The sequence below is a fragment of the Amblyomma americanum genome, chromosome 11 (genome assembly GCF_052857255.1).
Source record: "Amblyomma americanum isolate KBUSLIRL-KWMA chromosome 11, ASM5285725v1, whole genome shotgun sequence".
NCBI lineage: Eukaryota > Metazoa > Arthropoda > Arachnida > Ixodida > Ixodidae > Amblyomma > Amblyomma americanum.
Genome location: NC_135507.1, coordinates 112,216,743 through 112,288,831, shown reverse-complemented (window position 1 = coordinate 112,288,831; position 72,089 = coordinate 112,216,743). Strand labels below are relative to the sequence as shown.

General features: G+C 45.6%; 1 protein-coding gene across 1 annotated transcript; it reads left to right on the top strand.

Moving 5' to 3' along the window:
* The first annotated feature begins 41,266 nt into the window (after positions 1-41,266).
* LOC144111242 (uncharacterized) lies at positions 41,267-47,967 on the top strand. Its single transcript, XM_077644464.1, has 2 exons — positions 41,267-41,442; positions 41,831-47,967. Exon 2 carries the CDS (start codon positions 41,929-41,931, stop codon positions 42,907-42,909), a length of 981 nt encoding a protein of 326 aa, XP_077500590.1. The 5' UTR covers positions 41,267-41,442; positions 41,831-41,928; the 3' UTR covers positions 42,910-47,967.
* The last annotated feature ends 24,122 nt before the right edge of the window (positions 47,968-72,089 follow it).

Sequence of the window (72,089 nt, the reverse complement as noted above, 5' to 3'; positions counted from 1 at the left end):
ACCCCCTTTTTTAATGAAACTAGGATCCTGTACAAACACAAAGATAAACTAACAAGGGAAATCAGTGAGGCGTTTCATATTCATAAAAACATTGACTCGTGCGTCAGCACCCCCTCTGTAACAGTTCATGACTGTGAACTAATGTACCATGATTCAAGTGATTGATGTATCACTATGGCTTTTGGTGCTGCCCACGCACTCCTGGTTGTCAAAGGAGTATATTTTGCGTGTTTTTTCTAATAAACTTTCAGTTGACAGTCAGCGCCGGTCCTGTTGTCTTCTTCCTTTGTCCCTCGTCTCAGCGCTGTTATTAGCAGCTGGTTACCTCTACCTGCTTAAAATCTACTTTTCCTTCACTGTCCTTCAACCCCAATGCTTTGGATAAATCAGCCCCGCTGCTTTCCACTCTAGCGTGAAGCCTTTTACAGAAAAGTATAAAATGTTCAGCCGTTCCCTCCTCCTCTCCGCACGCGACGCACAACGTGTATATCTCGTGGTACCTGACTCTATATGTCAGTCCGAAAACTCCCGTCCTGGTTTCAAACAATAAAGAGCTTCCCCTTCAATTATCATAGATATTTTGTTTGGTAATTTCCTGCTTAAATATTCTGTATGTTCCCAGTGCCGATTTCGTCAGCATCCGTGTTTTCCACAGCACTCTCTCTGTTTCTTTAACCGTTTCCTTATCCGATAATTGCTGATTTGCACCCCTACTGCTGTCCAGATATTTGCTTGTCAATTTTCTAGTTCGCTTTCTCCATTCCGTATCAACATTCCTTATATAGAGGTATCTGAAAACTTTCCTAGCCCACTGCTTTCCCCCATTTTTCTCAATCGCTCCTCAAATGCTATCTTACTGCTAGCTTCTCTGCTCTCGAACGACGCCCATCCCATATCACCCTCCACCCCCTGGTTTGGTGTATTGCAATGTGCTCCCAAAGCTAGCCTACCTACGCCACGTTGCTTGATTTATAACCTTGCTTGGATATCTAGTCTCATGCACAGGACCGCATGGCCGAAAGTCAGGCTAGGAACCATCCCTCCTTTCCAGATCCCTCTTACCACTTCATACCTGTTCTAATTCCGCAGTGCCCGATTTTTCATGACAGCTGCCAGGCTCTCTCCGCACAGTCGCATTTCTGCGTGTCTGTAGCTTTGCGCTTGGGCAGGTTGGTTTGGCTCGCCGGAGTTCGGGCTTGAAATTCAGCTGCGGCTTGTGACTGCGTCTCGTTGAAGTCCGGTTGCTCGTGGAGATTCTTCAGTTGTTTGGCGGTAGCGAGCTTTGTTTCTTCTGTTCCGTTCTTCGTGATAGTGTACGTTTCTTTCTCCACCTGTGTGATCGTGTAGGGTCCTTCATACATTTGGCGTAGTTTTATTGGTCGTGAACCTTTATGACACCAAACTTCATCTCCCACGTTGAAGGACGGCGGGCTATGTTTGGCATCGTACTTGCGCTTCATGCCGTGCAAGTAGTCGGTAAGCGTAGCGCGTGCTTCCTCACGTTTAGCCTCTGATAGGATTTTCGCATTTGCAGGCTCGACTAGACCGTTTGTCTCGAGCACATAGGGTACTCTCAACCTATGATGGATGCTCTTCTCAGTGAAGTAGCGTGTTGCAGATCTCGACGTGAACACTCGGTTGTTGGCCGTCATTACCGTTCTTGGTGTCCCAAAAGTGAATAGAACGTCCTCGTCAAGGAAACGCAACACGTGTTCAGTTGACTTGTCTGGTACAGCACGTGTGATTATGAACCTTGTCGTGACGTCAACTGCCGTTATAAAGTACTTGTTAGCGTCCTCGGTGTAGATTGGCCCAACGTGGTCCACGGCAATGGTGTCGAATGGTGCCTGTTTCGGCATGCGTGGGTCGAGTGAACCGTGTTGCACGCCTTTACTCGCGTTGCACCGTTGACACGCTTGACACCCGCGTACGTAGTTATCCACATCTCGGCTCATCTTCTGCCAGAAGTACCTCTGCCGGATTTTTGCAAGCGTCCTAGCACCATCGCCGTGCCCGTCCTCGTCGTGGTATGACGCGAGAACAGACTGTTTCAAGCTTCCTGGTACCACAATGCGCTGCTTCTCTCGTTCTCCATCGACGGTCACATATACAAGCCTGCCTTGCACGAGCCTGCACCGCGTCGCTTTCGTTCCCTTTTTCCGAGCTTGGTCAGTAACTGGGCCAAGTGATGGGTCCTCTATTCGCGCTTTGCAAAGTCGGTTGTCTTCAGCTTTGAGGACGAAAACGTTGCGTGTCCTTTCTGGAACTCTTGATATTGCATACCGCGATGACGTTCGTATTGCCCCCACCCCCACCCCCAGATACCTGTACTCATCCACTACTTCTAGCGCGAACTCCTGTATACTATGCTCGCTGCCCTCATCATTAAATATCATGACTGCAGATTTTTCCTTACTAAACTTGAAGCCTAATCTATCTCCCTCTGTACCACAAATGTCTATCAACCCCTGAAAATCTTCCTTGTTGTCAGCAATTAGCACTATATCATCCGCTTCAATTAGTCCCGGTAATGACTGTTTAATCCATTCTCCTTGCCTTAAAAATGAAAGGTTGAAGCCTAGTCCGCTCCTTTCTACTTTCGTCTCTTAAGCCCCAACTCGATGGACAATTCCGAGGCGTACACGCGAAGCGCCTACGCGCACGAGCGTCTGGAAAACCGGTCTGCGCATGCGCGAAGCGCGAGGCGCGAGTTGGGCGCGAGGAGAGCGCAGATATCTGGCAATGTCAGATATTTGCGCCTTAACCCTTGCAGGTACAACATGAACAACAAGGGAGACAGAAAACATCCTTGCCTAAGCCTTGCCTGTTTCTGTATAGGGCCTAATACATTTTTCCCCATTTTATAAGCACTCTGCTATCTTTATATATATATATATATATATATATATATATATATATATATATATATATATATATATATATATATATATATATATATATATATATATATATATGTGTGTGTGTGTGTGTGTGTGTGTGTGTGTGTGTGTGTGTGTGTGTGTGTGTGTGTGTGTGTGTGTGTGTGTGTGTGTGTGTGTGTGTGTGTGTGTGTGTGTGTGTGTGTGTGTGTGTGTGTGTGTGTGTGTGTGTGTCCTCCAAGCCCCATTCTCGGAATTGTCAGAGCGGTGGGACGCGCGGCGCAGGGCGCCCTCTGACGAACGGCCAGTGGTCTGTCTGCAGCGGCTAGTTGCGGGATCGGGTTTCCGCACGGCATCTGGACGACCGCTTTTCCGCCGCTGAGGCGACACGCCGCCCTCGTAACGGTCACTGGTGCCTCTTGAGCAGGGCAAAGTGACGCGGTCTTGACAGCTGACAGTAAATTACATTACAAGAGTCCTTAACATCTGCACCGCTGGGGAGCGGGTCATGCTATGTGCGCCTTTGTGTTTTGTTTCAGTGTATTCTGGTGTTTTCCTTTTTGTTCTTTTCTTGTTTTCCGTGTTTTCGTTATTTTCCCCTTGTGCTCGAACTTCTCGCTTCCGGAGAAGGAAACCTTTCTTGCTTAAGTCTTCGCGGCGAAAATCCAACCCTGTCAGCCTCTGCTACATGTCGGTCACCTCTGTATTTTAACTTGCATTTTCTTAACTTGTTTCACAACCCCCCTCCTTTCCCCTTAGTGGACGCCGACACAGAGAGAGAGAGAGAGAGAATGTGCCTCCTCTCCCTCTGCATTTAGGACCCGAAATGCGCACATCTGTGTATTCTTTCAACTTAAAACCCTGGTGAAGGACGGTCCACCGTCTGAAACCGTTGGTGAATAAACCAAGATAATCGTACCAGTTGTTACCTTTTCACTATATATATATATATATATATATATATATATATATATATATATATATATATATATATATATATATATATATATATATATATATATATATTAAAGATTAATTACTCCATCTTCCACATCCAATGTGCCCAGTATGTTCCACAAATCCTCTTGAATAACGTTGTCGTAGGCTCCCTTAATATCCAGAAATGCTAGCCATAGGGGCCTTTCTTCCTTTTCAGCGATCTCTATACACTGCATCAATGAAAACAGATTGTCCACTAAGCTCCTTTTTTTCCGGAACCCATTTTGTAGCTTCCCTAGCACCCCCTCGTTCTCCACCCAAGCCTACAATCTGTCCTTTATAATCTGCATCACCATCCGGTAAACCAAAGATGTCACTGTTATGGGACGGTAGTTACTTATGTCAGCTTTGTCCCCCTGTTCCTTATATATCATGTAATTCTACTTAATCGCCATTCATCGGGGGCTTTGCCATTCACTATCACTTTGTTCACTACCTCTACCATTTGCGGAAAAGCGAGCGCCACCTGTCGTGCAAACAGGCACTTTTTTCGGAAAGGTGTTCCCGACCAAGCATGTGCAAGGCAGTGTTCAGCACTCCGCGCGCACTTGTTTTGTTCTTTTAGTGTTGTTTCTTTTATTGTTAAACGGGTGGATCGAAGGGTTTGCGCGTTGTAGCCTGAAAAACGACCATATGTGGCTATATCTGCGCTCTGCTACCCGAACGGATCGCCGAATGACCAAGTGAAAATGTGCTTGAATGTGCGCCTATGCGCGGGCGAGTGTAACAGCTTTCGCCGGTTCACACTACGAGTCAGTGAAATGTAAATAAGTTTTCGCATTGCTTGGATATTTCTTTCTGGTTTTATTAATTGTTAATAAAGAGTGAAACTTTCCAGAAGTGGCCTCGAGTGATGTACTGCGCAACATCGAATCTGCAAGACGTCATGCATCCTATAAAAATCATGAACATATATTTCCCCTCTATAAGATCCAGAGGGAATATTAACTATAACCTTCCGATCAAAATTAACTCTGCTCTTAAAATCTTCGCTGATGTCTGTGCTCTTTTTCGTGTAATGCAGGACACTAACGATAGTATCCTCTTCCAGTCTGATCTTGATAACATGTTTAATTTGCGTCGGCGATCTCGTATGGTTCTTAACCCATCTCAGCTTAAACTTATGCCCATTTCACGTCAATCTAACCTGCCTAAAACTTTGCAATACGTGATTAATAGAGAATTGGAAAGCGTGTTGTCTTATGAATATGTAGGCATTTTACCGGCATTTTCAGCGAAACCAAGACACGCAAGAAAGCTCAGCAGACTAGCTCAGCAGTTAACTCTCTTAATCTAGGCATTCACATATATATTAAGCTATCCTGGCGCATGCACATCTAACAAATCATAAATTATGCTAACCGCGCTTTTGGCTAAGCATGCCAGGACTTTTCTCAGCTTCCATTCCATCTGTGATTACTTTTTTTATGAGACAGTACTACGGCCGAAGTTTGAATATGCATCTTCTATTTGGGACCCCCTCAACTAGCCTTCATCAGTGCTATAGAATCTACCCAAAATCAGTCAACTGCAATTACTATCATGTAGTCAGTGATTCTTTAATGAAATCTAAATTCGGCCTTACTAATTCGAGAAAAAATTTACGCCTCAGTATTTTGCACAGGATTCACTTGCATAACCACACACTTAAACATTTTTTTTCACGCACAACATGTATATCATTAGGGGTGTGCTGCTGGGATAGTTGGTTTTTGTCAGACATTGTATAATCACAGCATTTACAGAGGAGGACACAGAAAGGACACGCACACTAGTGTGTGTGTCCTTTCTATGTCTTCGTCTTTAAGTGCTGCGCATCGTCTCACGTTTACCATCTGCTATAAAGTTCTCATCCCTATTTGTAAAGCGAATGTGCTTTTTATTTTCTTCTTACCAGAAGCCGGTTTCTTTCCAGAAGCCAGAGTGGAACTGTAGACCATGCGCCCTCTAGCGCCTGCTGCGAAGTCCAATCGTCCCCACCCTGCATTACCCATTCGAGCAGAAGGCAAGCATAGCAGGGGACGGCAGACAGTTTGATGGGCGAAGGAGAAAAAGGAGTCTGCAGGAATAGGTTGGCCGCAGCTGGCACAGGGCAGGGTTAATGATATGGGTATAAGAGAGCCCTTTGAGAGAGAGAGAGATAAAAAACGTTTAATGCATTTAGACGTTTAACTGCAGGAGCCCATTGGCTTTTGCAGCCGCTATTGCCCGGTTCGCCAGCGAAAGTGAGCAGGACAGCGCCACCTCTCAGTCCTCAATTGGTGGGCTATTGATTCTCGTTATAGCTGGGTTCTTCTGGCATGCTCATACCATATATGGTATAAGTCAGCCACTTCACTACAGAAGGTGCAATGCGGATCGTACAAATTTCTAAAAATACCGCTGAATTTCACAGGATTTACATCAGTATTCGATTTCAATTCTCCTGCACCTTGTTAAGATTTTTGAGTGGCCCGCCGTAACCTACAGTGGGCGTAGTCAGGCTCATGATGATGATCACCCATCTGTAAATTATCCCCACTCCTTTTTGCCTTTTGTGCGTATACCTTCGTAATTCTATCGTGTAGTTTTTGGTAATCATGTTGCTGCTATTAAGCTTTGCGCGTGATAGATATATTTTGCGACATTAGTCAGAGTGTCCACTCTGCCGTGTATGCCCAATGCTTTCAGTGAACGCCAGATAAGGCCTGACCCCTATGCCCGGTCAGCAGGCCGAATATCCTTCTTCCGCGAGTGAAGTTATTCGCTCCGCCCCCTCCAAACTTATGGAAATTTCTGGTTAACATTCTCCTGGCACTCCTCGTTTACTGGCTGCATAAAATGTTGTCAGAATTTCTACGCGCTTTCCACATGCCCAATCCGCCATTTTCACAAGATGCGGCGCCCTCTGGGCAGTGGCCAAGATTCTTCTTCGACTGGCTGAAAACAAACACCCGCGAGAGGCGCATGCGCGATCCGGTTCTACGAGGCTCCAACTGCGCACACGAAGTGGTAAGTGTGCGGTTGACAGCTGTCATCTGCCGCATATATTTGCCTCTATAGACAGCTACAACTCAAGGACACAGCGGCGAATGCCCATGAAATGAGTTCTACCTCTGCAGCAGAGGCTAGGCAGAAAAGGGACCGCGGCTTTTGCCCTCAGCCCTAGCGGCCCTGCACAACCTTTCCAACTTCTCTCTTCATCCTTTCCAGTACAATGGGGCATATACGTCCCACTCTGTTCCCAATGACGACGAGAGAGAACTTGGAATTGGCGACGACAGGGAACGAACATCGGTTGAGCACTGCTTGCTTTTCTGAAGATTAAACCATGAAACCTGGAAACAACCTTCCACGCCTTCCACTGGACGAACATCGCCTATTGTGTCTACCAAAGCCACAGACACGTGGGCCACAGACACGTGGGCGTGTCAAACCAGTGGAAACCGCATCAGTTCTAACCTCATCGCACCAGAGCTACAAAAAGCCGCCAGCGATCGTCGGGTGCTTCACGTGTCATTCGCGACGACAGGGAACGAACATCGGTTGAGCACAGCTTGCCTTTCTGCAGATTAAACCCTGGAACCTGGAAACAACCGCCAACTGCCTTCCGCTGGATGAAAGGTGCCGCATGTGTCTGCACAAGCCACAGACACGTGGGCGTGTCAAAGCTGTGGAAACTGCATCAGTTCTGACGTCATCGCACCAGAGCTACAAAAAGCCGCCAGCGATCGTCGGGAGCCTCACTTGACATTGGCGACGACAGCGAAAGAACATCGGTTGAGCACAGCTTGCCTTTCTACAGATTAAGCCCTGGAACCTGGAAACAACCTTCAACTGCCTTCCTCCGGACGGACATCGCCTATTGTGTCTGCACAAGCCACAGACACGTGGGCGTGTCAAAGCCGTGGAAACCGCATCAGTTCTGACGTCACCGCACCTTAGCTACAAAAAGCCGCCAGCGATCGTCGGGCGCTTCACTTGTCATTGGCGACGACAGGGAACGAACATCGGTTGAGCACAGCTTGCCTTTCTGCAGATTAAACCCTGGAACCTGGAAACAACCTTCAACTGTCTTCCGCTGCATGAACGTCGCTGCAAGTGTTTACACAAGCCACAGGCATGTGGGCGTGTCAAAGCCGTGGAAACCGCATCAGTTCTGTCGTCACCGCACCAGAGCTGCAAAAAGCCGCCAGCGATCGTCGAGTGCCTCACTTGGCATTGACGACGACAGGAAACGAACATCGGTTGAGCACAGCTTGCTTTTCTGCAGATTAAACCTTGGAATCTGGAAACAACCTTCAACTGTCTTCCGCTGCATGAACGTCGCTGCAAGTGTTTACACAAGCCACAGGCACGTGGGCGTGTAAAAGCAGTGGAAACCGCATCAGTTCTGTCGTCACCGCACCAGAGCTGTAAAAAGCCGCCAGCGATCGTCGAGTGCCTCACTTGGCATTGACGACGACAGGAAACGAACATCGGTTGAGCACAGCTTGCTTTTCTGCAGATTAAACCTTGGAATCTGGAAACAACCTTCAACTGTCTTCCGCTGCATGAACGTCGCTGCAAGTGTTTACACAAGCCACAGGCACGTGGGCGTGTAAAAGCAGTGGAAACCGCATCAGTTCTGTCGTCACCGCACCAGAGCTGTAAAAAGCCGCCAGCGATCGTCGAGTGCCTCACTTGGCATTGACGACGACAGGAAACGAACATCGGTTGAGCACAGCTTGCTTTTCTGCAGATTAAACCTTGGAATCTGGAAACAACCTTCAACTGTCTTCCGCTGCATGAACGTCGCTGCAAGTGTTTACACAAGCCACAGGCATGTGGGCGTGTCAAAGCCGTGGAAACCGCATCAGTTCTGTCGTCACCGCACCAGAGCTGCAAAAAGCCGCCAGCGATCGTCGAGTGCCTCACTTGGCATTGACGACGACAGGGAACGAACATCGGTTGAGCACTGCTTGCTTTTCTGAAGATTAAACCATGAAACCTGGAAACAACCTTCCACGCCTTCCACTGGACGAACATCGCCTATTGTGTCTACCAAAGCCACAGACACGTGGGCGTGTCAAACCAGTGGAAACCGCATCAGTTCTAACCTCATCGCACCAGAGCTACAAAAAGCCGCCAGCGATCGTCGGGTGCTTCACGTGTCATTCGCGACGACAGGGAACGAACATCGGTTGAGCACAGCTTGCCTTTCTGCAGATTAAACCCTGGAACCTGGAAACAACCGCCAACTGCCTTCCGCTGGATGAAAGGTGCCGCATGTGTCTGCACAAGCCACAGACACGTGGGCGTGTCAAAGCTGTGGAAACTGCATCAGTTCTGACGTCATCGCACCAGAGCTACAAAAAGCCGCCAGCGATCGTCGGGAGCCTCACTTGACATTGGCGACGACAGCGAAAGAACATCGGTTGAGCACAGCTTGCCTTTCTACAGATTAAGCCCTGGAACCTGGAAACAACCTTCAACTGCCTTCCTCCGGACGGACATCGCCTATTGTGTCTGCACAAGCCACAGACACGTGGGCGTGTCAAAGCCGTGGAAACCGCATCAGTTCTGACGTCACCGCACCTTAGCTACAAAAAGCCGCCAGCGATCGTCGGGCGCTTCACTTGTCATTGGCGACGACAGGGAACGAACATCGGTTGAGCACAGCTTGCCTTTCTGCAGATTAAACCCTGGAACCTGGAAACAACCTTCAACTGTCTTCCGCTGCATGAACGTCGCTGCAAGTGTTTACACAAGCCACAGGCATGTGGGCGTGTCAAAGCCGTGGAAACCGCATCAGTTCTGTCGTCACCGCACCAGAGCTGCAAAAAGCCGCCAGCGATCGTCGAGTGCCTCACTTGGCATTGACGACGACAGGAAACGAACATCGGTTGAGCACAGCTTGCTTTTCTGCAGATTAAACCTTGGAATCTGGAAACAACCTTCAACTGTCTTCCGCTGCATGAACGTCGCTGCAAGTGTTTACACAAGCCACAGGCACGTGGGCGTGTAAAAGCAGTGGAAACCGCATCAGTTCTGTCGTCACCGCACCAGAGCTGTAAAAAGCCGCCAGCGATCGTCGAGTGCCTCACTTGGCATTGACGACGACAGGAAACGAACATCGGTTGAGCACAGCTTGCTTTTCTGCAGATTAAACCTTGGAATCTGGAAACAACCTTCAACTGTCTTCCGCTGCATGAACGTCGCTGCAAGTGTTTACACAAGCCACAGGCACGTGGGCGTGTAAAAGCAGTGGAAACCGCATCAGTTCTGTCGTCACCGCACCAGAGCTGTAAAAAGCCGCCAGCGATCGTCGAGTGCCTCACTTGGCATTGACGACGACAGGAAACGAACATCGGTTGAGCACAGCTTGCTTTTCTGCAGATTAAACCTTGGAATCTGGAAACAACCTTCAACTGTCTTCCGCTGCATGAACGTCGCTGCAAGTGTTTACACAAGCCACAGGCACGTGGGCGTGTAAAAGCAGTGGAAACCGCATCAGTTCTGTCGTCACCGCACCAGAGCTGTAAAAAGCCGCCAGCGATCGTCGAGTGCCTCACTTGGCATTGACGACGACAGGAAACGAACATCGGTTGAGCACAGCTTGCTTTTCTGCAGATTAAACCTTGGAATCTGGAAACAACCTTCAACTGTCTTCCGCTGCATGAACGTCGCTGCAAGTGTTTACACAAGCCACAGGCACGTGGGCGTGTAAAAGCAGTGGAAACCGCATCAGTTCTGTCGTCACCGCACCAGAGCTGTAAAAAGCCGCCAGCGATCGTCGAGTGCCTCACTTGGCATTGACGACGACAGGAAACGAACATCGGCTGAGCACTGCTTGCTTTTTTGCAGATTAGTGGTGGGACATTCTTTTGTAAGATATTTACTGTGATTTTAGTCGTCGCATTGCCAAGTTGTTCAGTTTGGTGAATCCTTGTATCCCAATGGGCATTCTACACTCATGGCGAAAGAACTAGCAGAGCTTAAGGAAGAGATAAGACAAGAGTTCACCCAGTTAAAAGAAGAGCTTCAGCAAAAAATGGAAACTGCTTGAGCGTCTTTTGAAACAGGTATACGAAGTGAAATCCGGGAGTTGCGCAATGAAAAAAAGAACTTACCCTTAAGCCTTGGGTATACACATGCTGGAATTGAAACCCTGAAAGAACTTGCCAGTGAACGTGATAAAAATGCCAAGGTAAGCACTGAAAAAGACAATGTCCAAGGAAATTGTGCCTCACGAGAACAACAAAATTAAAAACCTGAAAAAGTTCAGTTAGAGCAATACTCGAGAAACACGAACTTAGAAATTCAAGAAGTTGTGCAGGAAGCTGACGAAAACATACCCGCGATCCTATCGAAAATTGGAGCTGTCATCAATGAACCAATCGCTGAGAATGATATTGATTTGTCACCGTGGGCCCCCCAGTTATGACAGCAAAGCAAAGAGCATAGTCATACAATTCGATTCTCACGCTAAGCGTGACATTACACTTCAGAAAGCCGAAAAGACTCGCCCCACAAGCAGACATAGGATTTGATGACTCTCATGCAGTGTATATAAACGAACACCTCTGCCCCAACCTGAAGAAGCATCTCAGTCTAGCGAAACAAAAGAAAAAGAAACAAAATTGGAAGTTTGTGTGGGTTCGTCAGAGAAAATTTTTTTCCCGCCAACATGAGACATAAAAAGTGTTGTGTGCAAAGCATAAAAGGCTTTGAAAAGATACAGTAAGAACAACACCCTAGGTTTCACATTTCGCCGTTCAGAATGGCGTTACAGCCTGCTGATTCTGAAAAACAGCGCACACGATACAGGGACGAAGAAATTAAACGACAACACGAGCGCTGACTTACAACTGATCTTTATTGAGCAACATGTGCACAATATATAGGAAGGAAAGAAGGAAGGAAGTAGCAGATGCAATCAGAAGCAGTCGACGTCAGGTGTAGATGGCCATAAAAGCGATAAAAACGTAAAAGGGTGGTAAGGATAAAAGAAGATGCAATATCAAAAGAGATGGTAACGGTGACGAAGCACATGATTGACTACGTAGCGAATATTGTCATAAGGTGTAAAGAGCCATAAAAACGAAAAATACATGAATAAAAAATCGGTAAAATCTAACAAGTAGATGGCATATAAAGGTCACAAGGTTATGCTGATAGATGCACTGCCTTATTAAAAGACTAAAAAGATAACATGGTTGAATTAGGCATGCGCGAACAAATTTAACTAATTTTCTAGAAGGCAAGTTGACTCTCATTCAACGGTTTTTGACATGTTACATGCACATTGACAAGCTTGCATAAGGAATTAACAAACACATGTTATCACATTTTTATCTTTTTCTTCTTCCTTTTTTCGAAAGGAACGTCATTTCTTTGTCTGATAAGATTATAGACAGCGCACTGACATAGGTATATTTATTAGATTTTATGTTGAAGGCTTCAATCACTTCCCTGGTTAGTTGATCAGCGTGGCGTCCTATGACATTGCATTGTTTGGGTTCTGGCTGGCAGGCACTGCAGTTTTCTACATGGGCTGCTATATGTCCTTTTTCTCTTTTTTCCACATCTTTGTCATGTTCACGTAACCGGTCATTAATGCATCTACCTGTCTGCCCAATGTACTTGTCACCGCATGTTAATGGGGCATTGAATAAATCACTTCCTTATTACATGGGACGAACTGTTTTTGATGTTTGGTCCTGCATGTTCTTGCTGTCTTGGAAGAAGGGTTAACACGATTGCAGATATTAGCCAACTTTTCGGGTGCTGAAAACACTACCTTTGCATTTGCATGATTCGTAATCTTTTTGAGATTATGGGACAGAGCGTGGCATTACAAAACGACTGCGACTTTTTGTTTCTTTCTTTCTTTATTCTCCCTAACTTCTTCATTTTGCCTGGCTTTTCTTTTCATCTGCTTTTGAAGCTTCTGGGAGACGGAAATCAAAAAGTGATTGGGGTAGCCTGCTTCTGATAACCTATTGCATCGTTTTTCAAAGCTGGAAAACTGCGGTGGGGACATGATTTTTTGAGCGCATTAGACATACAAAGACTAGCAATTGCTCTCTTCACTAATTTGGAATGAGCAGAATGAGTACATACCAACTCGACCAGTCTTCTACTTTAGCCTGCTGAAGTTACCAACCTTATTGCATCAGGAAACTTTAGAGGTCTTATAGTTGCTTTCATTTGAACATAAGATTAAATTGTAATAAAGAAGACTTGTTGACTAACTTTCTTGATAACATCGAACTTTCTTTTAATGTCTTGATGCTAACAGAAACGTGGTCTACAGCAGGATGTGACAACTGACGCGAACTTTAAAACATTCTATCTGAACCGGACACACATGCGCGCTGGAGGGATACAAGCGAATATTAAGAAATACTTTTAGTGTGAAATACTTCACCAGTTTACAAAAATTACCGGCTGAATTGAATGCCTTGCTGTTGTTAGCCCTACGTTTTTGCTGTGATATACAGGCCACCACATGAAAGATTGAACAGTTTCATTGTATATCTTGAGACACTGCTAGAATTTACAAACGAGAATAACTACATGTTAATATTGGGGCGGGGGGGGATTTTAACACACACCTGCTTAGCCCATCTACCTATCAACATGTGTTTCAAGCAGTGCTTTACTCTCATGGCTTTAGTAACATGATTCAGACTCCCACAAGAATAACTACAGATATGTCCACATTGATAGATGCATTCATAACAAACTTACCTGAACACGATTTAATAGCCGGAACATTTTCATTATATATTAGCGACCACTTGCCTATATTTCTGGTCAGTAGAACATCTACACGTACCAATACCATATCCTTTCCTAACAGGAAAATTCAGAACATCAGCGAGACATCAATAACCATTTTCCGTTTTAAACTGACAGAGACAAAATGGAGTGAAGTCTGTAGTTCATCATCAGCTGATGAATCATATATTAATTTCCTGTGTAAATTATTAGAAGCACACTCACAGTCATTCCCTTTCGTTAATGCAAAAAAACGTCCAGAAATCACGTAAACCATGAGTTGAGTTTCCCCTTCCGGTGGCGATGAGAGGAAACTACTTGATGATGAAATCGGGGTTTCTTGATGACCCGGTGGTTCTACTCGCAAACATTCACATTACTCAAGGAAAGGAGAAGGTTAACTATTTATTTACAACATAGGTAAAAAAAACGAGAAGAAACAAAGCAAGGAGAAAACTATTTACATGACTAAATCGTGGATCAGACGAATTCAGCCCCCGCTCAACCCAGAGCGCTTGGTTTTAAACCCTCTGTCTCCGCCCTTAGCGGGGACAGCAACCAATAAGATAACAAACAACCCATCTCGCCAATCAGTGGTTAGGGAAAGGAAAATAAGGTCCGCTCACTTATCAGAGATTGGGGAAAAAGTTCTGATTAAAACATTTGGGAAGGAGGTTTCAAATAACCACACAAACAACACAAATGCGACTTCCGTTCCCCACGCCACCCACGGCACCACAGATGCTAGAAACATGTGCCGACGAGGCGATGACTCAGGTTGTTGACAGCAACAAAGAGAACACAGTCGTTAAGGGAATAATCCGTTTCCTGGTCACCCAGCACTCGGTCCCCACCCAGCTGTATCTCTCCCGCATCGCCGAAGTCTCGTCACCTCTTGACGACGCACACATGTCGACAGCTGTATCTGGTTAGGCTTTTCCCGGCGGGTCATCCCCGTGACGGCGCAGCGTAAACGAGGACGTCCGCCGCACGAAGGGGAGGCAGGAACAGGACGGGCCCCTTTGTTGGGGACTTCCGACCCCACTGGAGCGGCCTTCCTGCGAACACAAGATCAACGAGTTCGCGGAATTGTCAGCGAACTCCACACCATGGATCAACAAAGAGTGTTTTAAAGTGATAAAATAGAAAGACAAACTCTTCAACAAATTTTTAAGCACACGCAACTCAGAAGATTGTGAAGCATTAAAAAATATAGAAACAAAACAACTGCCACACTACGGCCAGAAAAACGGCAGTATCTTTACCACTTTTTTGAAACAGGTGACAACATAAAATCCGAAGTCATGTGGAAGAAGCTGAACGAGCTACTTAATCGCAAGTCTTCCAATCATGGTATACTTGAACTATTTTTAAATGGTAAAGTCATTAGTGGACAACAGCCAGCTTAAGAATATAACTGCCATCTTGTAAGCCAGGTTACTAGTGCCCACTATGCGGAAGCAATCGGAAATATTGCTCGAAATTTGAACGGTATCTTTTTTGCTCCTACTTGCGACAGCGAAATCTTTGACGCAGTTAGTTATCTTCGTAATAGCTCAGCCTGTGACATTCACAATCTTCAACTGAGGCCTATCAAATGCGCACTTTACTCACTTATCCCACATCTTACTCATCTACAATCTAGCTCTCTCCACTGTTTTTTTCCCAGCTAAAATGCAAATTTCTAACGTGATAACAATCTTTAAGGGCGAAGATCACAACAATTTATCAAACTGCCACCCAATTTCGTTTCTACCAATCTTTCTGAAATGGCTTGAAAAAATAATTCATACTAATAACTCAGACACAATTCGGCTTTCGCAAATGGAAATCTACAGAGCAAGCACTACTCACACAGAAAGAAATAATACTAAACACGTTTGAAGAAAGAGAAACAGTAGTTGGCATATACATAATAATGAATAATAAAAAATTTTATTTTCTCATTCCAGTACAAATGCGGGCCTGCCAAAGCCTTAGAAGGCTTGAGTGGCAGTGCCCGGCAGCAGACAGTATATAATTCTTGCACCGAGCAGACATGTTCCCAAACAAAGAAAAAAAAGGATGAGAGAAGTAAAATGGATTCGAAAAGACCAGATTCAAAATACACACAAACGGAGAGAAAACAAAGAACATGTAAAATCATGGCATCAAAACAGAATACTGGAACTAAGAATGTACTTTAACAAGAGAAGCTTTCACTATCTTTTTGGAATTAGTAGAAAATATTTTTTGGGTAACCGGTTAAGAACAGAAGGAACATAATGTTTTCGAAGACGCCCGCCGTAACGGGTTCGCACTCTAGGCACGAGAAAACCAACGCGAGTTCGCAGATCTTTAACAGGAACATATGGTGTACAAAAATCGCTTGTCCAGGTGTGCTTAAAAACTACTGATTCAGAAAAAAGGTGAGAGAAGTAAGGCATGTGTAACAGTTCCAAAGCGCTACTATCTTCATTTCGTGCCCTACCATAAAATACTGATTTAAGGGTAGATTTCGGTATGCTGTTGACCTTCTTTCGCCGAAAGGCAGAGCAGAAATAAAAGCAGCAAATTCCATTGCGTAGCACAGTGTAGGCTAAGGCGAATATTATTTGATTGCTTAGATCCATAGGGCAAAGGGTCTTAATAGAGTTCAGCAAACATGCAACTTTCCGAAGCTGAGAACAAATGACATATGGGTATTCCAAGACATGTCAGAATCGAAGAATACACCTAAGTATTTGACCGTTCACACAGGTATGATTGATGGGCATTTGCAAAGAGCACAGTTTGGTCTGTGCAAACGAATAGACACATCATTAGGAATTCTCTTTAAATAATTGTGAAAAAATACTAATTGAGTTTTTTATTGCTAACATTAATTAAGTTATTGCTGAACCATTCCTTAACCAACTCGCTGTCGTGTTGGATAAGAGATAATGCTGTCTTATAGTCATTATGTCTAGCAAGTAAGAGCGTATCATCAGCGTATGAAAAACACGGCACAGTTTGCAGACAGAGCTCAAGTCATTGACATATAAATTAAACAAAATAGGTGGAAGTATAGATCCTTGAGCAACACCGGACTTAATCTGCAGCAGGCCACTTCTATATTTACCTAATACAACGAGCTGTGAACGATTGGATAGATAGTTAGCAAGAAGAGACAGAAAAGGACCCTTGAACCCACAATTGCGGAGTTTATCTGACAACACAACACGATTAACCGAATCAAACGCCTTGGGCACATCCAAAAATAAAGCAGAAGCAAATTCATTTTCTTCAATGCAGCTGTTTAGAAGATCACATAGTTCATCAAGCATGTTCAGAGTCCCGCTACCCTTAATAAACCCGAACTGATTACTAGAGAACACGTCATGAGCTTCAAGAAAACTCACCATCACCATCGAAATGTGTCTTTCTAAAACAAGCGCAATGCAGGGTAGGATCGAAATACCACGATAATTTTCAACTTTATTTTTTACTCCATTCTTATCGATAGGGATAACCACTGCCTTCTTCATGCCCTCAGGTACTATTGGGGTGGAAATTATACCATTGATAATCGCGAGCAGAAGGTGTTTTATTCGTTCAAAATTTGTGAAAAGTGTATCGACTGAGATACCGTACCATCATGGAGACTTTCGCCTGCTAAAGCCAGAAAGAATGCAACGTAGATCGTCTTCAGTGCAAGGTGGCAGAAATGCTGATTCAAGCACAGATTGCATGCTGCGAGATGGTAGACTGGGAACTTTTGAATGCGCAGCCAGACCAGCATCCGAAAAAAAAAAGCATTGAACTCATCAGCAAGTGTCAGAGATAGCGCCCTAAAGTTCCGGGAAATGGAGTCAGCTGCATTCCTAGGTGCACAGCCACGTAAGCGATTAACAACATCCCAGCACTTATCTGGCTTCCCTTTCGACGCCACAGACCTTGCTTGGAAATGCTGAAAAGGGAACAGCGCGAACACAGGACGAAGCGAGGAACGTACAACACAGGCGCTAGCTGACTTACAACTGATGTTTATCCGAAAGGTTCACGCACATATAGGTAGTATCGCGGCAAGCTGCCAGCTGAGTCAACGTCAGGGGCGGTGTAAAGGGTCAGATAAAAGCGATAAAAGCCGGAAAATCTTAAAAGCTATAAAAGTTCTAACAAGAAACGATGCCTGTGGGAATGGTGACATGACAGAAAGCAAACAAGATGCAGGTGAAGGATGGATGATGGGCATGCGATCAGGTAAAAACGGGAACGTGGCTAACACTTGGTGCAAAATAGTTCACTTGTCTAGATAGGCAGTCTCCTTAGACATCAGGTTGGTGGATGGACTGCTGACACACGTGTCGCCCCGGTTTTGAATTAAGTAAGCTTCATGTATCTCCCGTGTGCGCTTTTCGTGGTATCTCTTCAAGATATTTGTCTTGTCCAGGGCTGGCACGCAAAACCATTTCTTGCAGTGAATGGACAAGTTGCTGCCTGTGCCGGTCTTGAGTGAAGTCGAGTGTTCCATCAGACGCTCATTGATACACCTTCCTCTTTGCCCAATGTAAGACGCACCACACGATAGCGGTATCTCGTACACAGCGGAGGTTACACATGGTTTTAAAAATTGCGTCCTGTGCTTGATCGTGCACGCGCTTTTCGGCAGATCTTGTTGGTTGTTTAGTCTGCATAGGCCTCCTAATTTCTTGGGCGCCGAAAAAGCCAAGCGTATTCCGTGCCTCCCGGCTATGTGGCTTGCTTCGTGTGAATGGGGAATTACCGCTCTTCTTGACCGGTCCGGGCTGCTGTTGGCGCGATAGGAATGGCGAAGCTCTCAAAGTAGTTTTTCTGCCAAGCTGGCAAGGAGCGAGAGGGGGAACCCCGCTTCTGCCAACCGTCCGACTTGCACCTGGAAACTGGTCGGGATGCAGTCAAAGCAAAATCTTTGCAGTGCGTTCCTTAGCGCTGATGCGGCAATGCTGCGCTTCACAAGTTTCGAGTGTGCTGACGAAAAGGACAGGAGGCTTTTCATTGAGCGTGGCGCGTATCTCCAGCAGGTGTGATCTGGAGTGATGTTGAGGACCTTATCAAGGAACCTGAGTTCATTGTTTTCCGGAAATTCTGAAATAGAATTCTGCCATTTTGTGAACGAGACATTAAATATAAAATGAGATTTCATCATCAATTCTAACTTCACAAAGAAAATATCGCTGAACTCTAAAAAAATTAAGGTAATTCTGAAAAATGTGCTGTTCCAAAATGCTCCGCATGCTTCCACTCTTTAGACAGTTGTGTGTGTGAGTGGTTTGGGAACGGGAGGTAGGTGAAGGCAAGTGTGAGTGAATGCGTGTTCGTGCACGCATTTCGTGGTTTATGGCTATTCTGTTTTTCTTTTCTTTTTAGCTGGCTGCGTCGTCACAAGGGCAGGTGTTTTCGTCGTCGAGAGCACCTGTACATTTTGTTTATTTACAACATCACTTCAGGTGCTCTGCGCTTTTTTTTTCTCTAAGAAAGGGGGCAGAGTGGGTTACAATTGGACCAAAAAGTAACAAGTAACGTGACACCTCACGTTACCGAAAAATGTTAACGTAAGTACGTTACCCGTTACAGTTCCGAAATGGTAACGACCACGTTACAAAGTTACCGAAAAAAGTAGCGCGTTACCGGAAACGCCGTTACTTGAAACGCTTTACCGCCAACACTGTGTATAGCAATGCATTACGCATCATTACAAAGAAGAAAACATGCAACCTAAATGGTGTCTACACTCTTTTCATAATGGGCATGAGACCTACAAAGCTGCATTCAGCGAGCGACTACTAAGCGAACGAGACATGACTTAAAAAAAAAAAAACTCCTATAAGAACAGGTTTTTTCCACCTAAAACACTGAAAGATTGAATGAATTAGCATGACCAGTTTTGAATCGAACGACTTCTTAACAGAACTCGAGTGTATTTTTCTGAAAGCAAATGTGCTTTGAGTTGCATTGTGTAATCGAGCTGTGTCCTTTTTCTTCCTAAGATGCCTAGAGTTGATCTGCGGTCTTGGCCTTTGTATTTTGTTGTGTATTCTCTTTGCTTTTGAGTCTCCTTTGTTGCTGTTGCAATGCCCCTCCTTCTGGAGCCAACGCACTGGCTGCATGCTGCAGTATGGTCAAATACATAAAATAATATACTTCACTAGTCGCATTCTTTATCAAGTACGAACAACCAATTGCGTAGACCAACTGTGTAGGTGTGGTGTTTTCGGACATACGGTGGTGTTAAAAAAACTGGTCGTTCTCAAAACAGAGCACATTGCAAAAAGACGGACACTGTGTCTAATTCTTCTTCATCGTCACTAAATAGTTGTGATAGCGCTTGAAATTAGCTGTATTAGAAGCATAGTGCACTGCAATTTAATCTTAACAAGCTGCAAGTTCTAATTAATTAGCAGACATCTAGCATGAAACAAAACAAATGCGGATGTGGTATCAAATGTTACATCCAGCCTTGCCCAATTTTGAACCAGTCTCAAATTTTGAGGATGAACCGCTAGTGGTAGCACCTCACGGGTCTTCCAGCGCTGTTTAAAACGCGCGGCAGACATTGCGTCATGGCAAAGCTTCGTCACGTGAATTTGCACTTCTGGGTCAGGCCGTGACTTCAAAGAAGTGCGGCGGCGCTGGCGTCAGCAATGACTTTCGTTATAGTGCCTAGAATATACTGGCTAGTGTGCTCAGCGCGCGCCCCGCACTATGCGAGAGGGTGGCTCCTTCCGTGATGCCTGCCCGCTACTGTCAATAGAGGGCGTTGCTCGTCGGGAGGGTTCTAGTGTTCCTTTATATGCTCCCGCGTATGCTCAACACCCTCTAAATACTTTCTTCAGGCCTCTCCAGGCCCTCCTTTCCACACGCGCTACGTCACGCCAAGTGTCCGGTCAGGCTGCTCACCAAGCGCGGCTCCGCTCCGCTCGGTTGTCTCCCTCGATGTGCTCGCGCTTGCCCGGGCAAGCACAGACACGAACGCAGTCTTGCAGTGAGCGTCTAGCTGCTGCTTGAGTCTTTCAGCCTGGCGTTGGGTGCATTTCCGTTCGCTCCTCGCACGGCTGTGTCTGTTTCGTGTGGCCGTTTCTTGTGTGGCGTGCGTACCTGTGCTAGCGCACGAATGGGAAACTGATTGCCTGCCGTGTAGCGAGTGCAACTTCGTGAAACATGGGCCGGTGCTGTGTTCCCGGGTGCCGCGGGAACTACCAGAATGGTCCCAAAGTACGTGTTTATTGCTTCCCAAGAGACGAAGTACGAAGAAAAGCCTGGTTGCGAGCCATTCCACGGAAGGATTTCACACCTACAGAGCATTCGAGGGTAAGACTCTGAAATATTGCTTAATAGGCGCTGGTAATTATCTTAGTTGTGAGCTGTCGCTCCCGGAAAGGCATGCTGTCTTTGTAGGCAATGATATCACTTCTTACACTTATGTATGAATTGTCCAGGAAGCATTTAGTTCTGTGGATGTGCATAAGGCTTGTGTAAAAGCTGTGTAAATATGTAAAAGCTGTTCACTATTCAGACTCTTTTTACTTAGTGTTTTAGGCAATGGAGAGTCATGGCGAATGGCCTTGCTTCATTTTCTCGTGCAGGTGTGTGAACTGCACTTCCACGCAGGCGACTTCATTACGACGTTGTCACACCAAGATGAACTGACAGGGAAAATAATAGAGGTGAAGCGTGACAGGCTACAGTTGAAGATTGATGCTGCGCCTTCTGTTTTTCCAAACTGCCCAAAATACTTGTCCTCAACGCCTGGACGGAGTGAATCGCCAGAGACGAAAAAAGCAAGAAGGGAAAACGCTGCTTTGCAGGAGGCTATGAGGAAGTCACTTCAGTCTAATGAGCTTGAACAGAAAAGAAACAAAGTTTCATCTTACGAGAAGTTCAAATCTAAGTTGCCTGGAATCTGCAACACGAAATTCTGGACCGTTTCTGTCGATGAGCAGTGCGTTAGGTTCCTTCTCATCGAGAATGATCCTTCACCTAATGTGAAATGCGCCTTGGTAGTTCTCCCTGATCTGTCACTTTCTGTTTTCTTGAATGGAGTGAAGCTTCTGTCGCTTCCTTCAGGCAGGATTCTGCCAGCTCAAGTATGCGACACCTCCAGCCTGTCCTTGCTGCTAGAAGAACTCGAGATAGGCTTGCATAATATACCTGAGGTGACGAAAGAGTCGAAACATACTAAAGTATTGCAGTTTGTCGGTTCACTGCTTGCAGACCTCATTGAGGACAGTGATACGACGAAAGAACAGTCTTCTTTGCTGAAATTTCTGGTTGAGCAGATAGAGCTTCTCCTCGCGAAACAGCATGTGTATAGCGCAGAGCTGCTGGTATTCGCCAGTATTTTGAATTCAATTTCTCCTCACGCATATCACTTCACAAGAGCTGCATCAAGAATCATTCTGCCCCATCCTTCCACACTGCGCCGTGTTTGCTCAAATTACAAAGCTGACCCTCTTGTGGAGCAAAATCAACCGCACTGTCTCTCCTACATCCGAGAACGAGTCAAATCAATGAAAGACCACGAGAAGACAGTGACCCTGATGATCGATGAGATCCACATAAAACCATACTTCGACTACAAAGGGGGCACAATAGTAGGATCGTCGGTTCATTCAACGGAACCAGCAACAACAGCCCATGTGTTCATGGTACAATCACTCCTTTCTGCAAACAAGGACGTCATTCACATATTACCTGTGAGCAAACTGAGCGCAGAAATTTTGCACGAGCATGCTAAGAACATAATCATTAATGTTGAGAAAATGGGGCTCAAAATTATCGCTGTGATAACGGACAACAATGCTCTGAACCGCAAGATGATGTCGTTATTTGCTACAAGTCCTCAGGTGAGCATTGTCTATCCCCATCCAGCCGATAACGCTCGCCCTCTTTTCTACGTGGTCGATCCTGTGCATCTCTTGAAGTGCATTAGGAACAATTGGATTAACCAGAAAAACCCTGGAACATGCCTCTATTTCCCTGAAATGGACTTGAGTGGAGCAATGCCCGAAGGGCCTCCTCGTATGAAAGCTGCTTCTTTCGCAGCTGTGCGGCAGCTTTATTCTTCAGAGAAGACGTCGCTTGTGAAGGCTGCTTACAGACTGAACGCAAAAGCCGTGAATCCAACCTCAATGGAGCGGCAAAATGTAAAGCTCGCTCTCGACGTCATTAATCAGTTTGTTTCAAATGCCCTCAGGACACATGGTTCCGCGTTCAAGATTCCTCAAGCTGAGTCGACTGCTCTTTTCATTGACGTTATCCTCACATGGTGGCAAATAGTCAATGTTAAGACCCCTTGCAAAGGCCAGAGGCTAAGGGACAGCATGCAAGACCCTGTAAGGTCTGTTGATGACACACAGTTAGCTTTCCTGAGCGGCGTTGTGGACTGGTTGGACGCTTGGGCAAGAATAAACATCACCAGTGGCTCGCTGACGAAAGAGACTCACAGTGCTTTGCGACTGACATGCTATTCTCTGGTAGAACTCTCGCGCTACTGCTTAGAAGAACTTCACTTCAAGTACGTACTGCTGGGCAAATTTCAGACGGATGCGCTAGAAGACCGGTTCGGCCGTTACCGCCAGCTGGCAGGATCACAGTACCACATTTCCGTGCGTCAGCTCTACGAATGTGAGAAGAAGCTTCGTCTTCAAAAACTTTTGACATTTCCACGCGAGGAAACAGAGTTTGAAGACGTAAGTGAGGATCTTGTCCCATGCAACTTTTCTGTGGCTGTCAGCGACGACGATATTACACACGCCCACTCTGACATGGATGCTATTGTCTACATTGCAGGATACGCTGCTCATGCTGCTTTAAAGAAGCTTTCATGTTCTGCTTGCTTCAGCACATTGGTGATTGAAAATCGAGAGATCGAAGCGGAAAATACTGCCATGATAGCTAACCTGTCGAGAGGAGGGCTGAAGTTTCCCCAGCCATGCACAGTTCACATGGTACTGATGACTAAACTAGTTGCAGAGAAGTTGTCTTTTGGAGCAACCGCGGAAGATTTTCTCTCCTGTAGAAATCAACGTGGTGTCGTGATTTCACAGACGATTTCCCTCCTGGACGAACACGACATTGAGACATGTGAAAATGGCCACACTGCACAAACTCTCCTGCGCTTGGTAGTACGCGTTGCAACCAACGTTGTTCTAAACAACTTTTGCAAACTAAGAAATGATGCCATACAAGACAATGCGCAGCAGAAGGCCGCAGCCCGGAAAGCAGCAACGCTTAAGAAGAAGTAAGTTTTATTCCCAAGCAATAAAAATGCTTTGCGCACACTTCATTGCTGGTGTCTCGTCGTTTTTTATTGTAAGGGTCAGATTAGCTGTACAAATACTCAACAGCGCAACATTATTGTGAGTGTCATTATTGCTGTGTGTGAAAGCTTTAAGCAAAACACAATACAGAATAAAACTAACACAATGCGCAGTAGACGGTGTTTTTTTTTTCAATGTTCACGAACTTCTACTTTAACAACTAGATATACGCATGTGCGGTCTGTGCGGATGGATTTTACCGCACGGCAGACATCATGTACGTGATAGAACCTAATAATTAGATGATTAATTGAAATTAACTAATCAATTTTTTATTATAATGACCAATAATGCGAAATTGGCGGCCGTATGCTAAATTGTTTATTATAAAAAACTGTATTAGCAGCTCGAACTTTCTTGACAATAAGGTGTTCTGCAATAAAAAAAATATATAAAGCAGATAAAATGATAGCCTAAGGCGCGCACAAACTAGCGAATTTCTTTTCTGCAGCAACGACAAAAATGAAAATGAAGGAATCACTTATAAGGCAGCTACGTACGGCAGTACCCGAATAGTGCAGACGGGCGCGGCGCGCTGAAATCGCGGAGCGCGGGGCCTGCACGGTCCCTTGGCGTGACGTCACGCGGCCGGTGGAGAGGCCTTAGCATTGAGAGGGTGTTGGTATGCTCCCTGATGGACCTCCTTCACCCCGCGACGTCACGAAAATGCGGTGGCGCTGATGTTAGCAGCGACTGTCGCATGGTAGGCAAAACAGGTTCCTCTTGCCCGTGCCTACCGCAGCTGCCGCAGTTACCGGCGGCTGCTTCAAGCCTGTGCACTGCAGAAGCAGCATATATTGACCAGCTGCGTCACTGCTGGATCCGCGTAGTAGCATAAAAAATATTAAATTAGCCTCGATAGGTTTCTCGCGCATAAATGCCGCATTCGGAAACTGGCTAACAGGCATTGGGCCACGGTAGTAAAGCGCGAAGTCTGGGAGTCGATAGGCACTGCCACTCAATGCACTTAATGCATGCAAGTTACTGCGTTCATTCACCTGAACTTCAGGATAGTAGGCTGATAATTGCTCAAGGAAAAAAAAGACATATGTAGCTGCACACGTACTTATCACCTTGAGCCGGAGTGTATGGGGCGCCGACAGGTTCACTCGCCCCAAGGAATGCGTTTTTTTGTTAATAGCACACCATGTTTAAATGGCGCGCTTTGTGACATTTAATAGTTACTTGAAACTGTTTCTTGATATGACGACCTTATTATTTCATTCGAGTAGAAAGAAGTCTGGTAAGTTGTGTCAATCTTGCGCGGTCGCGTTGGTGTGCTTAGAATAGCGTACCTTAAGTGTGCTAAACGCCATATGCTTTTTCATTGCATCATGCATGTGTCATGTTTCATGAGGTAATACATGATCGCGAAGCTTGTTTGGAAAGAAGCAGCCGCAGGCGTGCTACTAACAGACACGTGGCGAGATTGAGAGGGGACGCGGCATGAAAAGTGTTTTCGTTATTCATGCATGCGATATGTAACTAAACTTGGTGCAAATATGAAATTCCTACGCTAGTTTCAGTCATTCCTTTTATTTATAGCTATACCTGGCGCAGTTCTGGGTAATTATAATTAACACCGTCGTCAAGTCCCCCCAAGCTAGGTCTCAAATAATTGAGTAGATAGTGCGCAGTTTTTTTTTATGCCAGCATGTGCATAAAGCCCTGTTCTGTATGATGACGCGATTAGTTGTTTTTCTATATGATCAGTACTTATGCATGGATAGTGACATGAAAACGTTTCTTACAAAAAATAACTAACACAATACTGCACGTGTAGGGAAAAAATCGAGAGATTTATTACGCTCCTCAACGTCTCAGGAATAGTTTGCGACAAATGGAATCATTTGATTTTCATGCGAATTACGAAGGTGAGTGATCCAGTCGCAGAAAATGTGAGAGGTCAGAAAACGAACCTTAAAGTTTATTCCCTCGTTTATGGCATCTTCGCTTTCGCTTTGGTCAAAGAAATGCGGCACTGAAATCAAAGAAATTACCTCACAATGTTTGACGACCACACTTCTAAAAAGCGTAATTTATAAATTTGTACTCAATATTTTGCTATAATTTTTCGTCACGAAACTAGACTTCAGGGCTAGGAAAGGAAATAATTCTAGAAATCAAAAATTTTCACCAAATCGACCAGCTTAACAAGAGGACAAGTCGGCCTGGCTGGTGCGTGGTCATGCGGCTAAAAACAGCGCTAAGCGAGACAGGAGATCGGGGACACGACTCTGTCCCCACTTTTCGCGCAGCGCGACACGTACGTATGTCAGCAGACGATGAGCGCATGTCTGCTCCGACGAAACAACGCCAGCACTTCCCGTCACTACTGTCCCGAAGTAAAATCATTCCGGCTAGTGCAGAGTGTCAAAACTTGTTTTATTGAATGCCTAACGCGTAAATAAACGGCAGGAACGCTTTCTACATGTTTACTACTAACCATATATACAATACACAGTGGCAAACTATTTCTCTTTATAGGCCGCACGTGGACAACGCGAGCTCGTGTACTTCGACAAATTACTAAGTTGGAAGCATCGACCATTGCTGTGATTCGCAGAAACTGAAAACGCGCCTACAAGCCTTGAAAACCCGCGCACAACACCTATCCGCGACACCACTCCCCGACCTTTTGCCTACCACGAGCTCGCTAGCGACTGCAGCGCCACCTCGTTTGTTTACAAACATGCAGGAGGTCCATACAGGAACACTAGGAGGGTGCCACAGTCGCAGCTCCGCTGGCTGCGCTGACTGGTCGCCGTCGGTTTTGGCGCGTGTATGAGATTTCCACGTGTTTGAGTGGTTGTTTTGCGGCCCTCCTACTTCTGTACATGTCTTGTGGCTGCTCTGTCATCAAGCGCGAAGTTTCGTAAGTTCGCGAAACAAATGCTAGTGGCGCAGCACGATGTCAAAGGCAAAGCGGCAGTGCAAGGAAAAGGCGAGTTGCGTGCCGCTTTGTCGGAGTGGTTACAATGCCGAAAATAACAGATGCGCACATAAGACCAAATAATTTTGAAAAGATGAAGGTTAACCTCGCAGTTCAACTTTTTGGAGATGAGGTAATTAAGGGGCTTTTCCTGCACCGCCGGCATGTGGAGACTATATACACTCGGGTGCAACCAACAGAAGACACGTTTGACACGAGTAATGACCTCCAGAGTAACCAACCGTGCACTTAAGCTAGGCAGCCCGTAGATGCGTTTCTTAGAAGACTTTTTAGGATATCGGGACAAGTGGGAAGAACATGCTAAACCAGGTGAAGGTAGTTTTCTATCGGAAAGTACAGCTTCTGGGTTAAGAGTGACAATAACGAGCACTCTAGGCTTGCACCAATGTGGGTTTCAAGTATATATTAACATCCCGTTTAAGCCAAGACAAATTAGAAAACCTCTTTGGGATCGTTACATAATCGTCGGGATGTAACGATCACCCAACTGTCTCGCAGTTCCTGGTGACTGTCAATTTGATGGCATTTTACAACCTTGCCAAGTCTCCACGAGGAGTCAACTGCTCCCAGGATGTCCAAGCATTGCTGAATCCAACCGACACCAGTATAGACATCTGTTAAGAATGTTTTAGATTCTATGGACAGCTTAATGGACCGAGGAAGGGTCGATGAGGCCGAGGACGAATTTACACCCTGGTTGCAGAAAGTGACCGTACAGGATACACAGAAAATAAAAGCAATAACAGTGATCTACTTTACTATGTAGCGGGCTAGGTGGCGAGAACAATTATTGCAAAAACAGCTTGCCCCAGGTGTGCTGCTCTCCTTTGCGTAAGCAATGCTGAAGCAAGCGCAAATGCGGATGCATATTTCACTACGCACTTTGACAAATGCGGGCTCATTTACAGAAGAAGGCTCTACGTGCAATTCTCAACGTCGGTTCAGATATAAAGACATGCGACTTATTCCGGCAGTTCAATGCCGTAAAGGTATCTGAAATGTATAATGTTAGGCTGGCTGAAAGATATAAGAAGGATCTAAGACAAAATGTGAATTACTTGCGTGACACGGCACACCTTTCGCTAAATGTACAAGTTTACCCTAGCAGACACAGCGAACTGTGGTATATTCCAACATGCCGCACAATATATGGTACATATAGCCTAGCAAATACGCTGCCCCGTCTTTTAAATAAGTTTCATGCTGCAAAAGTTGATGTATCACGAGCATGCTGCAAAAATATACAGGATGTATACGTGTTACTTTTTAGATTTCACCATGCTTTCACTACTTCCTTATCTCTTTCGTTCCATAAAGTGTTGACCTGATTTGAATAAGCAATGAGATGATTTTCTCAGAAGTATATTTTTCTGTTGCTTTTTTTACCATTTTTTGTGTACGCTTCATTTCCTCATTGTCTTTTCTAATGATTTGTGTGTATGTATGTTGCCTGTTGCCCTGCATAGTAGGGGCCGAGGGGCATGTCAAGCCACAATTTCTGGCTTTTTTCCGTCTATCCTCACCATGTATACATGGAAAATGAATTGAATTGAATTAAGTCAAGCCTTATCGAGTGTTGTAAAGCTCATGGAAGATAGCTTTACATCATTTTTGACCAAGAACAAGTTGCACATGGAAAGCTTACCTGAGCATGCCAGCCTTTTACATTCCCTAACGTTTCCAACTCTTGGTTGCCCCGAGTATCAGAAGCGAACACTGGCAGCTGTACTAAAGTTCTATGTTCTATTGAGATTTGGATTCTTTGTCAAGGGTCTTAACAAGGAGCGAGACGGACAGCGAGAGCGACTAAAGCTTCTAAAGCTGCGCCACTGCAATTGAATACACGTTTTTCGTAGCGTGTGTTCGCCAAAAAGCATTACCCTCCACTCTCACTGGCCCCTTTGATTAAAAGGGCTGTATTCGCTTCATTAAACCAAATCTGTGTTTTGTTAAACTTGTTTTTTTTTTTAGTTTGGATTCCACCAACCGTTTGCGCTCGCATGTGCGTTTATTTGGTTAGCGTGTGGTTCACGTACTGAGCTTTAAAGCTGTGGAAATCTGTACGAAGCAGGCTAAAACGTTACATTATTCCTAAGCACCTGGAATAGATGTAAAACAAATTATTAACCCGACCGCGGCGGCTGCGTTTTTATGGAGGAAAAACGCTAAGGCGCCCGTGTGCTGTGCGATGTCAGTGCACGTTAAAGATCCCCAGGTGGTCGAAATTATTCCGGAGCCCTCCACTACGGCACCTCTTCTTCCTTTCTTCTTTCACTCCCTCCTTTATCCTTCCCTTACGGCGCGGTTCAGGTGTCCAACGATATATGAGACAGATACTGCGCCATTTCCTTTCTCCCCAAAACCAATTATTATTATTATTATTATTATTATTATTATTATTATTATTATTATTATTATTATTATTATTATTATTATTATTATTATTATTATTATTATTATTATTATTATTATTATTATTATTAAACGGGAGCCGAAGCAACGCGCAGCACCCTTTCCAACTCTGAGCAGCGCGGCGCGAGACCGTCTCGCCCCGCTGCGCGCGCTCACCCTCCCGCACCACAGCGCCGCTCGCGCTGAGCACACTAGCCAGTATATTCTAGGCGTTGTGTAGGCGAAAAGCGGGACCTTCCGCATCGGGTACGCCACGCTTGGTGTTTTTGGGCACAATTCACGGCGTGCCGACGAATTATGGTGCGATTGGTTGAGCCGCAATGCAGTCATATAGGCGCGAAAGCGACGGGCAGGGGCCGAGGAACCAGACAAGTTCGGCGACGGATCGGCTTCGCGGCTAATTATTACAGCCGAGCTCCTTTCGCCCCATGGGTTAATATATTGCGTTTCTGCATTCAAATCTAATAAGCTGGTTACTGTCTCTGACTTTGCATCGTTGCTGTTCGGTCGCGTGGTGAACATTGCAAAAATCAATTGTAACGCATGCAACTCGTTCTCATTCTGTCGTGCTCTCAGCATAAGTTTAGGCGCGATATTCCGTGTGTTTGGGATCGTAAGTTGAACGCAGGGGGCCATTTTCAGATGCTTATCACCCGGACAACGTCCCGAGCATCACTTCGCGCAAAAGTAGACAAAAAGCTGCCATTCTTTTGTTGACAGCACATAAAAAACACGGACAGAAGACATAGAAGACGACGTCACAGTCTTTTGTCAATGTCAACGTCTTCGGAAGACTGCCCGTGTTTTTTAAGCGCTGTCAACAAAAGAATGGATCACCACAAACTAGCCCGACAACTTGTCCTGTTCAAAAAGCTGCCGCCAGTCGCCTTCAGCGTTCACACACCGTGCCGCACTGGTAGAAGCACCGCACTCGGGTAGTAGCCCGCACAACAGTTTTTTCTCTGTTTTCATTTTCGCGAATTTCTTAAAGTGTGTAGTCTCAACGCCGGTCCAACGACGCTATAGGATCTCGACAAATCGCGCAGTGTTATTTCCCGAATTATTTGAATTTTCACATTCTAGGTCGGTCAGAACCTGGCAAACACAGCAAATTCCACGCCAAAAGCAACTCCAATCAAGCAGAATGCGCACACCTGAATAAATTCTAAAATCAGAAGCTAAATTTTATAGCTTAGCAGAGTGAGCTTAAATTTCGTTTGGAGCACCAGGAAAACGTCTATACATGCGCTCGTGGAGTTCTCGGATCGCGTTTGCCTTATTCAAAGCAGCTATTCATTATTTCCAAGGTCTCCGGAGTGAAAGCAAAAGATTACAGTCACTGACCAAGTCAAAGTAATAACAAATTGACGTTTCGGAACCCGTACGGGTTCCTTGTTCACAATGAGGCTAAAATGGCAATGGTCGAAACTTAAATACCCAGAATATAACGTAATGACTGTATGTACACGGGTGGCATCGTCCCTTCCTTCCGGTTCATAGTATCAGGTGTCGTCTGGATGAATGATGACTCAAGCAAAAGCCGTGCCGTCAGGTTTCGCTCTTTGGAAAGAATTGCGGCGTTGTCCCAGGCGATATCATGCGTTTTTTTCGCACGCGCACGAGAAAACGCATGATATCGCCTGGGACAACGCCGCAATTCTTTCAAAAGAGCGAAACCTGACGGCACGGCTTTTGCTTCAGTCATCATTCATCCAGACGACACCTGACACTATGAACCGGAAGGAAGGGACGAGAAAACGCATGATATCGCCTGGGACAACGCCGCAATTCTTTCCAAAGAGCGAAACCTGACGGCACGGCTTTTGCTTGAGTCATCATTCATCCAGACGACACCTGACACTATGAACCGGAAGGAAGGGACGAGAAAACGCATGATATCGCCTGGGACAACGCCGCAATTCTTTCCAAAGAGCGAAACCTGACGGCACGGCTTTTGCTTGAGTCATCATTCATCCAGACGACACCTGACACTATGAACCGGAAGGAAGGGACGATGCCACCCGTGTACATACAGTCATTACGTTATATTCTGGGTACTTAAGTTTCGACCATTGCCATTTTAGCCTCATTGTGAACAAGGAACCCGTACGGGTTCCGAAACGTCAATTTGTTATTACTTTGACTTGGTCAGTGACTGTAATCTTTTGCTTCTACTAATGCCTGACCAGACGAGCTTTCGTCGAACCCTTGACTATCTCCGGAGTGAAGCGGCTATAGGTGAAAATATAGGAAGCATGCATACAAGGTTCGTCGTGCGAGAAAGCTGATCCGAGTCGTGCATTTCGTCGTCCTATCTTGCACTAGCGATCGGATACGCTTTATCGGCCTATAAGTTGAGAACTGTGGACGATTAGTTCCTCCACATACCTCGCGCTTTCACCTGCCGTAGCACTGCGCTGTTACTTGTCGCCAAATAGGAGCGGAGAACCACCCGATGCAGCGCTCCGCCTACTAATTCCGTCTGCCGAACAGGCTGAAAAAGTGCAGAACTACTGTCTGAGCATCAACAAAAATGTTTCTAACCACAAGCATCGCGCACGCTTTGAAATATTCGCATACACAGTTGGTTTCGAAGGCAGCGTGGCGTGGCGCAGTTACAGTGATATTCTAGAGCACTGTAGCGCAGTGTAAGCGTGCGGCGTTTTGCCTACACCCCGCATCGCTGTCGACCACGGCGCCACCTTTGTTTACAATTCGCTTGCAGTGATACAGGCTAAGTGCTGTCGCTGGTGCCTCAAACAGTTACCAGAAAAATCCAAACTCGGCTCAAGTCACGGTGACCGCGAATTTTCGCGAACAGGTTCTGAAATTTAGTAGACGTCGGCTGTCCCCAAAGCCAGCTGCCATGCGTGTACATACATTGCTTGCAGACGTGTGGTCTCGACCTGTCTTTCCTTAATAGCTCACATCGCTGAAAAAAGTGTTGTGCGCCGCCTCAAACTGCAGCAACTCCACTGCAACGGAATGCAACGGCTTTAAATGCAACATGTTCCGAGTGCCATCAAGTAGTGAACGGCGAAAACAGTACGCCGTTGCGATCCGGTGGCACTGTGGCAGACTGCCTGCTACGAGCTCTACGGACGACTCTTGGCTTTGCTTCGAGCATTTTGTTAATGGTAAACGTTTCAGAGCGTTGTGGACGTTTGGTCATTTGGTTAAGTAGGCTGTTTTCTTTCCTTGAGGAGCACCAGTTTTTCGCTCCGACCACAGCCGTTCCCGCATGACGGCGGCAGAACCGCGCGGTTGTAGGTATGCAGATATGTGCTATTCGGCCTCCGTCAGTATAAGCTCAACAAGATGTTAAAGGACAAAACGATTTATTCCTCAGAAATTTTTGCAGCATGCGAGTTGCTGGAATTCAGAGCTAACACTTCAGGCTTACGCGATCACAATCGTCAGCTGCCGAAAGGGCGACATCGGCCATGGCGGGGTACCGTTGCCTGACATTACGAGCACATTTAGGGTATGGATTATTTTTTTCTCGCCTTAACTACTGTAGTTTAGTATGGGCCACAATGACTAAACATAGCATAATAAGCATCTAGTACTGCAAAAGAAAATTGTTAGAATAATCGCCAATATTGATAACATGACTACCACCAAATACGCCTTGCAAGCACATAACGTTGTCCGCGTTGATATTTTGTATCATTTCAAATTATTGCAAAAAAATGTATTTTTCCACGGCATCAGTTGTCGATTTTTACTCTACCCTAGCATCTTAGGACACGCGTCGTGCTAACATACGTACGAGAGTACTAACTCATGGAATGTACCCCGTTTTCGCACCGATTATAAATTACAAATGTTGTCTTATAACCTGCCTCATGTTTTAAACACATATCAACATGCAACAGGATGTACAAAAGCTGCGCTGCTGAAATATTTTGTTCAAATGCCATTCTGTGTCTCCACTTGTTGATTGTTGAACGTTTGCTCATTTTTAAACAATATTCGAGTCAGTGTATATATGTATCAAGTGTTTTATTTATTTAATCTACTACTGTATGTGTGACTGTTTTTGCAAAATTTCCTTTACCGCTAGTGTCCTACTGCATGTAGGGGTTTCCTGGACCCAGTCAAGCTGCCCATGCAGCTTATAGCCAGGAAACCCTCCAGTTGAACCTGGAAAATAAAACTATTATAAATTCTTATATGAGAATATATTTGCTAACTTCATGCCCAAAGTGAAACACTTTTTCACCAGCACACCAGTCAACATGTGCACGCAGCAGGTATGGAAAAGTTATAAGCGAGCTGTTACGTTATAGTTCCCCATTTGCGTAGACGCGCATGTTGCAGTTATGTTTCTTCGTTCCTGTGTGCGAAGAGGGAGTGTGACAGACAAGGGGATCGCATTACAAAGTGATAACAATTTTTCACCACCATTCCTTTCATACTCTGAGGCAGTAAGTTATGAGAAGCTTCACTTCAGGATAACCGATCTTATATAGCAGCCAACATAGTCTAGCTGTTTATCACCTTTCATTGTACGGCATGTAGAAGAATTGACATCTGAGACAAATGTTATAATACTGAGCTGTCGCTGCTGAGCAAAGCGTCATTTGAAAACTGTCTAGGTGCATGAACATGCACGTTAAGTAGACAGTGCGTCTCTAGCTTACGTGTGATGCATTGCATGCTTGCATATAGGAATATTGCACTGAATGGTTGACTTATTGAGAGTGACGTTGGCGATTTCAAGAAGTGCAGAATGCTGCAAGGACGGCAGAGGCTGGTCTGGCGGTCATCCGGGTCAATTATCCATAAGCTTAAAGAGTAATAAACATGCTATAAAATTGCTAGTTTTGAAAGGCCAAGGAACACATTGTGTTCACAGACATTCCGGATTTTTCGGTATCACTAGTGTCTTAGAGACGGTTTACCAAAGTCAGTTAACATACAAGCTATGGTGCAGTTTTCACACCAAAACTAAAGCTGGGTGGGAATGCCTTTCGTTCAACATTGCACAAGGCTTGGTCAAAGGAACTTGTAGAAAATGCTGAAAACAACTTTTATCAACCTTCTATGTGTGCTGGAAAAGCCGAAGCATGATTTTTTGTGCTCTACTGTGCTATGTATTATAATTTACTATTTGTCACTCAGACCTCCTGCATTACTCTCATTAAGTACATGCTGTGCTGTGTAAAATGTGCCTGCAAGAATTTTGCAAGACAACAGTTAGATGTTATTACCCACATGACAAGAAGAGTTCCAATTAACAACTGAAGAACTTTCTCATTTTGCAGTTCAGCAGTAAAGCTGCCTATGTGAAGAGTTAGTTCTGCTTATGGCTGCGGTCTGCTTTCTGTTTTGTCTTTGTGCCTGACTTCGTTTATGTTGTGGTGCCTTTAGCGAAGCTGTGCAGCAGGCTTTGATGCTTTGCTTTGGCTTGAGTTTTTCATTAAAAAAAACACAAGGCAAGCTAATCTTCTGCCTAGCTGCTTGTGTTATTTCTTGCCTACCTTGAACACTTTGCATACAATGCATAAGTTTTATATTTCCACATTTCTGTACATATGCATCAACAGCTGAGGTGCCCGCCATTGGGGACATCTGTTTGTACATTGGCTGGTGGTTCATCTTCGACTAGGCTCCGAGCACTAAGTTCACGGCGGCAAAATGGCTACAGGCTCTCTTTTGCCTTTATGGGAAGCCACATTGATTTACTTTCTGAAGCTAGTGAACATTCAAGAGATGCCATAAAACAAAGCATATATTTAGTACTTCTTTTTCATCTACATAAAGAAGCAACGAGCATTGGAAAATCAAGCTCAAGAATTCTTAACATTCAGAGCTGCAAGTTATATGCAAACGGCATGTACTGTCCCACACCACCATGCAGGCTATGCAATGCATTGCAGTGCATAACTATGCGTGGTTAATTTTGTGTGTGAGTGAGGTTCTTGTGCTCGTACCGAAGCCTCAGTAAATGGGCGCACCTCTCTCAGTGCTGGAATAGCTGCTATGTCACTTGCATATCCATTCCCTTGACGCACATATTTGTAGAGGTTTTCAGCCACAAAGTCTCGGCGCATGCTCGGTGCAATTCGTACTGGCAGAAAGAATAAAGTAGGGCAGAAAATGCAACACATTTGTCATGCAGTTGCATTTTTGCATTATAGACGAACTGAAATCCAGTTGCTTGAGACAGTTGTTATGCATGCCAGCTTGTGCAGTAATTATTCCATAAGCCATAGCAAATATTCGACAAAAGCAGTTGAACTGATAAGAACATTGACCGACAGCAAAACAGATTGTGTACCTTTGCCAGGGTTGTGAAGCATTTTTAAGTACAGACTTTTGGGAGGAGCTCAGCGCACCGCATGTGCCAACTTCAGCGCAGCGACTAAAGCGTGGTCTACATTGCTTGCAGGCAACGACAGCTCCAGTGCTACCGCGTGGCAAGAAACCCTTGCAGTTCCGATGCAGTGCATGTGAAAGCTTTGTAAAGACTATAAAATCACAAAATATTGTAAATTGTATGGTGTCACGTCTAGAAGTGATACATGGGCAATGATGAATGCTGTACTGTAGGGCTCCGGATTAGTTAGACGGGTTCTATCGCACAGCACACGGGTGCCTTTCGCGCTTCGCCTCCATCAAAATGCGGCCGCCACGTTTTGGATTTCACCCGGGTCCTCAGACTCAGTAGACTCAGTTCCCTAACCACTAGGCCACCGTGGCTGGCGTAGAAAAAGTCAATACGATAGCAAGGCGGGCGAGTTGGTGACACATATTTGAAAAATTACGGCGCGGAAAACGGGGATTTCAAGGGTAGAAAACACGTGACAAGTGCTGACAATTGTTCAATTGTTTGTTCAATTGTTGAAAATAAGGCTCGCAATCCTAACAAATCTGTAGCGTCTTGTGGCATTAAAGGGACACTGAGGAGAACTCTATCATTTTTTTTTTGTTAGCAAAATCTGATAGTTCGGCATTTCATGGCTTTGTTGCCGCTTGTCCGGGCGCGAAAGATGCATTTATTTCAAAGAAATTTGGATTCGAAGTTGAGAAAGTTTTTCCCGCCGCTCTGATTCAAACTCGAGAACTCTTATGACGACACGGAGAACTCTTATGACGACACAGAACGGAGTGACGTGATACGTGACGTAAACGCAGACTCCGTGATTTCTGACGGCTAGTGGTGCGGCGCGCAACCTTCCTTTGCCAGCCTCAGAGATTCGTGGCTTCCATGAAGTAAGGAAAATTCCTCCAAGGTGGCGCCTCTTGTCCTAGGAAGTCATCACGCTTGTACTTGCGAGATTGGCCTATGACGGCGACACCTGTATTTTGGTTCTTGCTATTTTCTACATTACAAGAGCTTTGTTTTCAGTAAGAGTGGCATTTTTGTGATCAGGAGCTGCTATTCTATCGATACAAGCCAACTTCAATTTCTCCTCAGTGTCCCTTTAAGCATGATAATAAATTTTTACCATACTCTGAGGGCGTGGTGTACAAAATACCGCTGTCCTGTGGTCAAATTCACATTGATCAAACAGGATGGTGTATTAACACACGTCTGAGAGAACATCTAAACGCGTTAGATTCTAACCACTCCACGAATTTAGTTGATCATTACCGAGAGTCTAAATCATGTTTTCCTGCCTTGTATTACAGTGACATATTGTACAAACACCCCGATCAATTAACCAGAGAAATCGTAGAAGCATACAAGATGAGAAAGAAATCAAGATTGTGCGTCAGCAAACCATCCCAGCTCCTGCGTGATAGTGAGGTTGCCTATCTTGACCCAACATAGTGCACGTGCCTTGTGGTGTTGCCTGTTCGCTTATATTTGCCTGTTTGCTGTGATTAAACTTTAGTTGAGAGTCACCGCTTTTTCTGTGTTTTCTACCCTTGAAGTCCCCGTTTTACGCGTTGTAATTTTTCAAAAAGTAGAAAAAGTACCGCAAGTACTCCGGGGATTTGCATGATGCAAGCTTTTCGCAGTCGCAGCCACTCAGCTACAATGTACACAGCAGTGCGCTCATATACGTAATGCTAGGCTGCGGTTGATGGTCGTCTATATATTCAGCGCCTGGTAGCACGAAGCCTCGCGTAAATTTGTACCGTAACATATATTAGAGGTCAGTGTAGCAGCCGCATGATAATAGTAACAACAGGAGAACATTTAGCAAGTGAATGAAGTGTCCTAAGCTTCTGTGCGAACAGACGACTCACGCCAAAACGTTCGCACTTACAACTTTTTTTGCCATTAATTCAAATATGGAAGTACGAGCGTGGACATAATAACGCACGTGCAGCATGCTGGCTTTTTTTTACAGCTCCATTCGCGTGTATTAACGCATAAAGAGCCGAATTCAAGCTTGTAAGTTCTGCATTTCAAGCAAAGCGCTGTGGCTGTACGCACGCATCTCGCCGAATGAAGTCGGGAGTACCTAGCATGCCTTGCGGCCCGTTCAGATTGGGCACGACCTATAGAGCACTGCAACGTCACCATGCTAACCACATCTTACAGCAAGCTAACGGAAGCTGCTAGGAGCTAGCTAGCACATGAGCTACCAGCAGCTATACTCAACGTTGCTAGATTACCAGGTAATCTATGGTCTCCTCGATTTGGCTACACTGGTTCACAAAAGTTCCGTGCAAGTGCAGCGCTAGTTCTGGAAGTGTAAGTGTAGCTATAGTCGGATACAACGTAAGTCTGCAGTGACGCTCCGCCCACATTCAAGACTGCCGCACAGAATTCCTCCATGGCAGAAAAGTAGTCCGTCGTTAAAACTTCTCTTGTCACCTAAACAAGAAGCTAATCACGAGAAAAAAGTTATTAGCTCTAAACTTCCGATACCTGGCATGCTTAATAATGTCAAACATTAAAGAGCTGACTTCATTTACTTTTGTGACTGGCAAGCGGAGTGGTGCAGTACGCCGCGGACCGTGGCCCAGTGTTAACAACTGCTGTTTTTTTAAGTTATATCCTACTATAGCGCTCTCAGTGTAGCGGCCAGATCGAGTGTGAAAGTGCAGGAGCGTGCAAGCCTTCGTCTCTTTGTCTGCTGCGGCCATTCCTTCACACTTGTGACATGTGTGCAGCATTGTTTTTGTTTGTGGAAAACCTGTGCGGTGTGGAAAATGGAGCATCTGGTGGCAGCAGCAATGGAGCTCGTTGACTTGGACAGTGATGATGAATTTAAGAGCACTCTTTCTGTTGCCTTGTGCAAAGTAGCACGGGTCGAGCATCATTGGGTGAATGACTAATTTGAACTGGTGACAACGAAGTACTTCGGCTTTGAATTTAGGAAACTGTTTAGACTTTCTCGTGAAACCTTTGAGGACTTGTGGAAGTAGTTTCAACTATCACCATATTATCCTAAACGTGTTTCGGGTCGTCCTGAGATCGCAGCAGAGAAAAGTTGCCTGATTACTAGGTGCTACCTTGGAGCTCAAACAAGTATGTATTTAGTTGCTCATAGATTTGATGTATCCAAGTCATCGGTTGTGCTGTGCACACAAAGGGTGCTAAATTTTCTGCACTTGATCAGCGAAGAGGTAATATGCTGGCCAAGCGCTTCCAACATAGCCCACAGTAAAATGGCCTTCCTGTCGAAAAGCAGAGAGAAAGGCCGCCGCAATACCGTCGGACGTATCGACGGCTGTCATGTTGAAATGAATGAATGAATGAATGAGCTGTTTATTTAGAAAGGGAGGCTCAAGGCCGTTTGTTGGGGAATTTGGTTGTTAAGGAAGGGAAAAGTAGGTGTCTATTGATACATGAAGGGATGTCATGGGTGGTCTATCCACGCTTTACACTGCTTTGTAGAGGCCACTGAAGCCTGAGGGATCAACTGCATCATACATTAATAGGAAGAAATTTCCTTCGGTAATACTTCGAGGTGTATGCAACGACCAAAAGAAGTTTCTGGATGTATTTATTGGATTCCCCGGTTCAGCACACAATGCTCGGGTTTTGCGAGAAAGCACATTCTTTGAGGAAGCTGTGGCCAAATGCGGAGACTCTTATATACTCGGAGGTTCCGCGTATCCCCTTTTGCCTTGGCTTTTAACGCCATACAAGGACAATGGCTCAAGTTATTCAGCGTGGAAGAAAAGATCCAACAAGTTTCACAGCCAACAGAGAGTTGCCATTGAGAACACCTTCGGGCTTCTGAAGCAATGCTTCAGATGACTATACCTTGTCGACACAAAGCCAATCATGCAGTGTTGTCGTATAGTCATGGGAGCGTGTGTACTTCATAACATGTGCAATTCTGAGAGGGACTTCATTGCAGACCTTATGTATCAGCAGGGCGAACACAAACCAGGAAGAAGAATATAGTACAGAGTGCTGAACTTCCAACTTTTATTTGAACAATAACTGAACCCGCACTTATACCTTGCAGACCTGCCTGCTCATGATTATGTTGGTAATAATGAAGAGCCCAGCGAGAGTGACGCAAATGCAGGACACTGTGGAAGCCGAAGGAAGCTAATAGTCCAGCACCAGTGCCGACCGAAAAAGAATGCACATAGGAGCAATGTGAACTTGAACTCGATGTTTATTTATTCGCTTCTTGCAGCACCTTTATGAGGCCGCCATTTGCAGTTCTATCCTGCCGGCTACGTTGCCTAGCTGGTGTTGCTTCGGTGCTGTGGGAGGGCGTAGGTGGCTCTTCCTCTTAACATCAGCAGGCCCATTGCTTCCCTATTACTTTCATTAATAAAGTTTCGTTAATTTCAACATAAAAAACTTGCTCATTCCATGCTATAACTATATGCAAAAGCAGTGGCAGAGAAATTTGCTGTTGGGGGAGCTTGGTTTCCCGCCATTCCTATGAGCAGAGCAGCACACATAGCGTATTTAAGCGCCAGAGAGGTCACTACAAAGCGAAGTGAAAAATTAATTGCAGATTCAAGAAGGCCTTATATATCGGAATTGTAGAATATTAAGAATTCATTAATTAGTCAAGATGAATTCTCTCAACAGTCCTACATGACAGACACATATGCATGCAAGCATGCGAAAGCAAATTAGAACCACAACTAAAACATGCCAGTTACTATTTTGTGAACATAATAAGATGGCACTGTATTAAATATTGCATCCTAGAAAAAAAAAAGTGTTTAGTTGTAAACTTACGCAACTATTCTTCCTGGTGCAAGCAATGTCACAGGGGTAATGTGGGGCTCTTTTTCCAGTACGTCGGAGAGTTTTCGGTCAAAAAAATACAATGTCAAAGATCATCTTCTGAGGATAGCTACTTGAACAAACAACTGAAATGTGTGCTGTCCATACCGTTTGTACAAGCAGGTTGCTCGCGAATGGCCGGACGAGCCATTTTTCACTTTAGATTTTTTATATGCCCTCTCGATTGTCTTCCATTTATTCCCACCTGCAGTGGTGTCAGGTGGCAGCCAAATTCACCGTTGGTTTGGTCTGCAAGTTTCTACAACATGGCCTTTTCTGCCCTCAGAAAACAAGATTTTGCCAAGCGTTAGTAGTACTTACTGTTATATAAGTTTTTGCATAAGGATAGCATCAGTTACAGCACGTCTTAAGCTTGTACAATGGACCTGTGTGCTTTTGTGTAACTTTTAATAACAATGAATGACATGCTTCTAGAAGTAGATAATACACATATCCATTGCCAGTACGCCGAGCCATAGCGTACGGCTGAGAAAACATTGTGCGCTCTAAACTTAAGCAACAAAATCAAAAAGGTAATAACAAAAGAGTAGCACTCGCCAAAAAAAGAAAAACAATTGACGTTTCAGGGCCCGTACGGGTTCCTTGTTCACAATGGCAGCGGATGTATGTACGAAGGTGGTGATTTATGCATGGTGCAGGTGGCGTAATGAGCATGCGTAAATATCAGCAAGATTACTCCGCGTTCGGCTCAAAACATGTCGTGTCGTTAGTGACTCTAGTGTAGCCAAATCGAGACCTACGCGGGAATATTCCAAACCAGACGCATCGGGCCGAGTCGAGCCAATCCATAAAGTGTTTTGACGACGAAGCCAGCAGGTCGGCATGTGAAGGCATCTACCAAAGATTTTTGCATTATTTCTGCGCATTAATCGCCGCATCACTGCTTGACGTCTACGATCGCCGATTCCTGTGCGCAGTATTGAACGGTCACGACGCAAGGGACAGGCGAGTTTCGATTTTTTTCTCTCGCCGTGCCGTTGCTCGGCTTCCCTATTCGCAGAGCACAAAGGAAGACGTAGGGAGAGGCGGGACTACGAGAGCCCACGAGGTTGTTTAGCGTTTCCGTCGCGTGTGTACGGGCCCATTTGAGAGGCCAGTGCTGTGGGAATCCGTGTGCGCGTCGTTGTGTCCGCGTGAGCTGCTTTAGCACTGGTGCCGGTGGCCCAAGGCCAGGATCCGTAACGACTTCCTGTCGCAGCACGCACGGACTCGTTACCCCGTCGCGAGTAGAAACTGTTTGGTGCATTGAAGGCGTGCGCCTATCTTTGCGCGTGTGTGGCGTGTGTGTTGTACTAACCGAGCATGCGCACTTCCCGCCTAATTCGCCTTCTAGATCTGTGCCGCCGTTGCTAAAGGTGCCCACCGGTCAGGTGTTCGGAGAGCGAGTTGAGAAAGCACAGCAAGGAAAGGAAGCTTCCCTCCAGTGCGAATATGTGTGAGGCGCCACAGCCATCAGGGAAGCGGAGACGCGAGCCCCATCAAGAACAGTACTATAACCAGCCGCCGCCAATGATGAACAACGAGTTGGTGCCAAACAGCGGCCAGATGCAGCAAGACCTGATGACGTACCAGTCGTGGCTGAAGGAGCAGCTTCAGTACACAGCCTTTCTTCAGCAGAATGGCCCGGTAGCGCAGTACATGAAAATACAGCAGCAGCAGCACCGCCAGCAGCAGCACCACCGCCAGCAGCAGCCGCATTACAGCCAAAATAATGGACTGCAGAACAGGCCCTACAGGGGCCCTCAGTACCCGCCGGGCCGCGGCGGGAATAAGCAGCAGAGGGCCGGCAGGCCGCCTCAGCAGCAGCAGCAGCAGCAGCAGCAGCAGGCAAAAACGCGCCGCCATGTGGCCACTTGGACGTGCTACGAGCCGGATGGTCCGCCGCGCACCTACTTCAGCTTGCGCCCCTGGAAATCGCAGTTGCAGGTATCGGCAAACTGTCCGGAGGACCAGTGCTCCAAGATCTTCAGGGGTCGCACCCTGACCTCTTTTCTCCAGCACGCGCCCAACGCACTCATGCCGCCAGACCCGCAGTCACGCTACTGCGAGGACTGCGGGGGACTCATCATCAGCGAACTCAGGCACAAGCAGTCGAGGCTGCACCGGGAAGCTGTGGAGATGGACGTCTCACTGATATGCTCCAGGATCCGTCGCGACCCAGCGTTTGCATCCGCTGTCATTGCTGCAGCTCGCGAGTGCATTGAGAATACCGGGTGCGAGGAGTCCGAGCACGACGACGACAACAACTCCACCGACGAAGGCGGATGTGTCAACGTTGAAGGAGGGGAAGATGACGACGGGCCTCCACCCAGCAAGCAGCCACGGCCTAGCGGCAGTAAGGCAGCAGATGAGTTTGAGTTTCTCGAAGGCGATGTGTTCAGGCGGGCACCTCTTCAGAAGAAGGCCAACTGAGAGGCCGTCTGCTCAGCATGGTCACATGTATCCTACACCAAGTTTTCTCAGTGTGGTATCAGTTTCATTGAGTAGTGTCTTATTGGTATTGAAGCAATGGTGTGCTGTTAAAAACATGAATCATTTTTGCAAGACTTTTTTTTTTAAGTGCTTGGCACATTAATGTGCCTAACTGTACTCACGAGGGCAGTTTCTTGCGTCACTTGCCATTTACTGACTTTTCTGTTCGGAGCTGTGCAGTTTCGCCAAATTCATTGAGCTCAGTGCTGTTCTGCTTCATATCTGTTGGCAGCTGTTGTTGGGCATTGACAGGAGTACGAGCACGACACAGTTTGTTAACCACTTGCAGAGAACTGACCGAGCGTAGGCACAGATGCAAGCATGTCTTGGTGTACAATCGTTGTATGAAGCTTTTGTGAGCAGAAATGGGTGACAGCACTGTCCTAATCTGTTGGCATATCTTTTCTCTTAACTGTTCCCCCACCCAGCCAGTAGAAAACCACCTATCATCTTCATGTGTAAAGGTGAACTGTGTGCACAGCTGGGATGAAATGGCAACTGTCCTGGCTACTGTCAATTCACCCACAGTTTATCCCACTTTTCTATCATTTTTGTTTCCTTATAAACTTTTCAATTTGATGTATTGACCTTAGGCATGCATGAGCCGTGTAGTCGGATCCAAGGACCATTGAAATAAACATTCATGAATGGGAGAAAAGGTGGTGTTGCTTTTTTTGCATGTTATGTTAGCAAAACAGAGTGCTGTGGTTGCTGTGCATGTCCTCGCAGCCTTTAGGAAGAGCTTCTAGATGCAGTGTAAGCATGCTCGCAATCAGGCCACCTTTGTAAAAGTACTAATGCAGCTGCAGCAGTTTGTCCATCGAAGTTGGCCTGTGGTGCAGTTTCCGTCTCTTAAATCCACTGCCCTGTGTTCCCAGTGGGTAGGTGCATACGTCCACTTGGCTGTGTCCATGAGGAGAATGCTGCTGCTTTGATTTCTCCCGCTGCTAAATGACTATAGACACGAAATTTTTGCTTTCATGTTTTCTTATTTGAAGTGATGCATTGGGCATTTATATACATGGATCACCCAGTGATATTCGCCTACAACCGCTAGAGAATTTGTAATTGTATTGCTTGTTGACGCTGTTTTGGTTGCATTAAAGGAGCATAGACACCTAAATTTTGATTAGAGTGGCTGTTTAGGCGAGTTGATATGTCATGATGAAACTTTTAACGCTTGACATTGAGGACGAACATGAAGAAGACAACAAGTGCGCTAACTTTCATCTGGTGTTTATTTATTGCGTGAACTGCTTTTCATGGAGGGTGCTTGAAAAACACAGCAAACCAGACCAGTTATTGCTCCGCAAGTTGCAACAAAATGACCAGCTTACCGTTGATTATCACTCTCAAGAAAAGCGAGCTCTTTCCCTGAGAGCGATATAGAAGAAACACTAACACAATTGTCTTTCAATTTTCTTATTTTCCTGGCTTCAACAATCTCACCTGTAAATTGCTCTTTGTTCCGGCTTATGACCATGCATTCTTTAAACACGGAATGACACCCATACGACTCGCACTACGAACAGTGTTTAGCATGAGCCATGAAAAAAACTGCGATATAATCGCTGCTTCGTCATTTTAATTCACAAACACTGTAAAGCCAGCTTGTCTCAGGAGACGGTATGGCAACGAATGTAGAAGCAGCAATTATATTGCAGTTTTTCCATGCCTCACGTGACCTAAAAGCCGATGTTGACTTCACAGTCACCGTACCGCTTTTGAAACCAAAACTGAAACCGCGAACGAAATTCGATTATAAGTTATCTAGAGGTCATAGGCGAATACCACAGTGTGAGTCATGCATAGTACTGTCTTCCGCATGGTTGTAGAGAAGAAAACACACTACCGAATTCAGGTGTCTATACTCCTTTAACTGAATGATGCTTGTGACGTGTAGTTGGTTTTAGGTCACGGGAGGCATAAAAAAAAGGCAGCATAACTACTGATACCTCATTTGTTGTCATTCTAGCTCTTGAAATAGGGTGGCTTAAGTGTTGGAGTGAATTAAAACTACGTACCAGCAATTATATTGCAGTTTTTTCATGCCTCATGTGACCTAAAGGCCAACTTCACGTCACATCGATTATTTGGTTCACAAAACTGAAACAGCATGAGGGAAGAAATTCAATTACAAATTATTTAGTGGCCATAGGCGAATATGATGCAGTGATTCATGTATTCTAATGTATAATGCATCATTTGAAACATGAAAATGCACTACCAAAAATTTGGCGTCTATAGTCCTTTGAAGTGGTATTTACTTGGTTGATGGAATCCTTCCTTAAACAGAGGCCGTTGTGGTCTCATCACACCATCCAGAGGTGCCGCAGTAGCGCAGGTTCTCGTTTTGGGCCAGTGGCGGACACGGGGAATGTTTGTTGGCCGGCAGAACGGTCCCCTTTTTTGCAATTTTCTTTTGTTTTTAGGCGCAGCCTGCACGACATTTTTTCATGTCTTGCAATTTCATGGCCCATGCTGTGATGGTCCTGCGGCTGTACTGTGGTTGCGTCCCCTTTTTTGGGCCCGGAGGTTCATACAGCAACAGTGATCTCCCCTTCTGCTCCCGGCTGCCCATGTGAATGCGGTGAGGGCGAGGGCAGCACCTTGCACCCCAGGGCGAATCTTGCTTAATCAACACTGTGGCTCAACTTGGCCACTTTGCAGGCTTTTCTAGGCAGCACGTCCGAAGTGTTTGAACTGTAAACTACAGCGTCTAGAATACTGGCGAGTGTCTTGATACTGGCTAGTGTGCCTACCGATAGTAGTGGTACTGCAATAGGGGCGCTGCCAACTGCAGCCACAGCAGCCTGGCTGTGCAAGGCAAAGGACTCTCTCATATCTCTTCAATTAACCCTGCCTTGTGCTGCCCTGTGCCAAACAAACTTCTTAATCTCATCTGCCTACCTAACTTTCTGCCGCCCTCTGCTACGCTTACTTTCTCTTGGAATCTACTCCGTTACCCTTAAGGACCAGCGGTTATCTTGCCTTCGCGTTACATGCCCTGCCCAAGCCCATTTTTTCCTCTTGCTTTCGACTAGGATGTCATTAAACCGTGCTTGTTCCCTGATCCACTCTGCCCTCTTCCTGTCTGAAAGAGACTCTGAAAGGGGCTCTCAATATGTGGCATCCCTGGGATGTTAACGGATCGTACTTCATAAATATACTCCAGCAATGTTCATCTTTGGTTACAGGCGCGAAAAACAGACACAACACAAGGCAGAAAGACTTGACGGAGCGCCTCCCGTCTTTCTGCCTTGTGCTGTGTCTTTTTTTGCGCCTGTAACCAAAAATGAACAGTTACCAACTTGCCCAGCAAGACGTTCCTTTATACTCCAGCAAGAATTTTTTTAATGCGTTTTGTAGAAGCTGAGGTAATTTCAGTGTCTTCACACCTTTCCTGCTCATCACTTCACTGCTGATCTGCGCAGAATTGCACGGATGGTGGAACTTCCTCACCTGCCAGAGTGATGCTGCTGCCATGGCCGCTGCCATGGCAGCTGCGTGACGCCTGAAAGAATCTAACCAATAGCCATCACTGAACAGAACTATGTAGCAGTGTTCGACAGAGGAGGACGTGAGGAGTAAAAAGTCGCCGGAAAGGACTCGCCAACTTTTGCACATGGTTGTGGGTTCTCTGCTGCATGTAGAAGTGCATGTATTTGGCCCAGGTGTTCATGACGGGAGAATCTAGTGATTGAGCAGTTTTGCGTGCTCACCTTGGAAGATCTTTCAGAGCTTCATTAAAGTTAGACCTATCATTTTCCTTTCCATAGCTCACTGCATTGTGCTTAACTTGCATTGAAGCCTTTTCGTTAGCCTCCACGTTCCTGCGCTTTAGGTGAGTACGGGTAAGGTACAGGTGCTGTATACTTTTCTCTTGAGGGATATTGGCAAACTGCCATTCATGATCTGCGACAACCTGCCATGTGCGCTTCACCCCATTCTTATTCTAGTTATTTCACTCTTGTGATCCAGTTCTGCGGTCACTACCTGCCCTAGACTTATTCCCTTGCCACTTCCAGCACCTCGCTACCAGTTCTAAACTGCTGTCCGTGTCCAAGAATGTTAAACATTACTTCGGTTTTCTGCAAAATTTTTAGACCCACCCTTAAGCTCTGCCTGTCATTTGGCATGCTTTGCAATTCTGCTCCTGAATGACTTAGCAAGGCAATGTCATCAGCGAATAGCAGGTAACTAAGGTGTTTTCCATTACCTCCTATCCCCAACTTTTTCCAGTCCAGGCTTCTGAATACCTCTTTTAAACATGCGGTAACTAACATTTGTGAGATCTTGTCTCCCTGCTTGACACGCTTCCTTATTTGAATTTTACTGCTGACTTTATGAAGGACTATGGTAGCTGAAGAGCCATTGTAGATATCTTCCAGTATTTTTGCATAGGGCTCTTCTACACCTTGATGCCGCAGTGCCTGCACAACTGCTGAGGTTTCGACTAAGTCAAATGCTTCTGCCTAATCTATGATGTCTATATACAGGGGTTGGTTATTTTCTGCACATTTCTTTGTCACCTGCTTGATAGTGTGAATATGGTCCGTTGTCAAGTAGCCTTTATTAAAGCCCACCTGATCATTTGGTTGATCGAAGTCTAAGGTTGTCCTGACTCTATTTGCTATTACCTTAGTAAATACCTTACAGGCGACGGACAGTAAGCTGATCGGTCAGTAATTTTTAAAGTCCTTGATGTCTCTTTCTTATGGATTAAGATGATGTTAGCGTCCTTCCATGCTTGCAGTGTACTCGAGGTCATAAGGCATTGCTTATACAGGGTGGCTAGTTTTTCTAGCACTTTTCTGCTTTTTCTTAGGCTTTCTTTACTTCCTTTTTCGTTACTGGCAGGATGTCTCACTGCTGTGTGCTACTGCCTCTCTCATTGACATTTATTTCAGCAGCAACGGCTGCTGGGCTAAGCAAGATCGTCTGCTAAGTGAGGTCATTGGCTGGCAATGCACAGACAGGTACGCAGTTTGAACTCATATTTTCAGCGCTTGGTGAACACAAGGGACAAGAACACAAATACACAGGATGTACGCTAGTCCTGTGTATTTGTACGTCCTGTGTATTTGTGTTCTTGTCCCTTGTGTTCACCAAGCGCTAGAAAATATGAGTTCAAACAATATCCAACTAGCCCAAGTTTCTGCCTTACTAGGTACACAGTTACTTGAGCCAAGTGGGAGTGTGCTAGAAAAAGGATGGGCTATATGTGCGTATTTTGCATATTGTAGCCTTGTGTGCTGTGCTTTCCTAGCAAAAGACGTGGTCACGGATTTGTTTTATTCGTTTGTTCGTAGCATACATCATGCTAATCTACATATTAACTCACAACATATGCATCACGATAGAACAAGCTGCAATCATCCCTGTGACTTCACATGTACGCTCTTTACAAGGCCCCTCTACCTTGGACATTCTTACTCAGCAACAAACGGATGATGCACACACCAGACAAATGGCTCTCACCAAAGAAATTACACACTCGTGCACAAGGCAACAGTGGCTGCATCAAGCAATATCGTCTGCTAAGACATTGTCTTTAGCAAGAGTTGTTGTCGGGCTAGTTGGTCAGATTGTTCATTAGCCATAAGTTTTTTTGGCGACACATAGACAAGGCAACAGTACGAGCGCAAAAAAGATTGTCGACTGGCGACGCACAGATGGATAAAGGCTGTACCCTTTGTCGCACACTCCCTGTGAGCAGCGTCTTCAATCAGCGACGGGTGCTGGGCAGGAATAGCGTCCACAATGTGCATTCTGTGGCTATTGATGCTGGGGCAGCAGTGCAGGCTGCATGCATAGACGCGCTGATTGGTGAGGGTGTGCTAGCGCTGCACTTATTCATTTTTGAGGAAAACCAGCCAAAAAGATGGACGAGAGGAGGAATGCACGCGACTCCAGTCGTCAACCTCGTCTTTTTGACTGGTTTTCCTCAAAAATGTGCACCAGTTGGCCCAGATTCAGCTTTCTTGTCAGCTGTTGAAAATGCACCATCGGTGTGAATTCTGTTGTGTTCCTTTTCCCAGTCCATCTCGTAGCCCCAAAATGCGATAGCACTTGACGCGAGTTGATGTAGTCTAAGGTTTGATAGCATTGCGCCTGGTCAGGTTGTAGCATAACAGAAAGAACGCCCAAGGTCCAGTGATCTTGGACTATGGTAACATCTTGGCATAATCAGCGACCCAAGATTTTTTTTTCTGCTGTGATAGCTAGTTCCTTACATAATCAGATTGGTGCTTCAGCCTCCTGAAAGGTTCTTGTTTCACAAGTGTGTACCACACTTAATGCAGGCAGTGCCTCTGAAAGTTGCTTGTTTGCTGGCAAGTTGGGTGCAGCCATACAGGCACTGTAAACACTCGCTTTTTTGCGTGTGATGCATGCACTGGGAACTTTCTACTGGGTCATAACTAAAGGCTAACGTTAGACCAGTTGGCGTTTGTTCTCTGGCTACAGCATGGTTGCCGTGACATGGTTCTTTATGTTCTCACTCTAGTTACCATGTTGCAGTTATTCAACAACACAAAAAAAGACCGTAAGGCAGTTACTGTGTCATAGCTAGTGCTACTGTGTCGTCGTGCTACGGGCATGTCCTATGTGCTCATAGAATGTGGGTGACAACAATGGGTCCCTTATTACACCGAGCTAAAAAGGATGCGGAGGCCAGCGAAAAGGATTCAGCTTCAAATGAGAACAACGCAGCGAGCTGTGGAAAGGAAAATGATAGGTGTAACGTTTAGGGACAGGAAGACAGCAGAGTGGGTTGGTGAACAAACGTGTCTTAATGACATCCTAGTCAAAGCCGACAAGGAACGGGCTGGGCAGGGCATGTAATGCAAGGCAAGGTTACCAATGGTCATTAAGAGGATATGGTAGGGTAACCCCCCAAGAAAATCGAATTTAGAATTTTGGCACAGAAAAATCGACTGCACTATGCGGAACAAACCTGTGAAAGCGCGGCCTCGAGCGTCCGCTCAAAGCGGTTTAAATGTCGCGCCGAAGTCTGCCCCGCGCCCTGGCATTTAAAAATGGCGTGTAGAGTTCGGAGGCCGGTTTGTTTATCGTTGTCTTTCGAGGTTTTTTTCATTATGACGTGGTTTGTTTTGCTTGTGTGTGTGTATGGCAAGTAAATGGTGCGTGCTAAAAGATAATATATTGTTTGAAATATTTACTTTTATAGCAGATATGCCGCTAGTGGTGCTCTTGTAGCGTGTTTCGCCTTTGTTATTGTTTCCAAAATTAGTCATGATCGCTTCTGTTTCGAATTTCAAACGTAGTACTTGCCCAGAACATGGCATGGCCAAAAATGGCAGATGGCAAATGGAGCATAAAGAGAACACCGCGCGTCGGGTTTCTTTGCTTGTCGTCTGTTGTAGTTAGCAGTAATGGACCCGGACCTCCAGGCGCGACTGCTCGCTCTTACGGCTGCGATGCACATCGAGCCCTATGCGTTCACGCCGTACCGGCTGAACGCCAGCGACGACAGTAGCGACTCGGTGACCCACTGCGAGTGGCTCCGGAACTCCCGACAGAAGGAGGCGGCAGAGGAAAATTGAAACCATATGTGCGAAGGCAATGACCTGGCTCGCGCTTGCCCGAGAGGGTCGCGCGGCGGCACAAGCAGACGATTTTCACGGCTACCGGAAGTGTGCCCGTGACGTCGTGGCTGCCGTGGCTCCAGCGAATGACAGCGTGTGGTGCCTGGCGACGTCATGGGTACACTGATGTCTTTTTTCACGATTTTAGTTTCAAAATCGGTCACTACGAGCACATCAATCGGCGTGCGAATTTTAAAAAACACGGTTTTTAAAAATTCATAATAAATTGCTGGCTCAGTTCCGAAGACTCATAATTGGTGTGAATGCTTCTTAGCATCATTTCTAAGCGTTGAAAACATTTACAAGCGACTTTTTATTCATTGCATAGTCCCTTTAAGGGTAACGGGGTGGATTCCAAGAGAAGGCAAGCGTAGCAGAGGTGGCAGAAAGTTAGGCAAGCGGGTGAGATTAAGAAGCCGGCGGGGATAAGGTGGCTATGGCTGCCACAAGAAACATTTAATTGGAGACATATGGGAGAGGCAGTGGACGTATAGAAGTACGGAAAGCTGAGCAAGTTGGTTACTTTTATCCATGGTAAAACAGTGCGGAAAAAACACGAGGACGGAACAAACACGACGACACGAGCGCTGACTTTCAACTGGTGATTTATTACGCACATGTGTACATATACTATTCCCGCCAACCACTACACAGAATAAAAAATATTCAAGAAACACTGCGTCATCACTGAACACATTAAATCTACCTTGCTGCAAATGCATGCTCCAAACAGGTGATTTCGTGGTTAGCCAATCATAATGAGGGCTTGCTAATGCATGCTGCACCCCCCTTGTCAATGTGATATGCCTCTACTAGTTCCCTTACTATCTGATCTTTATGTTTGAAGATGACGGATGTCCGATGAAGCAATGGGGCGCACGTATGCTTAGGTTGTCTGCAGTGCAGCGCCAAATTCGAACCGGCTGCCCTGTACAAAGAATTGTGATTCTCCCTCAGCCGTAGTCAGGCCAGTGATGATATTGACGAAATGGATTCCTACCTGGCAAGCCATGTGTATGTTTTCAGTGAGTGCAAAGCAACAGCCTTGCTCCCTCACACCTGTCTGAACCAGCAAGACGGGGCAGAAGGCTGTTCTTGCTGGGATGGCATAAGGGCATGAGCAGTCAGAGATATTGCTTTGGCAGAGGAAAAAACTGGAGGGGGCACTTAAGCTTTGCCTTAAGGGTTATGACGCAGTGGCGTTAACGAGCGGTTAATGCCTATATATGTGGAATTGGTCATTCCGTACTCTGCATGCATAGATCCCTGGGAGTTGTTATACCACTCTTGGTGCAGTGGTTGAGCGGTGTGCCACGGCCCTGCGATGAGAGATGCTGCCACAGGTGGGGCTGGCGAGTTGCAGGTTGCTCTTCACGAGCAACCTCTCAAGAACAATCATTAATTTGACTGCCACCTGCCATGGTGGACAGTTTTCTCACAATCCGGACGTCAGGTTGTGATGGTGTCACAAAGTCATGTGACCTAGGGGCCCACCTGCCACCCAGGTTGCTTCTCTGAGAAATTTTTTTTAGATTTTTTGTTTACGGCCAGTGACGTGGATGACAGCACCAACGTTTTTAGCGACAGCGGACCCTTGATGCTATTGCGTTAAAGTATCAGCGTGAATAAATAAAGCTTATGCCATCCCAATGGGTTTGGAGCTGCGGTGCAAACAAAAGAGGACAGCAGACTGCTTTGAGCTGCTGTGCTTGCTGTGCATTTTAAATTGAGATTTGCACCAAAATGTTTTTTTTTTTACTCCAGGAAATGGTGATATTCCTTATCTAAAGCACAGGGAACAGCGGAAAATTTCAGCCAGGTAATAGCCAGCAGTTTTTCAGAACCTGTACCGCCATCTGTCGTCTTAGCAAAAAACTGCTTTGGATGAGCCTTACTCACTATAAATTGGACATCAAGCACCACGAAGCACATGACGAGCTGGACTCATCACTAGCCAAACAGAACTGTTGGCTTGTGAAAAGACTGATTTGTCAGTGTCCATGACGGGGCTAAAGGGCTACTCGGGCATTATTTTTTATACCTTCTCATATTTTACTAAACATTTCACTCTACGTTTTCCGCTGTTTTCTGGTCCTTTGTGCCAAATTTTGCAGCAGGGCAGCATTTTGTTGCAGCCCAAATGAATTTTTAAATTTACCATTTCTTGGCTGCAATCAGGGAGTTTTCTATGGGCAGCCTTGAATGTGTGATGTCCCTGGATACACGACTGTCGATATTCATTGTGTATTTGCTTAGAGACAAAATTTCGAGTTGGCTTTTGGTCATTTTAGACAAATATTGACTCAAGCACTCACTTACAGTAGCCAGTTTAGCCAATCTATGTGTACACAATAGGTTTTGTGATAGTATCCGTGATGTCATAGGATGGTCTGTTGCAATGTCATCATTTAGTCAAAACCCAGTTTCGATCTCGGTTTCCTGTTTTCTGATCTCTTTAAATACTTCTACTCAGTATTTTGAGAAACGGTTTTTTGTACCGGAACGAAGGGATGCTAAGGAAGGTGATGTGATTTGTCAACTTAAAACGGTAAAAGAAAATCGAGTTGGCCTTTAAAACCCACAATTTACCACTTTTTTTGTTGCTGTTGGTGTTTTGTGCCACTTCGTAGTAATGTTTCGTTTCCCTTTTATACTGGAACAGCTGATTCAAATGCATTCGATACTCTGCAGCGATGGTTATAATCTGTTTTAGCAGGATCTTTGCAGTGCAACAGGACAACACACAGAGAGGATGCACAGGGCAGTACTGCGCCTTCAACAATAGCCGCCGCGGTGGCTCAGTGGTTATATTGCTCGGCCGCTGTCCTGAAAGACGTGGTTTTGATCCTGGCCACGGCGGTCGCATTTCGATGGAGGCATAATGCTAGAGGCTCGTGCACTGTGCTATGTCAGTGGACGTTAAAGAACCCCAGGTGGTCGAAATTTCCAGAGCCCTTCACTATGGCGTCCCCATACCTTGAGTCGCTTTTGGACGTTAAACCCCAGTAAATCGAACCAAACCTTCAACAATACTTTCCTACAAGGAAATGCACAAAATATATGCTGCAAGTGACGGATGGTCTTCTTTTTACATGCTGCAATCTTCCATATCTATCAAGAAAGGCGCTCCCATTCTTGTGCAGCATCAGTGAAGCCGAACTCGCACAGCCGGACCCATTTTTTTCAATATGGTAAGATCCAGTCAGCTCTCGGCCGATCTTATCTTTGCATTTCCAAGATGTTGAGTGTTTTCTGTAATGTAAAGTAAGGTTGGAGCCAGTGCCTGACTTAGCGAAGTCTTATGCTCCTGAAGCCTTTCATTAAAACATCGGCCTGTTTAGCCCATGTGTACCTTTCTAAGCCATTGTAGTCTTCACAGATGGAGTGGTCTGTAGCATTCCACTCACTTGTACGAAGGTATGATGTATGTAACTGCAGGCATAGTTGTTGAACACAGTTGTAATATTTTGTGCCTTTAAAGTAAGCGCTTTGGTACGTGTCTGTTAAGAAGGTTATAAACTGCAAGTAACACCCACTTTTTAAGATCCACACCTCATCCCATTATAATCTGCATGAAGAAGCCTAGCACCTAAATCGTGGTGCGATTCCAGTGCGAAATTTGTTTTCTTCTGTCTAGAATGTTTCGATAAATTTTGGCATTGCTCACTGGTTTTTGTTGATCACGACTCAACTATTTCACCTTTTGGCCGTTCTATGATGGGAAGTCCTGTCCATCATTTTTATCAGTACCGCTGCATTCATGAACTGCCAGGACTAAAACATGACCAACATTTCACTCTTGAAATCATACACAAAAAAGCTTTTCAAAGCTGTAAAGTAGTTTGAGGGATGAATGACTGAAGACTTTAACATGCAAAATAGAATGGTAAGGCTAGGGAATTATACTCGATATCCTAGCTGAACATAACCAATAAGTCTTCAAAGAAGACGGGAGTGCCACAAGCGAATGAAACCAACTCAGGGCTCTTCAGAGTCGTGCGGTGTAGTTTGCAGTACTTTTTTTGCTTCTGCAGATTTAGCTAATTTGTCAAGACTAACCAGCTGACTTTTTTAATATCGGCCGCAGAAAAACTATCGATCCGAAATTTGTAGATCACCCGATAATCAAGATCCGCTGGTTCAGATCATGAGGGGAAAATAACTAGAATAAGAATGGGGTGGAGTGCATATGGCATATTCTCTTAGATCATGAATGGCAGTTTACCAGTATCCCTCAAGAGAAAAGTATATGGCAGCTTTGTCTTACCAGTACTCAACTATCACCAGAAACGTGGAGACTATTGAAAAGGGTTCAGCTTTAGTTAAGGGCCACTCAGTGAGCTATGAAAAGAAAAATGATAGGTGGAACATTAAGAGACTGGAAGAGGGCGGAGTGGGTAAGGGAACAAAAGTGGGTTAATGACATCCTAGTCGAAATCAAGAGGAAGAAATGGGCTTGGACAGAGCATGTAATGTGAAGGCAAGATAGCCACTGGTCCTTAAGGGTAACGGAGTTGATTCCAAGGCAAGCATAGCAAGGGGCGGCAGAAAGTTAGTTGGGCATACGTGATTAAGAATTCTGGGGGGATGCTGTGGCCGCAACTGGTGAAGGACAGGGTTAATTGGAGAGACACGGGAGAGTCCTTTTCCCTGCTTTGGGCGTAATTGGGCTGATAATGATGACTGTTCATGTAGCCTTGCAGGGGCATCTGCAACATGCTGGTGATAGTGAGTTGCGACACCACGGTTTCCTAAGCATCTGCGGGGACATCCCCACAGGGGGATGATGTTGAGCAGTGTGTCACCGCGGACCCGAGCACCCGCGCTTAGCTCTGTGTGGCTCAGCCATGTCTGGAGAAAGGGTCCCGGTGGTTGAGCCGATGCCGAGCCTTTGGACCTTTAAGGCCCCTTGGCGGAGGCAACACACCACTTTGGCCTTAGGTTGTTGTAGATGGCAGCTCCAGCCTGACCTAACTTGGGGAAATCGGCAGTCGCCTTTTCCTGTCCTCCCCTCCATCTTTCACTTTCTGATCTTCTTGCTCATAACTTTCTTGTCTTCTCCGAATCACGTCTGTTTTTTTTTTTTTCTGTTTTCTTAGGTGGGTAGGGTGGACCTCTTGTGGTTACGCCATATTTGGTTATCTATTGTACACCTGGCTTGGGCAAGGCTTGCTTGTAAGTTCTTACCTCATCCCCTTGTTGGACTCGATAGTGGGCGACTGGCACTGTGGCTGAATAAAATGTATACACTTTCAATGGCTCCCCTCCTATCCAAAAATGATCGCTCTCTCAAAAGAGGGCGGATTGAAGCAGCCGATTTTTTTCAGAAAAAAAAGGTAACATCCGCCGAATTCTTTATGTCATATAAGCTTTGTCCGTAAAGTTCCGAGAGTGAGTCTATTAAAAAAAATGCGCTTAACATTGAAATCATTTGTGCAGCACCCCTTCGAAATAGTCTCTCTTGCAGTCTATACACAGCTTCCAATGCTTCTTGAGGTCTTGGAAACAGTTTGAAAACGCTTCTTTTGGCAGGGCTGTCAGCTTCTTTGTCGTGGCGTTTTGAATGGCCTTTGCGCTCTCCATCCAGCGACCTTTTAGGGCTCTCTTCACACGAGGAAACAGGAAAAAATCGCATGGGGAGAGGTAGGGGAAGTACAGTAATGGTGTGCTTGGCGAGAAATTTTGTCACGCTGAGAGCAGTGTGCGGCCTTGCGTTATCGTGGAGAAGGCTCCATTGTCCAGATGCCCATAAGTCAGGGCGACGGCGTCGCAGTGCATCATGCATGTGTTGGAGCACGCGAATATAAAACTCCTGATTCACCGTCTGCCCTTGTGGGATGAATCGTGGTGTATGACACCTCTGCCATCGAAAAAAACTATCAGCATCGTCTTTGTTTTGGTCTTCGGTCGCCGCACCTTTCTCGACGCTGGAGAGCTTGTGGACCGCCATTCGGCGCTCTTCCTCTTTGAGGATCGTATTGAAAACACCATGTTTTCTCTTCAGCAATGATGCTGTCGACGAATGCAGCATCCTTCTCTGCCTTGGAGATCAAATCAGTGCTCACTGATGCCAGCGTGTCCTTCTGGTCCTGTGTGAGGGAGTGCGGCACAAGTCTGGCATTTAGCTTTCGTTTCCCCAAGTTCTCACGCAAAATTTGGGGAAGGGTAGATACCTGGGCTTGTTGGTTCATTTCAAGGGTAGAATTCATAGTGCAAAAAAAGACGGACACAGAGCGTTCTGTGGTGTCGTCTTTCTGTGTCCCTGTCTTTTTTTGCGCTATGAATTCTACCCTTAAAATTTGGGGGCATGTTGTCTTACTAATGTCGAGAGCATCTGATAGCATGGGGACTGTAATGGTGAGATCTTGCTGTACGATTTCCCTGATCCGAGCCACGTTGTTTTCATTTCGTGAGGTTCAAAGGCCCCCCTGCCTTGTGTCACCTTCCACCGATGTTCTCCCCGAAACGAACCTCTTGTGCCACTCGAAAACTCGCGCCCGTGATAATGTCTCGTTGCCGTAAGCGTCACAAAGGAGCTCATACGTCTGTGTGGCTTTCTTGCCAAGCTTTACACAGAATTTTATGCTTACACGCTCTTCGAGGTGGACGTCCATCTCTCCACATTCACTCAGAGCAGAATGCGCAAACGACTAGTGACAACGTATTTTTCTACATGTAGTGCCATCTAGTGGCTGCCACAGCGATTTACTGAAATAGCTCAGGTTACTCCGAAAAGATGGCGCTACACATATGCACTAAGAACGAAAACCACGCAAAGGACGATACACAGGGAAGAAGTAGACAGGACGAGCGCGGACTTGCAACTGTTTATTGAAACACATCTTCCTTCCATCACCAACCCTACGCATGCGCAACAAGCAAACTCTATCTTATCGAGTTCAAGAACTTCAGCTCCTTCTTGTACAGATAGACCGAAGCCTCGCTTACACACTTCTCGGGCCCATATCTATCAATCTGCCAGGCTTCGATGACCTCACGTGTTTTCTGGTCTTTGGCCCTTCCAATTATCTTTGTACGCTCAAAGAGTGGCGTGCATTTATTGTCACAAGAAAGACAGTGTTTGGGCAAATGCATGCCGCTGTGACAGCCCAACGAATTTTTGTGTTCTTGTAGGCGCTTATTAATGCAGCGTCCCGTTTGTCCCACGTAAACTGAGCCGCAACTAAGCGGGATTTCATACACTACTCCCATTGGACAGGGCACAAACTTGATTTTGTGGTTTACACCACAGCCTGCTTTTGTTCTCGTTTCATTGTTAGTTAGCGCGCACAAACGGGACAGCTTACAAGGCGCCGAAAAGATTTCCACACCGAATTTTCTTGCCACCCTCTTCAGGCCATGCGAGGCCAGCTCGGACGGTATTGTGAAAATTTTCAAAGAGAGCATGCCAGGTGCTAATTATGGCTTCTCGGTTGACATTGAGGAGCTGTTTTATTCGGTTCCTCACAACGAACTGCTCATGGCGGTCAGCAACTGTATAGAGCGTTTGGGGGTTGTGGGGTTACAAAATGCCTGCGGCATTTTGATAGAAGGTTTCATGGAACTGTTGAATGTGTACCTCTCCTCAACGCTAGTGAGTTTTCAGGATAAATTCTATGTGCAAAAACGAGGCATTTGTATAGGGTCGAGTGTTGCACCTGTTCTCACTGAAATATATTTAGCGGAAGTTGACTGTTCACTCTCACGGGCGCTAACTGACGACCGCATCGCGCGAGTTTTCCGATACGTAGACGACTTTTTAATACTCTTAAAAGTGAATCCCAATGACAACCCACAAGAGGTCACTAATGAAGTTTTAACGTCTTTTAAATCTAAGGCTCCCAGTTTGAATTTTACCGTAGAATTGCCTGAGAATTCTTGCTTACAGTTCTTGGACTTGAGATTGTTTTTCAGTGAACCGGACCACTTGTGTTGGATGTACATGCCTAGAACAAAAAATGCCCTTTTACCCTATGACTCCTGTCACTCTAAGCTTATTAAGAGAGGAATTGCTTCATCCTGCTTGAGGTCATCATTACTGAAGTCCTGTTTTCACAAGGTTTCACTCAGCTTTTCCGCTCAAGTCGCACGCCTAAGTTGTGCTGGGTTTCCCTCGTCGCTTCTGCAGGCCGCTGCCGGGTCTCTGTTGAAAACCGTCATCCCAACTTCTAGTGCTCGAGAATCTGGTATGCGTGAGAGGCGGAAATTTGAAGTACTGCCCTATATACATAAGACCTCGCATGGCCTGAAGAGGGTGGCAAGAAAATTCGGTGTGGAAATCTTCTTTTCGGCGCCTTGTAAGCTGTCCCGTTTGTGCGCGCTAACAATGAAACGAGAACAAAAGCAGGCTGTGGTGTAAACCACAAAATCAAGTTTGTGTCCTGTCGAATGGGAGTAGTGTATGAAATCCCGCTTAGTTGCGGCTCAGTTTACGTGGGACAAACGGGACACTGCATTAATAAGCGCCTACAAGAACACAAAAATTCGTTGGGCTCTCACAGCGGCATGCATTTGCCCAAACACTGTCTTTCTTGTGACAATAAATGCACGCCACTCTTTGAGCGTACAAAGATAATCGGAAGGGCCAAAGACCAGAAAACACGTGAGGTCATCGAAGCCTGGCAGATTGATAGATATGGGCCCGAGAAGTGTGTAAGCGAGGCTTCGGTCTATCTGTACAAGAAGGAGCTGAAGTTCTTGAACTCGATAAGATAGAGTTTGCTTGTTGCGTATGCGTAGGGTTGGTGATGGAAGGAAGATGTGTTTCAATAAACAGTTGCAAGTCCGCGCTCGTCCTGTCTACTTCTTCCCTGTGTATCGTCCTTTGCGTGGTTTTCGTTCTTAGTTCATGGATTACCAACTAGCCCCCCATCGTACACTCCTTCACTACACATATGCACCAACTTTTGGTTTGGTGATCTAGAGAAACTTTTGGTTTCTAGAGAAGAAAATAAATTAGCCTCTAAACTTTACGGACAAAGGTTGTATATTGTGAGGCAAAAAAAAACAAGCAAGAATCCTGTACCCGTTCCTTGTGTCAAAGTGCTCAACAGATGCTTTGGGCCCTGGCTGCAAGGTATCCATAATCCGTAAAACTCATACAGAAGTGATCACCTTTCGGTGGTAATTAACTTTTCATCACCACCATCAATCATTCCAACTAAACCACGCCATTGGAAGCTGCACTTGTGGAGAAAACATTTCCAGATAATCTTAGCATTGATGAACTAATTAAATTTCATGACATGTATCATTGTGGCTGCACACCTGGCTATTCCGCAATCATCAGGAGTAGTACGACAGAATAACAAGGTCTGGTGCACATAAGAATGCAGAGAAGCAAAAAAGGAACGAAACAAAGCCTGGGGTGTTTTCTAAAGGAACGCAACACAGGAAAACCTCAAATTTTAAAAAGGCTAGAGCTAAAGCACGGCACATCCGTCGCGATGCCGAAAAATACTTTGCGGAAAAACAATGTATCATAAATAAATAGTTCAGTTACATAAAAGAAAATTCGGGGAACAAGTTCATAAACTTAATGGCAGCGTTCTCCTTTCACAATTCCTTTCCTTACAGCTCCTGGTACAGAAACAAGTATGAAGGAACAGGCAGATATATTAGCGGAACATTTTATTTTTTCTGGTTTCTCACAATGTACAAGAACACAACTGAAAAACAATGACTGCCTTCCAGTGGCAGTACAAATGAACAGGATAATTTAATTATACTGCAAGAAATCAATAAAGTACTGTCGGCTGGCAAACGGACAGCATCTGGCCCTCATGAAATACATTATGAAATGCTTGCCCACCTCCCCACATCTGCTGTAGAAACTCTTCTGTTGTGTTGTGCTGGGTTTTATGGCACATAGGCATCTAAGGCCATCACGTGCCAAAGGCAGGGCATAGAAAATTGTCTTGTGCAGAATTTTATAAGAAAAGTGTAAAACAATGGTGGTGTAAAGGGCCTAAATTGTTATTTTATGCCACCTAGTGAAGGTAAAATGCAAAAATTTTTGAAACGGTTAATGTAAAAGCTTTAAAGGAGGTCAGGAAACCTCAACGGCATCCTTGGCGGGGCAAGGGTGTCGAGGCTTCCAACCAATGAAACAGACCCCTGAGCCTTCTTTTTAGGAATGAGAAAGTGGCTGAGGTGTATTAAAGACAAGTAAGGCATTCACAGTTTATCAAGAAAACCAGCTTCTCTTAAAAAGTTAAAACATAAGACATGTCAACAATTGGAATATCAAGAGTAGTGCTGGTTGAAAAGGAATGCATTCATTGTAAGATTGAGTAAAATACATCTTTCTTAGTTTTTTGAGCATGATAGTAAAATATGGTTTAGTGTGAGCTCATCTCCAGATCTTTCACAAAGAGGTCTGTCTTGGCTAGTCAGTAAGAAGTTATGTGTCATGTGTGTGTGTCCTATGTGGAGACAGCATAAAATTACTTCTATAAAACATTCCCGGTGTGCACAGGTCTTCCATTCCCCGAGGACAGGCTTTACAAAATGCAGTTTGTTGTTTATTTCACTATCCCAAGTTGTCTGTCATTTAGCCTTCAAATTATTATGTATTAATTTCATTTAACAGTACCTCTTGCTGGGCTAGTTGATGTAACATTGTGTAGCAAAAGTAAAAGCAACACTAATCTTTACACAAACCGCACGGAAAGACCAGACAGGATGGGCGCTCACTCCAACTATGTTTATTGAAAGCCACATGTGGCATATATATAACCCGAAGAAGGTGAATGTATGCGCATTTCTTAAAAGAGGAGAGAAAGGAAAAACAACACCAAAAAACACACTCGGACCAAACCTACTCATTATCGCTTATTCTTTAGCAATCTATGCTCACTTTCTCGTAGGGAGATAGAAGTGGTGCTGACGCACATGCCACCTCTCTCTTTGATAAAAAAGGCTTCTGCCAGTTCCCGAGCTAATCTATCTGCTTCTAGCTAGAATTTTAATCTCGCCAAGTTGTGGTTCACAGTTCTTTTCGTTTTTATCAATGCAGGAGCAGCAGTGGGTGGGTAGGTCTTCGGACGAATTTGATGCATTTCCTAACGACTTTTTATGTTCCCCTGCACACGCGTTAATGCAGCGTCCAGTCTAGCCAACATACACCTTGCCACATGCAAGGGGGATCTCGTAGACCACTCCCGTGGCACACCTTACGTACGGCTTCGAGTGCTTCTTTCCACACCCAGATTTAGCCTTGGCACCGCCGCTAACCTTGGGGCACATCTTGGCCAATTTGCAGGGGGCGGAGAAAACCATGAGGACTCCGTACTTGTTGCCAACTCGTTTTAAATTGTGGGACACCTTGTGAATGTATGGTATCACCACTGGTTTGGCTTCGCCAAAGTCTTCTTTCCGGCGTTGCCCCTTTGGCTTACCCGTAAAGGGACACTGAGGAGAACCCTATAAAAATTTTTTTGTTAGCAATATCTGATAGTTCGGCATTTCATGGCTTTGTTGACGCTTGTCCGGGAGTGAAAGATGCATTTATTTCAAAGAAATTTGGATTCGAAGTTGAACATTTTTTTTCCCGCCGCTCCGATTCAAACTCGAGAACTCTTATGCCGACACGGAGAACTCTTATGACGACACAGAACGGAGTGACGTGAAACGTGACGTAAACGGAGACTCCGTGATTTCTGGCAGCTAGCGGTGCGGTCTAGCAGCTGCCGAAATGAAAGCTACCGCCGCCGCCGCACGTTGAAGGCATCTATAGGGGGTCGCCACCGTCGCTTCGTTTACGTTTGCACCGGCGTCTTGCCAGCGTTACGATGGATCTTGTTCCCGAACCCGACGACGTAGTTCTCGCAAAAACTCTGGCCTGCATTTCAGCGACCTCAGACCCACAGAGCGTGCGATGCTTTTGAGGGAGCACGCTTTGGTTAGGCGCCGGCGGGTGGTTTCCCCCTTCCTCAGAGAGCAGCCGTTGCAAGCTAAATATCATAACCCCAGTGCGGGGAGTCGCGAGGGGTGCGTTGCGCCCATCGGAGGCTGGCCGGGACTTTGGGGCCAACGGATTGTGATTCCTTGAACGGAGCGGTTGCACGGCGCAGCAGGCAGTTTCGAGGTCTCCCACGGTTGCAAGGGCCAAGTTATTTATTTATTTTTTGCCACAAAAAACAAATGGGTGCTCGAGGGCGGTCGCGTTTAAAGTCGGCGGCTTGAAACCAACGCCGGCGCACGACGCTTCAACGGCTTCCGCTAGGTCCAACGGGTCCACTGGATCTGGCTCTCTCGCCAACTTGCATGTACCTTCAGATATGTACTGTGAATAGATTAAAATAGCCGAGCTCGAAAAGAACAGCTCCGCCGAACTGCCGCAGCTATTGAATATAACGCACACCTCAACGCGGAGCCAAATCAGTCTGGCCGGGCCGGCGGCGGCTGGCGCACTCGGCGCGAAATGGATACATGCTCCAATCTCCCCGCCAATGAGGTCAGAGTGCGCCGAAGCCGCTGAACGCGTCGGCGGTCAAGCGCAGTTGGAATATAGAGGGTCTCGCTTTGACCGACATGACTTCGCCGTGCAGGGCGTGCGCGCGCGCGCCTCGCCGCAGCATAAACGCGCCTTGACAGAGCCTGCGCTTAACCGCTAACCAACGTATTCAGTGGCGGCATCCATGGGAGCCACTGAAACCCCCCGCCCACTCACTAAATAAAAAAAAAGAAGTCCGGTGCCGAGGTTCGGAATCGAACCAGGGCCTTCGGCGTTTGAGGCGGAAACGCTGCCGCTCCGCCACGACGGCTAAAGTTACAGCCGTCAATAAAGGCGCATCTAGTGAATGCACTCTTCTGATGCAGAAATCTACGCGCTTTCGCTAGGTATATCCTGGCCTAACAGAGCTAGGCCATCAGCAATTTTTCTGAACTGCCTTGTACCTTGTCTCCCGTCCCTAATAAACGATTTCTGTTAGGTAGTTCGAAGTTGACTGGCACAGCCGGGAATGTTTCGCCGGGCAAGCGTGCGAATACACAAGTGCTGCCTTGTATGATCACCGACCATCGTGCCATCATAGCTTTTCATCGACCGTGGCGATCATCTGACAAGCCTTAACAGGCTCCTTCAAAGGTTAACTAGCACTTGAAGCGGCACTTGGAGTTCATCTGCTGTTCAGCGCTTGTAAATCGAAGCGCGTCAAAAACAAAACCACGGGGCACGCAAAGCTCATAGACGCGAAGCGCCATAACAAATCGAAACTCTCCTGGCCGCCTGTGGCGCCGCCAAGCATCCGTTTTCTTTGCTTCCAACACTCAGGTTGTCTTTTGCCTGCCTTCCTTGTGTGATAAAAGTGCACTATTGGTTTTAAAACAAAACTTACTTCAATATTGATCTGCGCAACCTACCTTTGTCAGCCTCAGAGATTCGCGAAACCAAGTAGGATGGAAAATTCCTCCAAGGTGGCGTCTCTTGTCCTATGGCGTCACCACGCTTGTACTTGCGAGATTGGCCTGTGGTGGCGATACGTGTGTTTTGGTTCTTGCTATTTTCTGCCTTACAAGAGCTTTGTTTTCAGTAAGAGCGACATTTTTGTGATCAGGAGCTGGTATTCTATCGATGCAAGCCAACTTCAATTTCTCCTCAGTGTCCCTTTAAGTTTTTGCAGCAGTGCCTCGGTCACGGCAGCCGAGACGTGGTTAGGGAACCCTGCTTTACGCAGTCTATTCACCTCACTCTGGAAGCTCGCCCGCATCATGTGAGGGCACGACTTGAAGAGTGCTGATTCCATAGAAAGGGTGGCAATAGCCGTTTTAACTGTTTTTGATTGATCGGAATAGAATGGTAAAAAATATTTCTTGGCCCTAGGAAGGTAGTACCAGCAAACACTCCCGTCCCCCAGCTTAATGTTAAGGTCCAAAAACTGGAGGCAGTCCTGTTCAGGAAGCTCAAATGTAAAGAGAGCCCCTTCCCATGTTGTGCGAACATTTCTAAAATTTTCATGGCAGTCTCCTCATAGTGGCCTGTGTCATGTCTCTTTGAAATCACTAAAAAATTGTCAACATATCTAAAAATCTTTAGGACAGTTCTATCGTCAGTTAGTGATGCCAAAATGCCAAAATTTGTCAATGGATGCGAGAAAAATATTACCTGAAACTGGCGCGACACATGAACCGATGCAAATGCCCTGGCGTTGTAGGTACCGCCGGTTGTCAAACTGGATGAAGGTGGACTTAATATAAAACTCTAAAAGAGACATAAAATTGTCCCTGCCTTGTTTTGAAATGCAATAGTGCCGCTTGCTTCTATACACTGTCGAACAGCTATGAACAGGTCGCTATGGGGCTCAGAGTAAAAAAGATCTACAACATCTATAGAGAACGCGTAACCAATCTCTTCTTCACTCTCCGACACGCCGTGGAAAAAGGGTCTGAAACGTGCAAATCCTTTAGGTGCTTAAGCAAAAAGTGGCTGATGTGCTGCAGCCAAGTACCTTTCTCACTAACTATGGCCCTAAATGGTGCCTCTGGTTTATGGGTCTTAACCGCAAAGAAGATTGACAGGTTATTCTCAGAAGAGTTCAAAATAGCTCTTGCCAAGCTCTGCAGCTCCAGGGATTTGCACAGGGCAACAGCCTTGCCTTTTATCCTGGTGGCGGATGGTTTTCTTTGCACAAAGTTCTTCGAAATTGCTTGAACAGCTTTCTCGTTGTAAAGGCCTGAAGGCATGAGAACAAAGTTCCCTTCTTTGTCCGACTGCAGCAGGGACAGGCTGTTATCTTTGCAATATGCGATCACCTTGTCAGTCAAGGCTTTCCCTCTCGGAGCGGGTTTCTTCTGGGGTGTTGTCCTTGTCACACTGTCTATGCCGCCGAGAACACACCTTTCTTGATTTTCTTTTTCTGCTTTCCTTGCTACGCGCCGATTAAAAGCCAACAGCTTGTGTACCGTTACGGAAGGCTCAAAGCTGTATTTTGGTCCTTTTGCCAGGATGTCCACGCTGTCTTTTGGCACATTCAAGTCGTCTAGAACCACAGGTCCGCTCTTGTTCTCTTCCTTCCTAGGAACCTTTACACTGGTGTGTAGGGTCGTATTCAGTACGCACCTCCATAATGCCTCTGTAGTCTGGGCCGCTTGGTTTCTTAGGGATAGATTAGCTCGGGAACTGGCAGAAGCCTTTTTTATCAAAGAGAGAGGTGGCATGTGCGTCAGCACCACTTCAATTTCCCTACGAGAAAGTGAGCATTGATTGCTAAAGAATACGCGATAATGAGTAGGTTTGGTCCGAGTGTGTGTTTTTTGGTGTTGTTTTTCTTTTTTCTCTTTTCTTTTTTTCTTTTTTACCGTGTAAGAAATGCGCATGCGTTCACCTTCTTCGGGCTATATATATGCAACATGTGGCTTTCAATAAACATAGTTGGAGTCAGCGCCCGTCTTGTCTGGTCTTTCTGTGTGGTTTGTGTAAAAATTAGCGCTGTTTTTACTTTTGTTACACAATGTTACACCTAGTAGCCCAGCAAGAGGTACAGTTAAACGAACTTTCTTCTACAGTGGGCTCTTTCTTTTGTGCACCACATGTTAAGCCCGACCCTTTGAAGATCGTGAGTGCCATCGCCTTTCGCACCTGCAGAGCAAGATTCATCGCATTTAGTCTCTAGAAAGGACTTGTACCAGCGGAAGTGAGTGCCTTTTTTGGATGTGTTCAACCTTCTTTAGGACACGCGAGGTGAGTTAGCAAAGTTTTAAGGGTGGAAATCTGGAGGTAAGTGCGATTGTTGCTTGATTGGTTAAACTTTGTGTGCTTAAGTGAAGATGTGGAATGGATAGCCAAGAAGAAGCTGCAATCGAGCAGCTGTTTGAGCTGCATGAAAGAGCATGAACCTAACAACTAAACAAGAGAATGGGGCATATCTGAGTGCATATCTAAGGGCATACCATGCAGCTTGTTTCTGTATATCAGCATATATATAAGTGCGCCTGGCTTCTTTTGTCGTCATTAAAGTTGAAAGTTGCGCTTCTTTCCTGTCGTCTCTACCCTTTTTTCCTGTGTGTGTCTTTTTAGCACACAGCCCATCAACAATGAATGTGTACCAACTAGCCCGTCCAAAAGCCTTACTATGTCACATACAATGGGATGGCTGTACTATGGGAGCAGTGGGTCGTGCCTTGAGGCGACATCAGGAAGAGCATCCAGTATTTCTAAGTTTTGGCAAATATCTTCCAAGCGGAGAAGCAGAGGTGTGATTGTCTGGGATTTGTTGCTGAGCAGAGTTCTTGAGGTGCACTTTGTAACAATCGGCTAACAGAGGTACTTCAGCAGGGAACTGATTCTCGGGAAATATGAGCATAGTCCTTCCCTCTATAAGTAAGGGAGGGTTCATTGATTTCGACATAGAGACTGTTTATGGGGAACATTCTTTGTGCGCCAGTTAAGAGGCGTAGACCAAGGTTATACAGAGGGTCCAGTCGTTCTAGGTATAATGGTCTCGCAGACCCATATACGAAGCACCCGTAATCTAGGCAGGATCATTCTAGAGCACGATAAAAGTGCAAAAGGCACGTCCTGTCGGACCCCCACCGTTTTCGTGAAAGCACTTTTAGGACATTTAAGGATTTGGAAGCTTTCTTTTGCAGGTTGTTTATGTGTGGAAGGAATATCAGCTTTTTATCAGAAATTATGCCTAGAAATTTGGGTTCTTCTTTTACTGGTAATTTAGTTTCCCTTAAATGGAGGGTGGGCTTGTACTGTAAGCCTCGTTTGAGAGAGAACATGATGGCCACTGTTTTCTGAGGAGAGAACTGAAATACATTTCTGTCTGCACATGTCGTTAGCTTATTTATTGTCAATTGTACTTGTCTCTCTCATGTTGATATGTTTGTTGACATGCAGGCTATCTGTAGATCGTCAACATAAACTGAGTACATGATTGATTTTGGGATTATTTTAACTAAGGATTCCATTTTCACGACAAAGAGTGTTGTACTTAAAACACACCCCTGAGGTACCCCATTCTCCTGCATGAAGCTCTTTGAGAGTGTTGAACCTAGGCATACATGAAAGGAACGGTTGGATAGGAACTCTTTTATGCAGTCAGTTCAACATACTTTGTCAGGTGCCAAGCTCTGCTAAGTCGCAAAGTATCCCGAACCTACAAGTTGTGTCGTATGCCTTTTCAAGGTCGAAGAAAACAGCAGGACAGTGCTGTCTGTGTATGAAAGCCTCTCGGACAGTATTTTTTATGCGAACTAAATGGTCTGTTGTCGAGCATGCCTTTTTAAAACCACACTGATGAATGTCAAGGAGTTCGTGAGATTCAAGCACGACGGTCAGCCTGATATTCAGAACGCTTTCAAAAGACTTGGTGAGGCAGCTTTTAAGAGCTATTGGTCTGTTACTACCAGGAAATGTTGGCTGCTTTCCAGGTTTGAAGAATGGTACTATAATGGCTTTCTTCCAAGCTTCCGGAATTTTTACTAGTGTCCAAATTTTAAAAAATTTCCAAAGTGCTTCCACAGGAGGTTCGGAAAGATGTGCCAGCATTTTGTAATGTATTTCATCGGGGCCTGGAGCAGTGTTTGCCAGCAGCTAGAACTCTTCCTACTTCTTTTATTGTAATTAATCTATTGAATGGTTCATTTGTGCAACCACTTGTTGGAAGTTTACTTTTCTCAGCTTTGTTTTTGTATTTTAAAAATGATTTTGTGCAGTGTGAGGAACTGGAAACACTTCAGAAATGTTCACCCGGGATGTCTGCTTATTCCTCTATACTTGTTTGTGTATCAGGGGCTGTAAGAAAAGGAATTGTGAAAGGAGAGAAGTAGCCATTTAATTTGTGAACTTGCTCCTACATTTTTTTGGATGTGATTGAACTTTTTATGGACGATATGTAATTTTTCCAGGAAGCTTTCTCGGCATTGCGACGGTTACGACATGCATTGGCTCTTGCCTTTAAAAGTTTATGCAGCTCTTGTGCGTCGAGTACCTGCGAAAAATTCCCCAGGCCTTATTTTGCTCTTTTTTCCCCTCTCTACATTCCCTGTTATATCACACCTTGTGGTTCTGTCGGACCACACCTGAGGATTGAGGGATAGCTAGGCACGCCGCTGCAATGATACAAGATGTAAACATTTCATTCAACTCATCAACGCTGAGATCATACAGAAATAATTGTTCAAGAGCGGCCTTTTCCTGAAACAGCTCCCAGTCAGCTATGTGGAGCTTCCAACGACGTGGTTTACTTGGAATGATTGATTGTGGTGATGACACTTTAACTACTACAGGCACTTCCGTAGGGGTTATTCAGAACATCCCATTTAAAATCGATAAAAACAGGGTGAACCAACAGACAGGTCTATGCAGCTCATTTTTCCAGAGCTTGGAGAGCAGTATGTTGGTTTCCCGGTATTTAGCATTATTGGACAGAATAAAATGCTCTAAAATATGGCTCTAGTGTCGGTCTGTTCACTTCACCCAAAATCAGAGTGGGCATTAAAATCTTTAGCAACTAGATATGGCTGTCGTAGCAGTTTAAAAACTGCTTCTCGGGTGTGCGAGATGCAGACCTCCCCCAATGGGAAGAAGTCTTTTGGGCTGCCGACTCGGCGGTTGGCTGGCCCTTTTCTGGAAATGGTAGGGTGGCCTTCGTCGCGTCTGCCGTGGGTGCAGATGTCCCTGCTGCAGGCTCACTGTGTGTGGCCTGGGCAGGTGTCGAAGCCCGGTGTGGTGTCCCGTCCCATTGCACCACATCGGCAAATTTTATTTTTGCACTGAAGGAGAATGTGCCAATGGTATGTGAGGGCCGTTGACATGCTTCTCTGAATGAAATGTTTTCTTTTGTTTTGAGATTAATTATTTCTTTTTCGGCTTTCCTTGTTGGGCAAGACCTTGAATTAGTAGCGTGATCTTCACAGTTCATGCAGCACGGTGCTGCTTCAAAGTTCTCTTAAATGTGATAATGTGAGGCGCATTTCGCACATGTTTTGCGGCCACGGCAGCTCTGTGAGCCATGACCGTATCACTGGCAGTTGTAACACCGTCTCGGGTTCAGGATGTAGTGGCAGTCATTTATTTCCAAATAGATAACTTCTTTTGCTTTGGGGAGTGTACTTGAGTTGAAAGTGAGGACAAGGTGCTTTGTTTGTATGTCTGTTTTTTCCTGGTTGTGATGGGGTATACGTTGATGACATCTTGGTACATGAGACCTTCCAGCATTTCTTGTTTGGTGAGTTGGAAGACGTCGGCTTCAGAGATTACACCCCGGATGATGTTTAGAGATCTATATGCAGTTATGGACACAAGGGTTTTCCCAATTGAAGTTATGGTGGACAGCTTTGAATGTTGGGCACTGTCTTTACGATCTAGTAGGAGGTCACCACTGGGCATTTTGTTTTTGCTTGTAGCCCATGCCCAAGGCATCGGTCAGGTTTTTTGCGACCAAGCTTGGGGATATTGTTTTTTTCTGTGTCTTCACTGTGCAAAATGTGGAATTTCGGGAAAGTTTCCTGAGATTTCTGGAAGTACTGGGCTGTCACTATGCTCCACACTCTTTTTTGAGCGCGATCCTTTGGTGTTAAGGGGGAGCCATGAAATGTGGGTATTGTTTGGCCACGGTGCCAGCCGCCCACCACGGAGCTCAACAAAGGGATGGGAAAAGAACTTGCAAGCAAGTCCTGCCCGCGCTAGGTGTACACCCCAACTATAACCAAATATGATGCAACTCAGGGTAGTTGGTCGCATAAAGTTAACCCCAGGAGAAAAAGGAAAAAACCAAGAAGTAAGTAGGAGATAGGAGTGTCGTGAGGAAGGGGTAGGAAAGTGAAAGATGGAGGGGAGGACAGGAAAAGACGACTGCCATCTCCCCCAGTCAGGTCAGGTTGGAGGTGCCATCTACAGGAAGCTGGGGCCAAAGTGGCCTCCACCAAGGGGCCTTAAAGGTCCAGATGCTTGGCGTCAGCCCAACCACCAGGATCCCCTTTTCCCCGGGCACGGCTGAGCCACGCATGGCTAAGCACGGGTGCTTGGGTGCGTGGTAACGCACTGCTCACCATCATCTCCCTGCGGGGATGTCCGTGCGGGTGCTCAGGAGCCCGTGGTGTCACCACTCACCAACATCTGCATGTGGCAGATGCCCCTGTGGGGAGAAACTCTTCTGAACTTTTTACCAAAATATGGGAATAGGAAAATTGACTCGCCGCGGTGGCTGAGTGGTTAGGCAGCTCGACTACTGATCCGGAGTTCCTGGGTTCGACCCTGGCCACGGTGGCAGAGTTTCGATGGAGGCAAAACACAAAAAGGTGCCCCCGTGTGCTGTGCAGTGTCAGTGCATGTTAAAGATCCCCAGGTGGTGGAAATTATTTCAGAGCCCTCCACTACGGCACCTCTTTCTGCCTTTCTTCTTTCTCTCTCTCCTTTATCTCTTCTCTATTGGTGCAATAAGAGTGTTCATGAATATTTCAGACAGTTACTGTGCAATTTTCTTTCCTCAAAAACCAATTTTCATTTTCTAGTTTTTAAATCTGGAAAAATGCCAGAGGCATGGAAAAAGGCTGTGATAGTGCCATTCCTGAAATCTGGATAATTGCCAACCTCAACAGGCCAATAGCTCTTACAAGTCGTCTTGCCAAATGTTTTGAAAGTGTGCTAAATATTAAATTAATGTTTATCTTTGAATCACACGAACTCTTTGATGTGGATTTAGAAAAGCATGTTCTACAAGTGACCATTTCATCCATCTTAAAAATGCAGTCCGTGAAGCATATTTCATGCACAAACAACACTGGCTGGCAGTATTTTTTTACATGGAGACTTACTATACCACCTGGAGGTTTGAGACTCTTTGCGACCTAGTGGACCTAGGCATCCATGGCAGTATGCTAAACTTTTTGAAAGATTTTCTGTCGGACTATTCTTTACACGTACAACTAAGTTCAACCTTTTCAAGAAAATTCATTCAGGAAAATGGGGTACCACAGGAGTGTATACTAATTACTATGCTCTTTATTATATAAATGAATTCCATATATTCCACAGTTCATTGTGTTCCGTCTATGTCGATGACCTTCAGATTGCATGCACATCCTCCAGCTTACCAACATGTGAAAGACAGAGACAACTCACATTACACAAACTAGCAATCTGGGCAGACAAAAATGGATTTGAGTTTTCCCCACAGAAAACAGTTGCTGTGCTTTTCTCGCTCAAAGGAGGCTTGCAGATTGATCCCGCCCTGCACCTAAATGAAATTGTACTCCCAGTAAAACAAGAACATAAATCTTAATAGGGTGGAACTTTGGGCTTTTTGGTGCATCGCTTTTTTTTTAGAAAGACATAGCGCATGAAGACAGGACGGTGCAGAGACAACACAGGACGAGCGCTAACTGGCAACTGCAGGTTTATTTGAAATCCACACTCGAGGAAACCAGAAAGATTAGAACGCCGATACAGTTATCATGAAAACATCACATGTACAAAAATTCAGAGCCCCAGACAAAAGGTAACAGCGTGATAGGCACTTGCCCATGCATTGTAGGGACTGCGGGTGCCATCCTCTTTTG

Bases quoted from the DNA above. Each gene is read 5' to 3' on its own strand.
- LOC144111242 (XM_077644464.1), top strand. From the start codon at position 41,929: ATGTGTGAGGCGCCACAGCCATCAGGGAAGCGGAGACGCGAGCCCCAT.